Source organism: Lissotriton vulgaris, chromosome 4_1, assembly GCF_964263255.1.
Source record: "Lissotriton vulgaris chromosome 4_1, aLisVul1.2, whole genome shotgun sequence".
NCBI lineage: Eukaryota > Metazoa > Chordata > Amphibia > Caudata > Salamandridae > Lissotriton > Lissotriton vulgaris.
Window position 1 is genome coordinate 1,770,093,060 of NC_141691.1, and position 72,089 is coordinate 1,770,165,148.

General features: G+C 41.5%; 1 pseudogene; it reads left to right on the plus strand.

The window, feature by feature from the left end:
* Positions 1–23,858: 23,858 nt before the first annotated feature.
* Positions 23,859–48,748, plus strand: LOC147724545 (uncharacterized; annotated as a pseudogene).
* Positions 48,749–72,089: the final 23,341 nt, after the last annotated feature.

Sequence of the window (72,089 nt, forward strand, 5' to 3'; positions counted from 1 at the left end):
TGTCATGAGTGATGTAATATGTGACGTCATCAGCAGTGCATTGCGAGCGCGTGAGTTATAGTTAGCTGAACTAACTATAACGGGGAAAATTCAAAGGTTTTGTATGAGAGAAATGTTCAGCTAACTATAACATGTGTGAAACCTATGGTTTTTTCAATGAATTTGCAAGGTTTTTTAAATGCTAATTCCTAACTATAACGTGTGTGAAACCTATGGTTTTTTCAATGAATTTGCAAGGTTTTTTAAATGCTAATTCCTAACTATAACGTGTGTGAAACCTATGGTTTTTTCAGTGAATTTCAAAGGTTTTGTAAATGATAATTTATAATTGTATTAATTATTATCTCTTTCTTTTTATTCTAATTTCTTATATGTTTAATATAAATATTTATATATATTTTTTTAGATTATATTTCATATTCTTTTTATAAAATAATAACAAAACTAAACTGCAAAATATTTTTGTGATTAATTATTGCTTGACTTCGGTTGCAACCGTAACACAGCTGCAGCAATGCTGTTGGGGGCTCTATGCTCACAATGCTGTATCAATCCTTACACATGCTTCAAGCATGTGCAAGGTTTTGACGCAGCATAAGCTCAAAAGTGACTGAATGAAATCTTACACATTTCACTTAGTCACTTTTACGAGACGTTGCTGCACCCCCTCCTGCGCAGGAAAGCCTCCTTCTGGCGCAGGTCTTTACAATGTAATGCACCTTCCAGATGCGTCACATTGTTAATAGCACACACCATGGCACATCTTTTGCACCACCGCTGTGTCACAAAAGTGACGCAACGGCTGTCTAAAAGAGGCACAAGAGGAATGTAAATCCACCCCTAACACATACAAATTTACCCAGGCAGTTTCACCAGAACGCAAATTTAAGTATAGACTTGTAACATATTTATGTACACATGTTATATTCAAGTGCTTCCGAGGTACTACAGTATACTATAAGTAAACACCTTATTGATTTATGCTGTAGCACCTCCTTATACTTCTGCACTTTCACATTCTCTATACACTAGTAATCTATTGGACCCTGACCCTGATAAAGCGCTTAGAGACCCCTGGGTTATAACGCGCTATATAAGTCGAATAAATAAATAAATATTCATTCATTCATTTATGAACTACACATTCATTCTGACAAACATTTACACACTAACATAGAAATACAGTTCTTTCTTTGACCAGTGAAGGTAGTTCTAAAAAGAACTGTTTTTTTTTGTCTTTTTAGTTTTGTATTTTTTTTGTATTTTCTCAAAAAATTCCAAGCGGAACAAAAGAATGAAAAAAAAACCTAATATCGAGGATACCAATGGTCCTGCATCCTGTGTTTTATGTGTTTTATCAGGTCCATAGACAATTCCCCATAACACAAAAGTTTAGCGCAATAAATGCATACAATTTTAACTTTAGCAAAGTCAGGATCAATTTGTGGGTGTGGACTGCTTCCTGAAAATGCTGCTGCACCAGTTGATGTGCTTGGTGTAGCACCAGGTGGGTTCTCGTGCAACCTCCTCCTTGCAGCTCGAGCAAAGTTGTTGGGGTGCAAGCTCTTCACGTGTTGCACCATATTTGCTGTGCCAAAGGAGTATTTTTTACATGGATCACCCCTTGAAAGAGTTGTTTGGCAAATTTTACAGGTTGCCCTTCTGGAAAAGTAAAAAACTTTCAAATTAGAGCTTCTTTCCTCTTCTTTGGAGGTTCTTCAGGAATGAAACCTCCCTCTGAAGAACTGCTGGAAGATGAGTCCATTGCTCTTTTTATCTTATTATGGTGATCTTCCTTCTATTTGAGAAGATTCTCAGAAGAAATGCTTCTTCTTAGAAAGTCAAAGTTGAATGATTATAATGGATGGAACTTTCAACAGTTGCAATAGGAAAAGTTATGAACCAATTAAATCTCTCCTTTTAAAGTCACATGGCTTTGCGTATGCTTATGATGCGCTTACGCAGCTCTTTCGATACCAGTACGCATGATGTTCTACCGCGATTTGTGTAATTGTTTTTAAAAGTAATATATGATTGTTAAAACTGTAAAAAAATTCATAGATATCCCAAATAATATCTTCCCTTAGTATGTACATTAAATACATAAATATATGTTTTTAACCTTGTAGAAACATTGACGCCTTTCGCGTAAAGGGCGCCGTACATGACGTCACACGGAAGCTTTGATGCGACGCGTAACGTCAAACCATATTGGAACTGTATGCGCAGGTACACGCTGAGTTTGATTAGCAGTACAAAGTATTTTGCGATCACCGTCTCAGTGACAAATCAGAGCTCAGGGTGCGCTAAGGCGAATGATTAGAAGTGGTCACTCATTGGACATCCGATTCTGGGCCTGCCTCTGCGCACATGATAACACCGCCCCCATCTCTCTCTGTTGTTAATTGTTGGTGCACACACTCACACTTGCACATGCGCGGCGCACGCCCGCCCACACTCCCCACATGCCACTACCTAGCATTCTTGCTATCACTAAGCCTGGAAACCAATACATTAGCCAATGGGATGTCCCCCAAGGCCATCATTCTTATAGACCCCGAAAACGCTACCAATGATGGCCCTGGGCTTGGTGTGCTCAGCCCCCGCGGTTCCTATATAATGCGGGCACTGACGTGAGCACGCTCTCTTTTGCCTACCTGTGCTGCGGTGACAGACAGAGTGTCATCATCGATATTACTAAGAACTGATTGCTCGAGCGGAGGAGGACTCCTGACACTCATCGTGGTGTCACTGCTTCTGCCGCCCAGCCACAATACCATAGGCGCGGAGGCGGCGGCGCCCACACCCAAAACACCCCAGACCCAGCGAAACTGCAGTCTTTGAAGACCCAACAAAAGACGACAGAAGCAAAGGTAAGAGAAGCCGTCACAACTTCAGCCTTCGCTGTAAATTGTATATGCATGATGTTATTTTTTTCTCCATCATATGGCTCTCCTACCCCTCAATGGTTTTAAATTGTATGCACATAGTATAAAAGTTTCTTTCTGCGTCACAAGGTCCTATACACCTCTAATTTTATAAATTATGCGTGCATACATTTCTGTGTCGTATTTCTGTACTACGCCACGTGCTTAGGCCTATATTCTTATTAATTGTGCGTGCATGATATTATGTTTTTCTGCGTCGCGACCTCTCCCACGCCTCAATTCATATTCATCTTCCATTCATGATCGTAACACTTACTTCGGTGTCACGGAACAGTCCCAAGCCTCTTTTTTTTTATAAATTAAGCGTCCATGAATTTATGTGTGGTATTTTTGAAGTGTGTCACGTGCTCTGGAATCTGTTATTTTTATTGTATGCCCATGATGGTATTTTTTTTCTGCATGACGTGGCCCTCCCGCCCCTCAATGGTTTTAAATTGTATGTACATAGTATAAATGTTTTGTACTGTGTCACAAGGTCCTCCAGACCTGTATTTGTATAAATTCTGACTGCAAACATTTTGGTTTCGTATTTTTGAACTGTCACGTGCTTTAGCCTGTATTCTTATACATTGCGCGTTCATAATACTATTATTTCTATAAATCCATCACGTGGCTCTCCCAGCTCTGTTTTGCCTTATTTTTTGGGAATATGTGCTTTCTGGTTCATTGTATTTGCTCCCTTCTAATTCTCCCATTAGTTGTCATATTTATTACTGCGTCACGTGACACTCCCAAGCCTGTATTCTTTAAAATGATGCCTACATGGTTGTAATAGTTATTGCTGCATCATATGGCCCGCCCAGACCTCTATTTCAATTAATGTTTAGGAGTAGAATCGAGTAACATTTAGAACACTATGACAAATGTAAGATGTTTTAAAAAGTTTTTCAACTGAAGTTTCTTTATTTTGAATACATATTCCATTCATATTCACGTTTTTGAATACTTGTAAGTCTAAACGAATGTAATTGGGTTGTAATATAAACCTATTCATGAATGCATTTTAACTCTACAGGTACGTTTTAAGAAAATGGACATTCTTCTTAGTCCGACAAATACTGGCTGTCATTGATTACTTCTGGTAAGTGCAAGTTTTTCAACATTTATTGGTCAATTTTTAAAGTTATTGTTCAAAATATAACTGCTTGTAATAGTTTAAACTGTCTACATTTTTTTAATCAAATAATTTAAAGGCTAATCTTTTAAAATAATTTTGTAATGTATCTAAAGTAGACATCTGTACCGTAAAATGTAAACTCTCCATACTAAAAATCATATTTCTATAATATTTTATATAGATTTCCAAACCTTTAACAAAGACAATCGTTCATGATTCCAGAAGTAACAAAATTCAGACCTATAAAGAGTTTTTATTATATTGAAGGTAACTTTTCCCTACAAAAATGTTTCCCTATCTCTTTATTATTTATTATATTGCACAAATATAAAATTTGCAATATCATTTCTCTTGATGAAATTAAAAAAAGCAAAATATTTAACATAACCATTCGTATCTTTCTAAAAGGTTTTACTACAGCAATTGAACCGTCCCGACTATGACCAATGGCAGTTAGTCATCTTAATAGCTTACCCCCAGATGCATCAAGCATCCATTTTGCGATTCCTTATTAGCAAAAAATAAGGATTCGCTAATAAGGAATAACAAAATGCCATGCATGAAGAACTCGCTTAAAAAAATAGCGATTTCTTAAAATTCCTTAATTGCGACTCACAAATTGCGAATCGCAATTAAGGAATACCTCCTCATTCATTCCCATGGGCCTAGAGGCTCTTAGGAATGAATGGGAAGACATTCTCAATGTGCGATTTCAAGGGTGCAGGGCTGTCCAAAGGACACCCTGTTGCACCCCTGAAATCTGCATAGGGGTACATCTTGCACACACACATGCCCTTAGGGAAGTAGAACTTTGAAAAATACACTTTAGTGCATTTTTCAATGTTTTTGCAAATTACCATGAAGTTCAACGTCATGGTAATTTGCTACTCATATTAGCGAAATCGCTTTTTTTTTTAGTTTGATGCATTGCATTTAAGAAATCTCAATTTGGAATTCCTTAAATGCAATCGCAATTTAAGGAATCTCAATTTAGAGATTCCTTAATTGCGATTTTTGCATTTGGGATGATGCATCCCAAACACAAAAATACTGGTCATAAAGTGGCAGATTCTGAGAATCTTCCCCTTTGCGACCGTTAATCTTCCCCTTTGCGACCGTTTTTTTGCTTGATGCAACTTTTTCAAAATACTCGTAAATACCAAAGAGGGTCTTCAAGGATAACATTTATGAACGTCTACCAAACGAATCTACAGTGCCCGTTGGAAGGATATTGCTATTTGCATATCATTTTGTCTCACCACTTCTATCGTCCTAACACGGTTGCTCTGTAACCTATGATTGGTTTTCAACCCCAATCCTAATACAAACAATTACTATTCTTTTGAATAGTTGTGACAGCCCCATTGCTTTCATTTTTAAACACTTGCAACATGTACATTTGCAAACTAACTTTTCAATGGTTAGCATTGCTATAATGATGCGCTAATATACATCTTTTTTACATTTACAGTCTGTTGAAAAGTATTGTGGTGTCTGCAACCAAAAGCCTTCAGCAAATTATACAGAAAACTTTATGGTAAGAATCTTTTCTGAGTTGCGTCGCCTATGTTGGAAAGCTGACTATGCACCGTCAGGGATGTGGAATTCCTATAGCCCGACGCACAGGACATATTGTTTGGGGTCAAGGGCAATAAGTTTTCATATATATTGTGTCCTTGGCACAAGTAGGCCCAACTCCCAGCAGCACAAACCCTAAGGCTGCCAGTTAGCAGTACCACATAATGGGTCAAAGAAGGGCACTGTCTGCAGTTAACGTAATATGTTTGCCCATATGTTAATGCTGTTCAAACCTGTATTTATGGTTCATTAATTGAATAGCTTTATTACTCGGGCGCACACTCTAAGTAAATGTTGTAACCTCTGAGTGGACAACTGTCAGTGGCTCCAGTATACAAAAGCGGGCAGCACTGAAACACGCCTGACCCACGTATGCTTATCAGAAACTCTTGCACCTCTCAATGTTCAGCATCATATATTTACTTGGCCTGTGCCATCAAGATTTGACATTTATTTTGTCCTTGGAACAAGTAGTCCTAGGCATTGCAACACAAATCCTTCATCTGCCAATTTACAGTAAAACGTTATGGAGCAGAATGGGAAGTGTCTGCTGCCGAGGTAATATTTGTGCCCATATGCTAATGACCTTCAAACTTGTACAACATTGATGCAAACTATTAGAGTGACTATTCCAAATAAATGTTGTAAGCTCAGACTGCACTACGGAAAGTTTTTGTAGTAAAATAAGTGTACACACATTTCCGAAGTTTAGCACTATGAGGCTTTGTATACTGCTCCCAGAATGCTCTGCGATTTGATGCAAATAATTGCAGAAACTTAAAAACAAGTTTGATAATACGTTGCTTTCAAAATAAAATGTTCATAAAAAAGAGAAAGTAGGAAAAAAAACATTTTGCTAAACTACTATAAAATGTAAGTTACCATTTTTTTGCAGCATCATTTAATAACGTGTTAATCCATGCTAGTATTTCCCAAAAATATTCATTATGGAAAATCTCTGTAACTAGTTTGAATAGGATTATGGGAAACAAAATTAAACAAGCATTGGCAAACCCAGTAGGTCTGAAATTAATTGTCACCTTTTTAGTTTTGTCATTGTGTGACTTGTTTTGGCATCGTGTTTGTAAAATGTTATTGGTGTGGAAGCTGCTGGGCCCATACTATTATAACAAACTTTGGCAAACGCAAAAAATATTTTTGGTTTTAAAAAGCACAAACTACCACAGTAGTTACTGGCACTGAACAAAACTACTTTGTGCGCGATATGCTCCTTGTGAAACAGCATAATGCTGTCCCTCACAGTGAAGCCATCCGATACAAAGACAGAGAGAGAGAGAGAGAGACAGGAGAGAGTACAGTGGATGAGAGTGGAGGGGGGAGAGAGAGAGAGAGAGAGAGAGAGAGATGTAATAAACACGAAAGGTCACGGTTAATGCCAGACCAAATTAGGGGCCCAATTATTCAAGAAAGTCGCAAAAGTGCACCCATGGTATATATCCTAGCATTAAGTGCAGCTGTACAGGTTTTATGAATTCCCAAAAATGTATAGAAGTAGGACAAATAGTACTCCTAGAAAATATTTGTGAACTACATTTTAACATGAACAAATTTGCATGTGTACATTTGCTCATGCGAAAATCTGACTATTTTCAAATTTACTTTTCCTCCAACACCTTTTTCCCAACTCAGGAACTCTGCCATTGTCCCAACTCAGGAACTCTGCCATTGTCAAGAAGAAAATTCTAACATTCTTCAGTATGAGAAAAGATTAGAGAAAAATTGTTAAAAACTCTTAAAACATGCAAGTTAGTGGGTTTGCACACACTCAAAAGCCCATTCTAACACTGGAACTATTCCTTACTATTACCTTCAGCCCCAGTATATACATCTAAGGAAAGATATCAACATAAGGGGATAGCAAGTATTAAAACACTACAAATAGATAAAACCCTGGCATAATCACAGAGCCTATATAAGAGCTCCTTTATAACTATGTTTACTATGTAAATGCATATAAAGTTGTTTTTATTTCAAAAAGCTATTCACCTTTAAACAATGCCATATTAATTACAAGTTACTTTTCACTATCTTTTCAACAGGCCCAATGTTTCGAATGCAGCAGACGACTCCACCTTCAATGCACAAAAGCAAATGTAAATCATACTTACCTTTTACTGCTTATATGTGTAGAAAATGTATATTTTTAACTAACATATGATCGCATGCAAGATATCTAATTAGATATTTGCACACCCCTGCAGTCTATTCTTGTGTCCAAATTATCTTAAAAAGTAATGTTGAGACACACTTTTTTTCACTTGTTACGATTTGCAAAATCCTTTTAGAGTTGGACCAGACCTCCTCTAACATTCCTGGTTAATTTTCTTTTTGAAATTGAGCAATTATTTTGTTTACCTGTTGAAATATAAATTTAAATGTTCCTCTTTGAAGGTGAAGAAGCAACACCGCTCCTCTACACATTGTTCAATCATAGTCTAAAAAGTAGTGGTAATGCCACTATCATTAAGATAGATATCTGACAATAGAATCAATGATATAGTTACACCACTATTCCATAGTCATAATCCATAAGGTGTGATTAGACTCAACAAAATGAACAATTATGCACTTTTTATGCTGGACAGTATTGCTTCTAAACACCCTTTCACTATGTTCTTCCATACCATCAAAAAAGATTTCATGTATTTACATCCATAGTCTTTCAGGTCTGTATATATCTAATGTAAAACAATCGTACTTGTTTTTCTTTTGTCACTGACATATATGAACTCATCAGTCACTCCTATGTCAAGTTATTACAATCCTGAATGCTGAGTGCTACGTTTTCTGTGAGAGGATGCCCATGCATAACCATGCTAAGTTTTCTTTAGCTGCATGGACACATGTAGTGTAACCTGTCAAACACTTTAAAATGCTACCCTCCCACTAGTCCTAAAGGCGGATGTAGAATTCAACCGTTCTTCATAAAATAGAATTGGACGTCACTAAGTACAAAGTGATTCTGTATTATGAAAGCTCTAATGTGTCCCTTAAAGATTCCAGCAAAGTCCAGACAGATACTAACTGAAACACACCAATCATTAGTAACCTGTTAAATTACCAAACAACACTTTAAAGATGTGATCAATCCAAAAAATCCTCCTTTGGCACAGCAAATATAGTGCAACACATAGAAAACTTGCACCCCAACAACTTTGCTTCACTGCAACACAGAGATTGCAGAACAACCCACTTGCTGCTACATCAAGCACATCAACTGCTGCAACAGCATCTTCAGCAAACAGTCCATACTCACATATTGATCTTCAATTTGGTAAACTTAAATTTCTATGCATTTATTGCGATTAACTTTTGTGTTACGCGAAACAGTCTATCAACCTCATCAAAAACAACAAACAGGAGCGTCACTGTTCTTAACATTAGTTATTAGACATTTATCAAACTTTTTTGTTGTAAGAACTACCCCGTCCAAAGGCAGTGGATAATTTGCACACTTGCTGCCTTTCTTGGCTGGGATTATCAAATACTCTTGAGTTTTCATATTCTGATTCAAACTCAAGTCCCTTTATCAAGCCTTTTTCATGTAGATACTGCACTGCCAGAAGGCAGTGGGAAATTTACGCACTTGCTACCTTTCTTAGCTGGACTTATCAATTATTTTTCTTGAAATTCAAACTCAAAGTGCAGGCCCTTTATTGAGCCTTCTTCGTAATCAATTTCATATTGTGATTCAAAGTCTAGGCCCTTTATGGAGGCTTTTTGTTGTAGCTACTACCCCGGCCAAAGACAGTGGGAAGTTTGCACACTTACTGCCTTTCTTGGCTGGGGTTATCAATTATTCTTCAATTTCATATTCTGATTCAAACTAGAGGTCCTTTTTCTAGCCTTTTTGTTGTAGCTACTACCCCAGCCAAAGGCAGTGGGAAATTTGCACACTTGCTGTCTTTCTAGGTTGGAGTTATCAAATCCTCTTGAATTTCATATTCTAATTTAAACTCATGTCCCTTTATCAAGCCTTTTTCATGTAGATACTGCACGGCCAGAAGGCAGTGGGAAATTTGCGCACTTGCTACCATTCTTAGCTGGGCTTATCTATTATTCCTCTTAAAATTCAAATTCAAAGTGCAGGCCCTTTATTGAGCCTTCTTCGTAACTATTACTCGTCAATGGCAGTGGGTAATTTGCGCACTTCCTGCCGTTCATGTATAATAAAAAGCTTAACAAAAGTCTACCAATATTAAAAAAGAGCTATTATGGTCTATGGTTATCAAATCTTCTGTTTCCTATCCTAATTCAAAGTACAGACCCTTTATTGAGTTTTCTTGCTAACTACTACTCGTGAATGGCAGTGGATAATTTGCATACTTTCAACCTTTCTTATTTTTTTACATTATTCATCTTCCACTCAATCAACACATCATCTACACGTACACACACACCTTCTTTCTACCTTTGTTGGCTATGGTTAACAACTATTCTTCTATTTCATATCCATATTCAAAATGCAGGCCCTTTATCAAACCTTTTTGTTGTAGCTACTAACCCAGTCGATGGCAGTGCGAAATTTGCACACTTCCTGCCTTTCTTGGCTGGGATTATCAAATACTCTTGAATTTCATATTCTGAATCAAACTCAAGTCCCTTTATCAAGCCTTTTTCATGTAGATACTGCACTGCCAGAAGGCAGTGGGAAATTTGCACACTTGCTGCCTTTCTTAGCTGGGCTTATCAATTATTTTTCTTTAAATTCAAATTCAAAGTGCAGGCCCTTTATTAAGCCTTCTTCGTAACTATTACTCATCAATGGCAGTGGGTAATTTGCTCACTTCCTGCCGTTCATGTATAATAAAAAGCTTAACAAAAGTCTACCAATATTAAAAAAGAGACAGTATGGTCTATGGTTATCAAATCTTCTATTTCTTATCCTAATTCAAAGTACAGACCCTTTATTGAGTTTTCTTGCTAACTACTACTCGTGAATGGCAGTGGATAATTTGCATACTTTCAACCTTTCTTATTTTTTTACATTATTCATCTTCCACTCAATCAACACATCATCTACACGTACACACACACCTTCTTTCTACCTTTGTTGGCTATGGTTAACAACTATTCTTCTATTTCATATCCATATTCAAAATGCAGGCCCTTTATCAAACCTTTTTGTTGTAGCTACTAACCCAGTCGATGGCAGTGCGAAATTTGCACACTTCCTGCCTTTCTTGGCTGGGATTATCAAATACTCTTGAATTTCATATTCTGAATCAAACTCAAGTCCCTTTATCAAGCCTTTTTCATGTAGATACTGCACTGCCAGAAGGCAGTGGGAAATTTGCACACTTGCTGCCTTTCTTAGCTGGGCTTATCAATTATTTTTCTTGAAATTAAAATTCAAAGTGCAGGCCCTTTATTGAGCCTTCTTGGTAACTACTACACGTGAATGGCAGTGGAAAATTTACACACTTGCAGCCTTTCTTATTTTTTCACATTATTCATCTTTCACTCAATCAACACATCATCTACACATACACACACCTACTTGCTGCCTTTCTTGGCTATGGTTATCAACTGTTCTTCTATTTCATATTCCTATTCAAAGTGCAGGCCCTTTATCAAGCCTTTTTATAGTAAGAACCACACCAGCCGAAAGCAGTAAGAAATATGCGCATACTTGCTGCCTTTCTTGGCTGGGATTATCAATCATTCTTCAATTTCATATTCTGATTCAAAGTCTAGGCCCTTTATGGAGGCTTTTTGTTGTAGCTACTACCCCGGCCAAAGACAGTGGGAAGTTTGCACACTTACTGCCTTTCTTGGTTGGGGTTATCAATTATTCTTCAATTTCATATTCTGATTCAAAGTCAAGGTCCTTTTTCGAGCCTTTTTGTTGTACCTACTACCCCAGCCGAAGGCAGTGGGAAATTTGCACACTTGCTGCCTTTCTTGGCTGAAGTTATCAAATCCTCTTGAATTTCATATTCTAATTCAAACTCAAGTCCCTTTAGCAAGCCTTTTTCATGTAGATACTGCACTGCCAGAAGGCAGTGGGAAATTTGCGCACTTGCTGCCTATCTTAGCTGGGCTTATCAATTATTTTTCTTGAAATTCAAATTCAAAGTGCAAGCCCTTTATTGAGCCTTTTTCGTAACTATTACTCATCAATGGTAGTGGATAATTTGCGCACTTCCTGCCGTTCATGTATAATAAAAAGCTTAACAAAAGTCTACCGATATTAAAAAAGAACCAGTATGGTCTATGGTTATCAAATCTTCTATTTCTTATCCTAATTCAAAGTACAGATCCTATATTGAGCCTTCTTGGTAACTACTACTCGTGAATGGCAGTGAATAATTTACACACTTGCAGCCTTTCTTATTTTTTCACATTATTCATCTTTCACTCAATGAACACATCATCTACACATACACACACCTACTTACTGCCTTTCTTGGCTATGGTTATCAACTGTTCTTCTATTTCATATTCCTATTCAAAGTGCAGGCCCTTTATCAAGCCTTTTTATAGTAAGAACCACCCCAGCCGAAAGCAGTAAGAAATGTGCATACTTGCTGCCTTTCTTGGCTGGGATTATCAATCATTCTTCAATTTCATATTTTGATTCAAAGTCTAGGCCCTTTATGGAGGCTTTTTGTTGTAGCTACTACCCCGGCCAAAGACAGTGGGAAGTTTGCACACTTACTGCCTTTCTCGGCTGGGGTTTTCAATTATTCTTCAATTTCATATTCTGATTCAAAGTCAAGGTCCTTTTTCTAGCCTTTTTGTTGTAGCTACTACCCCAGCCGAAGGCAGTGGGAAATTTGCACACTTGCTGCCTTTCTTGGCTAAAGTTATCAAATCCTCTTGAATTTCATATTCTAATTCAAACTCAAGTCCCTTTATCAAGCCTTTTTCATGTAGATACTGCACTGCCAGAAGGCAGTGGGAAATTTGCGCACTTGCTGCCTTTCTTAGCTGGGCTTATCAATTATTTTTCTTTAAATTCAAATTCAAAGTGCAGGCCCTTTATTAAGCCTTCTTCGTAACTATTACTCATCAATGGCAGTGGGTAATTTGCTCACTTCCTGCCGTTCATGTATAATAAAAAGCTTAACAAAAGTCTACCAATATTAAAAAGAGACAGTATGGTCTATGGTTATCAAATCTTCTATTTCTTATCCTAATTCAAAGTACAGACCCTTTATTGGGCTTTCTTGGTAATTACTACACGTGAATGGCAGTGGATAATTTACAGACTTGCAGCCTTTCTTATTTTTTCACATTATTCATCTTTCACTCAATCAACACATCATCTACACATACACACACCTACTTGCTGCCTTTCCTGGCTATGGTTATCAACTGTTCTTCTGTTTCATATTCCTATTCAAAGTAGTGCAGGCCCTTTATCAAGCCTTTTTATAGTAAGAATTACCCCAGCCGAAACCAGTAAGAAATTTGCATACTTGCTGCCTTTCTTGGCTGGGGTTATCAATCATTCTTCAATTTCATATTCTGATTCAAAGTCTAGGCCCTTTATGGAGGCTTTTTGTTGTAGCTACTACCCCGGCCAAAGACAGTGGGAAGTTTGCACACTTACTGCCTTTCTCGGCTGGGGTTTTCAATTATTCTTCAATTTCATATTCTGATTCAAAGTCAAGGTCCTTTTTCTAGCCTTTTTGTTGTAGCTACTACCCCAGCCGAAGGCTGTGAGAAATTTGCACACTTGCTGCCTTTCTTGGCTGAAGTTATCAAATCCTCTTGAATTTCATATTCTAATTCAAACTCAAGTCCCTTTATCAAGCCTTTTTCATGTAGATGCTGCACGGGCAGAAGGCAGTGGGAAATTTGCGCACTTGCTGCCAATCTTAGCTGGGCTTATCAGTTATTTTTCTTGAAATTCAAATTCAAAGTGCAGGCCCTTTATTGAGCCTTCTTGGTAACTATTACTCGTCAATGGCAGTGGGTAATTTGCGCACTTCCTAACATTCATGTATAATAAAAAGCTTAACAAAAGTCTACCAATATTAAAAAAGAGCCACTATGGTCTATGGTTATCAAATCTTCTGTTTCTTATCCTAATTCAAAGTACAGACCCTTTTTTGAGTTTTCTTGCTAAGTACTACTCGTGAATGAAAGTGGATAATTTGCATACTTGCAACCTTTCTTATTTTTTTACATTATTCATCTTCCATTGAATCAACACATCATCTACAAGTTCACACCCACCTTCTTTCTACCTTTGTTGGCTATGGTTAACAACTATTCTTCTATTTCATATCCATATTCAAAATGCAGGCCCTTTATCAAACCTTTTTGTTGTAGCTACTAACCCAGTCGATGGCAGTGCGCAATTTGCACACTTCCTGCCTTTCTTGGCTGGGATTATCAAATACTCTTGAATTTCATATTCTGAATCAAACTCAAGTCCCTTTATCAAGCCTTTTTCATGTAGATACTGCACTGCCCGAAGGCAGTGGGAAATTTGCGCACTTGCTGCCTTTCTTAGCTGGGCTTATCAATTATTTTTCTTGAAATTCAAATTCAAAGTGCAGGCCCTTTATTGAGCCTTCTTGGTAACTACTACACGTGAATGGCAGTGGAAAATGTACACACTTGCAGCCTTTCTTATTTTTTCACATTATTCATCTTTCACTCAATCAACACATCATCTACACATACACACACCTACTTGCTGCCTTTCTTGGCTATGGTTATCAACTGTTCTTCTATTTCATATTCCTATTCAAAGTGCAGGCCCTTTATCAAGCCTTTTTATAGTAAGAACCACCCCAGCCGAAAGCAGTAAGAAATATGCGCATACTTGCTGCCTTTCTTGGCTGGGATTATCAATCATTCTTCATTTCATATTCTGATTCAAAGTCTAGGCCCTTTATGGAGGCTTTTTGTTGTAGCTACTACCCCGGCCAAAGACAGTGGGAAGTTTGCACACTTACTGCCTTTCTTGGTTGGGGTTATCAATTATTCTTCAATTTCATATTCTGATTCAAAGTCAAGGTCCTTTTTCGAGCCTTTTTGTTGTACCTACTACCCCAGCCGAAGGCAGTGGGAAATTTGCACACTTGCTGCCTTTCTTGGCTGAAGTTATCAAATCCTCTTGAATTTCATATTCTAATTCAAACTCAAGTCCCTTTATCAAGCCTTTTTCATGTAGATACTGCACTGCCAGAAGGCAGTGGGAAATTTGCGCACTTGCTGCCTATCTTAGCTGGGCTTATCAATTATTTTTCTTGAAATTCAAATTCAAAGTGCAGGCCCTTTATTGAGCCTTTTTCGTAACTATTACTCATCAATGGTAGTGGATAATTTGCGCACTTCCTGCCGTTCATGTATAATAAAAAGCTTAACAAAAGTCTACCGATATTAAAAAAGAACCAATATGGTCTATGGTTATCAAATCTTCTATTTCTTATCCTAATTCAAAGTACAGATCCTATATTGAGCCTTCTTGGTAACTACTACTCATGAATGGCAGTGAATAATTTACACACTTGCAGCCTTTCTTATTTTTTCACATTATTCATCTTTCACTCAATGAACACATCATCTACACATACACACACCTACTTACTGCCTTTCTTGGCTATGGTTATCAACTGTTCTTCTATTTCATATTCCTATTCAAAGTGCAGGCCCTTTATCAAGCCTTTTTATAGTAAGAACCACCCCAGCCGAAAGCAGTAAGAAATGTGCATACTTGCTGCTTTCTTGGCTGGGATTATCAATCATTCTTCAATTTCATATTCTGATTCAAAGTCTATGCCCTTTATGGAGCCTTTTTGTTGTAGCTACTACCCCGGCCAAAGACAGTGGGAAGTTTGCACACTTACTGCCTTTCTTGGCTGGTGTTATCAATTATTCTTCAATTTCATATTCTGATTCAAAGTCAAGTTCCTTTTTCGAGCCTTTTTGTTGTAGCTACTACCCCAGCCGAAGGCAGTGGGAAATTTGCACACTTGCTGCCTTTCTTGACTGGAGTTATCAAATCCTCTTGAATTTCATATTCTAATTCAAACTCATGTCCCTTTATCAAGCCTCTTTCATGTAGATACTGCACGGTCAGAAGGCAGTGGGAAATTTGCTCACTTGCTACCATGCTTAGCTGGGCTTATCTATTATTTCTCTTAAAATTCAAATTCAAAGTGCAGGCCCTTTATTTGGTAACTATTACTCGTCAATGGCAGTGGGTAATTTGTGCACTTCCTGCTGTTCATGTATAATAAAAAGCTTAACAAAAGTCTACAAATATTAAAAAAGAGCCACTATGGTCTATGGTTATCAAATCGTTTGTTTCTTATCCTAATTCAAAGCACAGACCCTTTATTGAGTTTTCTTGCTAACTACTACTCGTGAATGGCAGTGGATAATTTGCATACTTGCAACCTTTCTTATTTTTTTACATTATTCATCTTCCACTGAATCAACACATCATCTACAAGTTCACACACACCTTCTTTCTACCTTTGTTGGCTATGGTTAACAACTATTCTTCTATTTCATATCCATATTCAAAATGCAGGCCCTTTATCAAACCTTTTTGTTGTAGCTACTAACCCAGTCGATGGCAGTGCGCAATTTGCACACTTCCTGCCTTTCTTGGCTGGGATTATCAAATACTCTTGAATTTCATATTCTGAATCAAACTCAAGTCCCTTTATCAAGCCTTTTTCATGTAGATACTGCACTGCCCGAAGGCAGTGGGAAATTTGCGCACTTGCTGCCTTTCTTAGCTGGGCTTATCAATTATTTTTCTTGAAATTCAAATTCAAAGTGCAGGCCCTTTATTGAGCCTTCTTGGTAACTACTACACGTGAATGGCAGTGGAAAATGTACACACTTGCAGCCTTTCTTATTTTTTCACATTATTCATCTTTCACTCAATCAACACATCATCTACACATACACACACCTACTTGCTGCCTTTCTTGGCTATGGTTATCAACTGTTCTTCTATTTCATATTTCTATTCAAAGTGCAGGCCCTTTATCAAGCCTTTTTATAGTAAGAACCACCCCAGCCGAAAGCAGTAAGAAATATGCGCATACTTGCTGCCTTTCTTGGCTGGGATTATCAATCATTCTTCAATTTCATATTCTGATTCAAAGTCTAGGCCCTTTATGGAGGCTTTTTGTTGTAGCTACTACCCCGGCCAAAGACAGTGGGAAGTTTGCACACTTACTGCCTTTCTTGGTTGGGGTTATCAATTATTCTTCAATTTCATATTCTGATTCAAAGTCAAGGTCCTTTTTCGAGCCTTTTTGTTGTACCTACTACCCCAGCCGAAGGCAGTGGGAAATTTGCACACTTGCTGCCTTTCTTGGCTGAAGTTATCAAATCCTCTTGAATTTCATATTCTAATTCAAACTCAAGTCCCTTTATCAAGCCTTTTTCATGTAGATACTGCACTGCCAGAAGGCAGTGGGAAATTTGCGCACTTGCTGCCTATCTTAGCTGGGCTTATCAATTATTTTTCTTGAAATTCAAATTCAAAGTGCAAGCCCTTTATTGAGCCTTTTTCGTAACTATTACTCATCAATGGTAGTGGATAATTTGCGCACTTCCTGCCGTTCATGTATAATAAAAAGCTTAACAAAAGTCTACCGATATTAAAAAAGAACCAGTATGGTCTATGGTTATCAAATCTTCTATTTCTTATCCTAATTCAAAGTACAGATCCTATATTGAGCCTTCTTGGTAACTACTACTCGTGAATGGCAGTGAATAATTTACACACTTGCAGCCTTTCTTATTTTTTCACATTATTCATCTTTCACTCAATGAACACATCATCTACACATACACACACCTACTTACTGCCTTTCTTGGCTATGGTTATCAACTGTTCTTCTATTTCATATTCCTATTCAAAGTGCAGGCCCTTTATCAAGCCTTTTTATAGTAAGAACCACCCCAGCCGAAAGCAGTAAGAAATGTGCATACTTGCTGCCTTTCTTGGCTGGGATTATCAATCATTCTTCAATTTCATATTTTGATTCAAAGTCTAGGCCCTTTATGGAGGCTTTTTGTTGTAGCTACTACCCCGGCCAAAGACAGTGGGAAGTTTGCACACTTACTGCCTTTCTCGGCTGGGGTTTTCAATTATTCTTCAATTTCATATTCTGATTCAAAGTCAAGGTCCTTTTTCTAGCCTTTTTGTTGTAGCTACTACCCCAGCCGAAGGCAGTGGGAAATTTGCACACTTGCTGCCTTTCTTGGCTGAAGTTATCAAATCCTCTTGAATTTCATATTCTAATTCAAACTCAAGTCCCTTTATCAAGCCTTTTTCATGTAGATACTGCACTGCCAGAAGGCAGTGGGAAATTTGCGCACTTGCTGCCTTTCTTAGCTGGGCTTATCAATTATTTTTCTTTAAATTCAAATTCAAAGTGCAGGCCCTTTATTAAGCCTTCTTCGTAACTATTACTCATCAATGGCAGTGGGTAATTTGCTCACTTCCTGCCGTTCATGTATAATAAAAAGCTTAACAAAAGTCTACCAATATTAAAAAGAGACAGTATGGTCTATGGTTATCAAATCTTCTATTTCTTATCCTAATTCAAAGTACAGACCCTTTATTGGGCTTTCTTGGTAATTACTACACGTGAATGGCAGTGGATAATTTACAGACTTGCAGCCTTTCTTATTTTTTCACATTATTCATCTTTCACTCAATCAACACATCATCTACACATACACACACCTACTTGCTGCCTTTCCTGGCTATGGTTATCAACTGTTCTTCTGTTTCATATTCCTATTCAAAGTAGTGCAGGCCCTTTATCAAGCCTTTTTATAGTAAGAATTACCCCAGCCGAAACCAGTAAGAAATTTGCATACTTGCTGCCTTTCTTGGCTGGGGTTATCAATCATTCTTCAATTTCATATTCTGATTCAAAGTCTAGGCCCTTTATGGAGGCTTTTTGTTGTAGCTACTACCCCGGCCAAAGACAGTGGGAAGTTTGCACACTTACTGCCTTTCTCGGCTGGGGTTTTCAATTATTCTTCAATTTCATATTCTGATTCAAAGTCAAGGTCCTTTTTCTAGCCTTTTTGTTGTAGCTACTACCCCAGCCGAAGGCTGTGAGAAATTTGCACACTTGCTGCCTTTCTTGGCTGAAGTTATCAAATCCTCTTGAATTTCATATTCTAATTCAAACTCAAGTCCCTTTATCAAGCCTTTTTCATGTAGATGCTGCACGGGCAGAAGGCAGTGGGAAATTTGCGCACTTGCTGCCAATCTTAGCTGGGCTTATCAGTTATTTTTCTTGAAATTCAAATTCAAAGTGCAGGCCCTTTATTGAGCCTTCTTGGTAACTATTACTCGTCAATGGCAGTGGGTAATTTGCGCACTTCCTAACATTCATGTATAATAAAAAGCTTAACAAAAGTCTACCAATATTAAAAAAGAGCCACTATGGTCTATGGTTATCAAATCTTCTGTTTCTTATCCTAATTCAAAGTACAGACCCTTTTTTGAGTTTTCTTGCTAAGTACTACTCGTGAATGGAAGTGGATAATTTGCATACTTGCAACCTTTCTTATTTTTTTACATTATTCATCTTCCATTGAATCAACACATCATCTACAAGTTCACACCCACCTTCTTTCTACCTTTGTTGGCTATGGTTAACAACTATTCTTCTATTTCATATCCATATTCAAAATGCAGGCCCTTTATCAAACCTTTTTGTTGTAGCTACTAACCCAGTCGATGGCAGTGCGCAATTTGCACACATCCTGCCTTTCTTGGCTGGGATTATCAAATACTCTTGAATTTCATATTCTGAATCAAACTCAAGTCCCTTTATCAAGCCTTTTTCATGTAGATACTGCACTGCCCGAAGGCAGTGGGAAATTTGCGCACTTGCTGCCTTTCTTAGCTGGGCTTATCAATTATTTTTCTTGAAATTCAAATTCAAAGTGCAGGCCCTTTATTGAGCCTTCTTGGTAACTACTACACGTGAATGGCAGTGGAAAATGTACACACTTGCAGCCTTTCTTATTTTTTCACATTATTCATCTTTCACTCAATCAACACATCATCTACACATACACACACCTACTTGCTGCCTTTCTTGGCTATGGTTATCAACTGTTCTTCTATTTCATATTCCTATTCAAAGTGCAGGCCCTTTATCAAGCCTTTTTATAGTAAGAACCACCCCAGCCGAAAGCAGTAAGAAATATGCGCATACTTGCTGCCTTTCTTGGCTGGGATTATCAATCATTCTTCATTTCATATTCTGATTCAAAGTCTAGGCCCTTTATGGAGGCTTTTTGTTGTAGCTACTACCCCGGCCAAAGACAGTGGGAAGTTTGCACACTTACTGCCTTTCTTGGTTGGGGTTATCAATTATTCTTCAATTTCATATTCTGATTCAAAGTCAAGGTCCTTTTTCGAGCCTTTTTGTTGTACCTACTACCCCAGCCGAAGGCAGTGGGAAATTTGCACACTTGCTGCCTTTCTTGGCTGAAGTTATCAAATCCTCTTGAATTTCATATTCTAATTCAAACTCAAGTCCCTTTATCAAGCCTTTTTCATGTAGATACTGCACTGCCAGAAGGCAGTGGGAAATTTGCGCACTTGCTGCCTATCTTAGCTGGGCTTATCAATTATTTTTCTTGAAATTCAAATTCAAAGTGCAGGCCCTTTATTGAGCCTTTTTCGTAACTATTACTCATCAATGGTAGTGGATAATTTGCGCACTTCCTGCCGTTCATGTATAATAAAAAGCTTAACAAAAGTCTACCGATATTAAAAAAGAACCAATATGGTCTATGGTTATCAAATCTTCTATTTCTTATCCTAATTCAAAGTACAGATCCTATATTGAGCCTTCTTGGTAACTACTACTCATGAATGGCAGTGAATAATTTACACACTTGCAGCCTTTCTTATTTTTTCACATTATTCATCTTTCACTCAATGAACACATCATCTACACATACACACACCTACTTACTGCCTTTCTTGGCTATGGTTATCAACTGTTCTTCTATTTCATATTCCTATTCAAAGTGCAGGCCCTTTATCAAGCCTTTTTATAGTAAGAACCACCCCAGCCGAAAGCAGTAAGAAATGTGCATACTTGCTGCCTTTCTTGGCTGGGATTATCAATCATTCTTCAATTTCATATTCTGATTCAAAGTCTATGCCCTTTTTGGAGCCTTTTTGTTGTAGCTACTACCCCGGCCAAAGACAGTGGGAAGTTTGCACACTTACTGCCTTTCTTGGCTGGTGTTATCAATTATTCTTCAATTTCATATTCTGATTCAAAGTCAAGTTCCTTTTTCGAGCCTTTTTGTTGTAGCTACTACCCCAGCCGAAGGCAGTGGGAAATTTGCACACTTGCTGCCTTTCTTGACTGGAGTTATCAAATCCTCTTGAATTTCATATTCTAATTCAAACTCATGTCCCTTTATCAAGCCTCTTTCATGTAGATACTGCACGGTCAGAAGGCAGTGGGAAATTTGCTCACTTGCTACCATGCTTAGCTGGGCTTATCTATTATTCCTCTTAAAATTCAAATTCAAAGTGCAGGCCCTTTATTTGGTAACTATTACTCGTCAATGGCAGTGGGTAATTTGTGCACTTCCTGCTGTTCATGTATAATAAAAAGCTTAACAAAAGTCTACAAATATTAAAAAAGAGCCACTATGGTCTATGGTTATCAAATCGTTTGTTTCTTATCCTAATTCAAAGCACAGACCCTTTATTGAGTTTTCTTGCTAACTACTACTCGTGAATGGCAGTGGATAATTTGCATACTTGCAACCTTTCTTATTTTTTCACATTATTCATCTTCCACTCAATCAACACATCATCTACACGTACACACACCTACTTGCTGCCTTTCTCGGAAATGGTTATCAACTGTTCTTTTATTTCATATTCGTATTGAAAGTGCAGGCCCTTTATCAAGCCTTTTTATTATAACAACTACCCTGGTCGAAGGCAGTAGGAAATTTGCACACTTGCTACCTTTCTTGCCTGAGATAATCAATTATTGTTCAATTTTATATTCTGATTCAAACTCGAGGCCCTTTATTGAGCCTTTTTGTTGTAGCTACTACCCCGGCCGAAGGCAGTGGGAAATTTGCACACTTGCTGCCTTTCTTCACTACGTTTATCAATTATTATAAAAGTAGCTACAAACTCAGGAACAATATTTTAATTTCCAAACAAATTACAAAGTAATCATATCTGTAAAACACCTTTGCCATCTTCAATCATTTTTCCAATTCTTATATCTTTAAGAATAGTTCCACATTCACCATCATTTGCTTGTCACATATTTCTAATAAATTCCTTTTATTCATAATATAACCAAATATTAACATTTCCAATGCTACATTACATAGTTTACTTATACTACCTATGGAGCATGACAACAAATTGTAATACCACAAGCTATCTGGAAAAGCTTGTGGTGAAGACTCTTGAAGAAAATGAAACTTCTCATTATTCATGACATAAGCATCGTATCAAACTTAATGCTTGCCTTTGTGCATTTAAGAATGCTGTAAACTCTTAAAACAGAGTACGACATATTAGTCTCAATTTGTTTAAGGCACAGACAATCGTACTATGTCCTCAGATTCTGTTAACTGTACAAAATAACATTCATCAATGTTTGTGCCGAGTAGCCTCTTCAATATACATTGCAGACATCAGGGTTCACAACTTCAATTCAGCTTTGGATCTAAATTTCTCTTCATTATCTGTGCTGAAAACTGCCTTCAATATATTCTGCGGTCAGTAGAGTTCAAAACTTGACACCAGAAGCACCAGTATTACAGAAAACATTCAATCCAGCCTTGTTTTATATAAGGTAGAGACTAATGGATTCTATATTTTCTGATTTTGTAAAAGAATGTGACGAATAGTATTCATCTATAACTATGCTCACAAGAGCCTTCAATCTACACTGCAGACAGCAAAGTTCACAACTTCCATTCAGGTTTGGACCTACACTAAGGACACCATAGCATCCAACCTTGCTTTATTTAAGGCAGACACAATTGTACGGTGTCCTCACATTCTGTTAACTGTGACAAAATAGCATTCATCAATGTTTCTGTCGAATAGTACCTTCGATCTCCATTGCAAACAGCAGACTTCACAAGTTCAATTCAGCTTTGCATGTACATTTCTCTTCAGTTGTACTGAGAACTACCTTCAATTCGATTGTGTGTGTAGGTTAGCTGTAAAATCGTCCTGAGGTGGAAAGCCGGGACTTAGTGAGTGTACTTGTTGTAATTTTATGCTCGCCGGATTTTCAATCATGTTTGCACTTTTGGTTGGATTTACTCACAAAACTGTCCCTCACCTGCCTTAATACCGCCGTACCTTAGCGGTTTCATTGCTCCCCGAAATCGGACCAATTCTGGAAACTTTAGGGCTCACCAAGCTCTCGATCTTTGCATGACCTCACCTCCAGCAGCCGATTGGACGCTGCCTGGGGGGCCGCCATCTTACGTGAGGAGCTGGAACAGGGACACCAGTCTAGCGCTAGGCCCCTCCCGCCCTCAGCCACTATAAAATGCAGCTCTCATCCCGGAGGCGCAGCGGACGGCGCAGCGGGCGCGCCGGCGGCACGCCGAAGGCGCGCTAAAGGCAAGCCCGTCTTCGCCCATCCGCGGCCCGCCCGGGCCCAGGGGCCAGGAACCCTGGTCAATTCACCACCTATCCAGCAACTGTACTTAGAGAATTGCAGTACTCAAACCCTCCATTACTGCCAGGTGTGTCTGAGCGTATTGCACATCTGGAAATTTCAAAAAACTCATCGGGCCCATGTACCCGAGCTGACCACAGTACCATCCATCCCCCCCCTAAAGCGCCCCTACAGGCATTAAGCAATGATACACAACTTCGAGTGCTCTACCTTAACACTCACTCTATGGTGAAACACCAGCTTGACCTATTTCTCCTGCTTACCACGGATAAACCCGATGTACTGTTATTGACCGAGACATGGCTCACCCTGGACTCCCACCCGGACGTTCTGGCTGCCCTTCCTCCAGACTATTATATCCTTAACGTCAATCGCCCTCTGAACCGCCCCGGAGGAGAAGCAGCGGCCATCATTCATAAAAAGTTCAGATTTCTTACCTCCGCTTCGCTTACCCTATCTGGGACAGACAACATAGTCATCAGCTTGGAAACTGAAGGCGGTGCCCTTGCTCTTGTACTACTCTATCGCCCCCCTCAGTCGATGCCATCTTTCCCCTTGTCTCTGGGCGAACAGGTAGCTGACCTGCTTACCCATCACACTAGAATCACCAAATTCGGCGATTTCAATTATTGGTATGACAACGACCTAGCAGGGCCCCATGCCACTGAGCTTTTTGAAATCCTGACCAGTCTTAATCTGACACAACACATTACCTTACCCACCCATACCAAGGGTCACATTCTTGACCATATTTGGACTCAGAACCTTACCCTATCTCGCCCAATTATCTCCCCTTGTCTCTAGTCAGATCATCACCTGATAGAGGCTACCATTACGATCAAAGGGTGCATTAAGGCCCTTACCCTTCCTGGTGGACTGTGTCGTAAATGGAACTCCTATGACTCCCAGGGGTTCCTTGACTTTGTGACCAACACCCGCCCCATTATTAACCCAGAATCAGGTATTGACTCTATGGAGGACGGGATATCCACCTGGCTGCAATCAGCTAGTGACAGATTTGCCCCTCTCACCAGATTTGCACATACCAGATACGGCAATTCCCATCGCTGGTTCTCCGAGGAACTTAAAGCACAACAATTAAAGTTACGCCACCTAGAACGCAACTGGAGACGGGGTTACTCCAAGGAGGACCGTGCAGAGTTTGTGAGGGCCCGCAATGAATACAAAAATGCTATCACCAAATCTAAGGCCTCACATATCTCTGAAAGAATCGACTCAGCTCGCAACAAATCCAAAGAAATCTTTAAAATCATGAATGATTTCTCATCGGATCACAGAGTACTTCCCTCTCAGGCCCCAACCCAAGACACCTGCAATGCGCTCAACACCTACTTTATTCAGAAAATTGCAGACATCAAGAACGCTATCTCTCCTTCCATCTCCCTTAGTCCTTTAGATTCCCCCCTCTCAACCCCTGCTCCCTCACTCAGTTCCCAGCTATCACTTCCAGTTCTCTTTCTGAGCTCACTACCCATATTAAATCAGGTTCTCCCAAGGACTGCTGTCCTCCTCCATTCCTCAGGGCAGTCTTCTCAGCTTTACCTGATAGTATTCTCCCCCTTCTGAACACCTCCCTGAGTACTGGCACGGTCCCCTCCGTGTTCAAGCAGGCTATACTAGTTCCCCTCCTAAAAAAAGCCGGAGCTGACCCCGCCAATTCTGCTAACTATAGGCCCATCTCCCTTTTGCCTTACACCTCTAAACTTTTGGAGGCCCATGTGACAACTTGCCTGTCGGCATTCATAGAGAGTTCTGGCTTCTTGGAACCTAACCAAGCCGGCTTCAGACCAGCTCACTCTACTGAGGCAGTCATTCTAAAAGTCATTGACACTCTCCGGGAGAATGCCGACAGAGGGTCCCCACAGGCACTGGTCCTATTGGATCTCTCGGCCGTGTTCGACACGGTGGACCATGACATCCTTCTCCACGTGTCGGACAGGCGGGCATCCACGGCCCTGCCCGGGAATGGATTAAGTCCTTCCTCTCGGGCAGAGTGCAAACAGTCCATCTAGGCCCCTTTACTGCAACCCAGGTACCCACTACCTGTGGAGTCCCTAAGGGATCCTCCCTCTCACCACTACTTTTTAATGTATACCTCCGACTGTTAATCCATTCACTACGAAACTGGAAATGCACTGTCCTCAAATATGCAGATGACATGCAGATTATTTTCCCCTTAGACATCCCTGATGCCGCATCTAACTTCCAGGCAGTAATGCTTCACATCCAACAATGGATGATTTCCAACCAGCTCAAATTAAATCCGGAGAAAACGGAACTTATCTTGCCTGGCACTAGCTCGGCACACTGGGGCCCACAATTTTGGCCAAACGAGCTAGGCACTCCTCCCAGCCCGTCGAGCGCGGTAAAAAGCTTGGGCGTTACCATTGATAATGACCTCTCTCTTAAAACCCATGTCGGAGCCATCATCTCAGCCAGCATGTTCCAGCTACGAACAATTCGCAAAATCTCCCACCTGCTCTCCCATGAAGCATTGGTGCAAATCGTCATTTCCCTTGTTCTCTCCCGCCTCGACTTCTCCAACTCTCTTTACTGGGGCCTACCCAGGTTTCTGCTCCATCGCCTCCAGATGGTGCAGAACCAGGGAGCAAGACTCATCTGCAAAGCCCCTAAATGGCAATCTGCTAGACCCCTTCTGTCCAAGCTGCACTGGCTGCCCATTGAACAAAGGGCTGCCTTCAAAATCGGCTGCCTAATTTACAAGGCCCGGCAGACCAAGTGCCCGGCCTTTCTGTAATCCCTCATCAACCCGCACTGCCCGGCCCGTAACCTCGGTTCTGCCCATCTCCACCTGCTTACCATTCCGGCGGTTAAACTAAAAAAACTGGGTGGCCGCAGATTCAGCTTTCTGGCACCCAAACTGTGGAATTCTCTCCCCCTACAAATCAAAACCTCTGACACTCTGCTGAGCTTCAGAAGGAGCTTAAAAACCTGGCTCTTCTCGAACTCCCACTAGCTCTCAGCCTTACCCCCAATCACAATTTCAGCGCCAGGAAACCTCCGGTGTCAGTGCGCTTTATAAACGCAGCTTAACATTAACATTAACATTAACATTCAATCAATTCTGTGCTCAGTAGAGTTAACAACTAAATACCAACAGCACCAGTTCTACAGAAAATATTCAATACAATCTTGATTTATTTAAAACAGACAATTTCACAATGTCCTCAGATTTTCTTAAAGTTTGAACAGTAGGAAATTCAGCCTTCATTTTTTTAATTTAGAGATATTTCTACTGTATGTCTTCAGATTTTGTTTAAATAAGTGACAAAAAGCATTCCTCCATGTCTGTGTCAAGTACTGTCTTCGATCCACACTACGGACAGCTGGGTTCGCAACTTGAATTCAGGTTTCCTTCTACATTAAGACAGCATTGTATTCAGCCTTGCTTTCCTTAAGACAAAGACAATTATACTGTGAACTCAGATTCTGTTAACTGTGACAAAATAGCATTCATCCATCTTTGTGTCAACAACTGCCTTCAATCTACACTGCGGACAGCTGGGTTTACAACTTGAATTCAGCTTTCCTTCTACATTAAGGACAGCATTGTATTCAGCCTTGCTTTATTTTACAGATTTGTAGAGCGCATGGCAGTACTTGTGAGTTGTGAACCCAGCTGTCCGTAGTGTGGATCGAAGGCAGTACTTGACACAGACATGGAGGAATGCTTTTTGTCATTTATTTAAACAAAATCTGAACAGAGACAATTGCACTCTGTTCTCAGATTCTGTTAACTGTACAAAATAGCATACATCAATGTTTGTGTCAATTAGTACCTTCGATCTACATTATAGACAGCAGGGTTCACAACTTCAATTCAGTTTTCCATGTAAATTTATCTTCATTATGTATGCTGAGAAGTGCCTTCAATCAATTCTGCGCTCAGTAGATTTCACAACTAGATACCAACAGCGCCAGCACTTCAGAACACATTCAATTCAGCCGTGCTTCCTAAACTGTGCTCACTAGAGCCTTCAATCCACAGTGCGGACAGAAGAGTTCACAACTTGAACTCAGCTTTACAACTAAATTTGTCTTCAATATCTGTGCTAACAACTGCCTTCAAAATATTCTGCGGTCAGTAAAAATCAAAACTTGATAGCAAGAGCTCCACTACTACAGAAAACATTAAATTCAGCCTTGCTTTATTTAAGGTAGAGACTAATGGATTTTATGTCTTCAGATTTTGTAAAAGAATGTCACAAATAGCATTCATCTATAACTGTGCTCACTACAGCCTTCAATCTACACTGCGGACAGCCTGGTTCACAACTTCAATTCAGCTTTCCTTCTACATTAAGGACAGCATTGAATCCAGCCTTGCTTTACTTAAGGCAGAGACAATTGCACTCTGTCCTCAGATTCTGTTAACTGTACAAAATAGCATTCATCAATGTTTGTGTCAATTAGTACATTCGATCTACACTGCGGACAGCCGGGTACACAACTTCAATTCAGCTTTCCTTCTACATTAAGGACAACATTGTATTCAGCCTTACTTTCCTTAAGGCAGAGACAATTGTACTGTGTCCTCACATTCTGTTAACTGTGACAAAATAGCATTTATCGATCTTTCTGTCAATAACTGCCTTCAATCTACACTGCGGACAGCTGGGTTCACAACTTGAATTCAGCTTTCCTTCTACATTGAGGACAACATTGTATTCAGCCTTGCTTTCCTTAAGGCAGAGACAACTGTACTGTGTCCTCAGATTATGTTAACTGTGACAAAATAGCATTCATTGATCTTTGTGTCAACAACTGCCTTCAATCTACACTGCGGACAACTGCGTTCCCAATTTGAACTCAGCTTTCTTTCTACATTAAGGACAACATTGTATTCAGCCTCGCTTTCCTTAAGGAAGATACAATTATAGTGTGTCCTCAGATTCTGTTATCGGTAACTAAATACCATTCTTCAATCTTTGCCTCAACAACTGCCTTCAATCTACACTGTGGACAGCTGGGTTCACAACTTGAATTCAGCTTTCCTTCTACATTGAGGACAACATTGTATTCAGCCTTACTTTCCTTAAGGCAGAGACAATTGTACTGTGTCCTCACATTCTGTTAACTCTGACAAAATAGCATTTATTGATCTTTCTGTCAACAATTGCCTTCAATCTACACTGCGGACAGCTGGGTTCACAACTTGAATTCAGCTTTCCTTCAACATTGAGGACAACATTGTATTCAGCCTTGCTTTCCTTGAGACAGAGACAATTGCACTGTGTCCTCAGATTCGGTTAACTGTGACAAAATAGCATTCATCGATCTTTGTGTCAACAACTGCCTTCAATCTACACTGCGGACAGCTGCGTTCACAACTTGAATTCAGCTTTCCTTTTACATTAAGGACAGCATAGTATTCAGCCTTGCTTTCCTTAAGGTAGAGACAATTATACTGTGTCCTCAGATTCTGTTATCTGTGACTAAATAGCATTCTTCGATCTTTGCCTCAACAACTGCCTTCAATCTACACTGCGGACAGCTGGGTTGACAACTTGAATGCAGATTTCCTTCTACATTAAGGACAGCATTGTATTCAGCCTTGTTTTCCTTAAGGCAGAGACAATTGTACTGTGTCCTCAGATTCGGTTAACTGTTACAAAATAGCATTCATCGATATTTGTGTCAACAACTGCCTTCAATCTACACTGCGGACAGCTGCGTTCACAACTTGAATTCAGCTTTCCTTTTACATTAAGGACAGCATAGTATTTAGCCTTGCTTTCCTTAAGGTAGAGACAATTATACTGTGTCCTCAGGTTATGCAAACAGTGACAAAATAGCTTTCACCAATCTTTGTGTCAACAACTGCCTTCAATCTACACTGCAGACAGCTGGGTTCACAACTTGAATTCAGATTTCCTTCTACATTAAGGACAGCATAGTATTCAGCCTTGTTTTCCTTAAGGCAGAGACAATTGTACTCTGTCCTCAGATTCTGTTAACTGTACAAAATAGCATACATCGTGTCGATTAGTACCTTCGATCTACATTGCAGACAGCAGGGTTCACAACTTCAATTCAGTTTTCCATATAAATTTCTCCTCATTATGTGTGCTGAGAAGTGCCTTCAATCAATTCTACACTCAGTAGAGTTCACAACTAGATACCAAGAGCGCCAGCACTACAGAAAACATTCAATACAATCTTGATTTACTTAAAACACAGACAATTGAACAATATCCTCAGATTTTCTTAAACTTTGAACACTAGGAAATTCAGCCTTCATTTATTTAATGCAGACAAAATTCTACTATATGTGTTTCACATTTTGTTTAAATAAGTGACAAAAACCATTCATCTATGTCTGTTAACAACTGCCTTCAATCTACATTGCACATGGAACATACAAGCTCACTGCCAAAGATACTACTTACTCAGCGCACCATAAATCATCACAAACAAGAGTGAACACTGTTATGTCACAGTGACACATACTGTCCCTTTTAAATGGAATTGATGCAGAATTCAATCAACAAAAGACATTACTTCAATTACTGTACCTCACCCCGACCACACATCATCACAAGGTACGTTCAAGCTCAGCGCCAAAGGTATTACTAACTCAGTGCACCACAAATCATCACCATGTGACCGTATTGAATGAGATGACTTACTTAGAAAAAAATACATCATACTTTTTGAAAATATACTTCAACTTACTTCTGTGAATGGACAACCAATATTTACTAGAAAACTTGATTTTAAAGATTTTGCTACCAATCCGTGCTGCTTGGACCACACCTCATCACACACTCCACAGAACTTTGTTGCTTTAGATGCACACTTGCTTCCTTTCTTGGCTGGGATTATCAATTATTTCTCAATTTCATATTCTGATTGAATGTCAAGACCCTTTATCGAACCTTTTTCTCATTTCTACTACTCCAGAAGAAGGTTAATACTCCAAAACTAATCTGTAAAATTTGGCAAACAACTCTTTCAAGGGATGATCCATTTAAAAAAATACTCCTTTGGCACACCGACTATGGTGCGACATGTAAAAACTAGCACGCCAATAACTTCGCTTGAGCTGCAACACAGAGATTGCAGGACAATCCACTTGCTGCTGCACCAAGCACATCAACTGCTGCAACAGCATCTTCGGCAAGCAGTCCATACTCACATATTGATCTTGATTTTGGTAAACTTAAATTTCTATGCATTTCTTGCGATGAACTTTTCTGTTACGTCAAATAGTCTATCAACTAACCCTGGGCGTAGTACTTCGCTACGCCCACGGAGTGGACGTAGTGTTGCCTACTTCACCATGTGCGAAGTAGGCATAGCAGGAAACACTGCGCCCACTCCATGGGCGTAGCGAAGTTGCCCGCCACCCGCCTCCCTCCCGCCCTTCCGAAATACTTGAATAATGTTTTTAAAAAGAATAAACAACACTTACCTTGTCGGCTGCATCTCAGGGGCTCCCTCTGGTAACCGCGCCGCCATCTTGGATACTAATGCGCATGCGCGGCCGCCTGCGCATGCGCATTTCTCACGAGAAATGCGGATGCACGGGCAGCCGCGCATGCGCATTAGTATTCAAAATGGTGGCACGGTTACCAGAGGGAGCCCTGGAGACGCAGCCGACAAGGTAAGGGGTGTTTATTCTTTTTAAAAACATTATTTAAGTATTTAGGGAGGGCGGTAGGGAGGCGGGTTGTATTTAGCGAGGGCAGGAGGGAGGCGGGTGGCGCGTAGTGGGGCTACGTGAAGTGCGTGGGTGGACGTAGTTTCTGTCCCACTTCGTGTAGCTTCGCGTAGCCCCACTACGCCTACTACGCCCAGGCTTACAATCAACCTCATCAAAAATTTTTTAAAAAGGAGCATCACTCTCCTCAACATCAGTCACTACACATTTATCAAGCTTTTTAGTTGTGAGGACTACCCCATCCAAAGGCAGTAGGAAATGTGCACACTTGCTGCCTTTCTTGGCAAGGGATATCAATTATTCTTTAATTTCATAATCTGATTCAAAGTCAAGGCCCTTTATTAAGCCTTTTTGTTGTAGGAGTTTCCACACTTGCTGCATTTCTTCGCTAGCGTTATCAATTATTCTTCTTGAAATTGAAATTCAAAGTGCAGGCCCTTCATTACCCCTTCTTGGTAACTACTACCCATGAATGGCAGTGGGTAATTTGCACACTTGCGTCCTTTCTTGCGTCCTTTCTACCGCACAGTGTATGTACTTTGTGCACTAGCTTGCATCCTTATATATGGTACCCATTTCTCACTCTCCCACTGTGGAATCCGACGCCCTGTCTGTGTAATGGACTGGAAAACCAAACACCCACTTCCCTTACAAGGAAATTGGTAGCGTGCACGTCTTGAGCCTTTCTTATTTTTCACTTTATTCATCTTCCACTCAATCGACACATCATCCACACATACACAAACCTACTTGCTGCCTTTCTTCGCTGTGGTTATCAACTATTCTTCAATTTCATATTCTGATTCAAACTCAAGGCCCTTTATCAAGCCTTGTTGATGTAGCTACTACCCCAGCCCAACGCAGTTAAAAATGTGCACACTTGCTGCCTTACTTTGCTAGGGTTATCAATTATTCTTGAATTTCATTAACTTGTTTTATATCAGTTATAGGTTTAGTACAATAACAAAATTTGTCTTGCAAGTCCAAAAGAACACTGAATGGCAGTCTACACTACAGACAACACAGGTCACAATTTGAACTATTATGTCCCTGAAACATACATATTCTGACAATGCATTCCATACATGTTCCATCTTTAATTTCAATTGTGATTACAGAAGATACAGTCCACCATTAGATGTACACTGCGGACAGCCGGATTCACAACTTCAATTCAGCTTTCCTTCTACATTAAGGAGACCATTGGATCTACCCTTGCTTTATTTAAGTCAGAGACAAATGTACTCTGTCCTCAGATTCTGTTAACTGTTCAAAATAGCATTCATCAATATTTGTATCGATTAGTACCTTCGATCTACATTACAGACAGCAGGGTTCACAACTTCAATTCAGCTTTCAATGTAAATTTCTCTTCACTATGTGTCCTGAGAAGTGCTTTCAATCAATTCTCCGCTTAGTACAGTTCACAACTAGATACCAAGAGCGCTAGCACTACAGAAAACATTCAATACAATCTTGATTTACTTAAAACAAAGACAATTGGTGTAGAAAATGTACAGGATTAACATTTAGTTATTCTTGTCAATGGCGTTCCTACTAAGAGTAAGAAAATCTGGCAAGAATTAGTGGATATTAGGAAAGTGAAAAGGGCAACGTTGTATCTGCTAAAGAAAAATTATTATTACAAAAATGTGTATGTGGGAAAAGAGGAAATACAAGGTGTGGGATGTGCACAACCTGTGTTAAATGTTATGGTTAACCGTGCCTCCTGAGTATCACTCTCCTCCTAGAGTGTATAGAATAATCGACTTGTTGCAGGACTATTACTCCATAATCCTCTCACCCTGGGCATCAGGAAATTGCTAATACTACAGCAAAAAGAAGTTCAAAACTCGACTGTTGGTTGTTTATGAAACTAGTTCTATTGATTTTTATTCATCTTCATTCATTCTTTTTGAAAAAATATCCATGTTGTATTCACATATGTATTCTTCCAAATTGAGGTTTTCATTATTCCCATTTTATCATTTCCAATGCATTTCGGCGCCATCTGCACCTTCGTCAGGGAAATCTGCAAAGTTATAAAACAAAATACTTGCTTCAACCTGTCCTATTAATATCAACAAACAATAATACTGACTCGACTTAGACTCTTAAGTGCTGCGTCGGGGCGTTGGCCGACGGCAGCACTACCTCCCCAGTGCTGCGCACGTCCATTGGACGTCCATTCAGCACTAGTTCCAATGGACAGCGCAGCACTGGGGAGGGATATTTGCGCCGCATCTAAGGTGTTAATATTAGCGCTACAAAGATACATTTAAATTACTGGTTTCTACCGCAAAATTCTTCTGTGCACGTTAACAATAAAGCTTTCAACTCTGAATCGTTATCACGCTATTGTTTGTATCTAAAACATCCCGCTAGTGCGTTTGGTATATTACACTTTCAATTATGTTATCAAAAATGTACTATACTGATCGGCCGCCGTCATTACGCTTGCTAAAGTAAACATTTTCAACAAGCAAACGCTTTAGCGCTTTACCGCCCTGTTCTTACCTACTAATCTTGATCGGCTTTCTCAACTCGCTTACGCGAATGTGCTCTGCTCAACGTTCTATCACAGATGTTGGTATTTCTATTGAAATCTAGCGCGTGCGCTGTGCTATGTGTAACGTGGGTTGTTTTTTTTACTTTACGCAGGTGTATAGTCGCAGTGCTGGGCCTGGTCAATATGGGCTGATCTTGATGGCTACTCGCCAGCGCCATGTTTAAACGCATAATGAATCTCTACCTAGATTACATGCTTGTGTTAGTTCTTAGTTACATGATACCCAATACAAGTCAATTATATTATAATACAGCGTATTAAATGTTTATAGATAACACACAAATTCTGTTCGATCATTGAGCCCATCTGGCTTCAAACTGTTAAGGTGAAAAATCCAGTAGTTTTCTCTCTTAAGTAAGTTCTTCTTGTTTAAAGGATCTGCTGACTTTGGGACTATTTCCAAGATGCAAGATCGTAATTGGCTTATGTGATGATGTTTTTCTTTAAAGTGGACTGCCACTGTTGATTTCAAGGATTCTGTTCTTATGTTACTTTTGTGTTCTGTTAACCGTGTTTTTAATTTCCTCTCTGTGTGCCCGACTTAAACCGAGCCACGGGGGCACTTTAACATGTAGATTAAGTTCATAGTGTCACAAGTGCCATTTACTCTCAATGGTATTCTGAAACCTTTCATTGGGTGGAAACTTGCATTCCCTTTCATGATGTTATGACAGCTACTGCAGTTCATACACTGGATGGTACCCCGAAATGTGCTTAATGGTGCTCGTTCGCTAGGATGTTTCAACATTTCTCCCAAGTTTCTCCCCCTGGTGAATGCAAATAGTGGTTGTTCTTGGTATATTCCTTTAAAATCTTCCTCTAGTTTTAATATTTGCCAATGTAGTTTGATTATAGTCTTGAATTGTGTGCTGACGTTTGAATATTTGCTCGCGCATGTTATTCTCTGTGAGGTTTGCTCCTTCTTCTGCTTGAACAATTCCTCTCTGGGCATTTTTTGTGCTCTTGTTAGTGCTGTTTCTATGATGGGTTGTGGGTATCCTCTGTCTGAGAACCTTTGGGACATGATAGTCAGTTGTTTTTGGCATTCTTCTGTATCCGAGACCCTGAGAAATTGTGAATATGGCATGTGTGTCTTCAGTGATTGAGGGTGGTGGCTATCGTATTTGAGTAGGTTGTTCCTGTCAGTTTTTTTTTTATACAGGTTAGTTTGAAATTGATGGTTGCACCTGGTGATTTCAACATCCAGAAATTGGATCATTTTGGTGTTGGTCTGCCATGTAAAACTTATGCGTTTATTTCTCGTGTTCAATAGTTCCAATTCTTTGTTTAACATTTCCTCTTCCCCTTTCCATATAAGAAAAATATCATCGATGAACCTTACTTACATCAATAATTGGATTGCCCATTCTTCAAGTTGGTAAATGTGCTGGTCTTCGAAAGCTGTCATGAACAAGTTAGCGTACGCCGCTTACTTTAGCATCAGTATAGTACATTTTTGATAACATAAATGAAAGTGTAATATACCAAACGCACTAGCGGGATGTTTTAGATACAAACAGTAGCGTGATAACGATTCAGAGTTGAAAGTTTTATTGTTAACGTACACAGAAGAATTTTGCAGTAGAAACCAGTAATTTAAATGTATCTTTGTAGCGCTAATATTAAGTCGAGTCAGTATTATTGTTTGTTGATATTAATAGAACAGGTTGAAGCAAGTTTTTTGTTTTATAACTTTGCAGATTTCCCTGACGAAGGTGCAGATGGCACCAAAATGCATTGGAAATGATAAAATGAGAATAATGAAAACCTCAATTTGAAAGAATACATATGTGAATACAACATGGATATTTTTTGAAAAAGAATGAATGAAGATGAATAAAAATCAATAGAACTAGTTTCATAAACAACCAACAGTCGAGTTTTGAACTTCTTTTTGCTGTAGTATCAGCAATTTCCTGATGCCCAGGGTGAGAGGATTATGGAGTAATAGTCCTGCAACAAGTCGAAAAAGAAGAAATAACAGTAGAAGAAGATAGTGACTTGCCATCTGGACAAATTGAAAAACTGGATGTTTCCAGAACTGAAGAAATCGACGAGCATTACAGTGTTCATCAACTTCATTCTAAAGAAGTGATATGGAATACTATAGAGTTATTCCAAATGAAAGAAGCAAATGGAAGTCCCATTAGTGTATGGGGAAAAAGCTTGGAAGATCGTTGTTTCCCTCAGTTCCTTCCCACTGGAAAAGGAGGATGATTTGATGACCGACCTGTGCAGATTCCTGCATTTGAATACCGGACATCAATATTGTATGCAGAAAATATAAGATTTCAACAATGTATTCCATATTTGAGAGTGATTTGTCTGGACGTTCTTATGCAGAAAACCATATATTGAAAACAGGTGTACATCTGCAAAATGTTTCGGCAAAGAAATGAATGCATAAAGTACAGCAGAAAGATAATATTTTGGAATCTCACCTCATTAATCTCATGGCATGTCAGCGTGGTAGTAATGAATTCTGGTACCGTCGTCATGGAGAACTAAAATGTATGCTAAGGAACTTAGAAACTCCTACAATCTTCCTTACTCTAAGCTCTGCTGACTATGCTTGGGATGATTTACTTCAATTTCTTGATTACACAAATTCAAATATACTAAATTTTCAAAACAAGACACCTGGAGAATGGTGCTCTCAATAAAAAGAATCCTCCTCTTGGAGAGGTTCTGGAATTCTTTTGCAGAAAGGAGTATCATGTGAGAGGTGCTTCTCACATACATATGCTAATATGGATCAAAGATGCTCCCAAATTTGGAAGTGAGTCACATGATACCAACCTGTCTTTCATTGAAGAATATGCTACATGTGATGTACCCAAAAGTACACAAGATAAGAACTTAAGACAACAAGTCTTACGATTCCAAAGCCATCGTTGTGGGAAATACTGTCGTCAAAAGTACACATCTGAGGACAAATTCTACACCAAATGTCGTTTCAGATTTTCATGTCCTGTAATATCAAAAGGAAGAGTGAACAGTTTTATGTCATGTTTGCAACATACTATCACAAGAAAGTCTCCAAAAAATACCTACAACTTTAGAAGAAAGAAGAGTCAGAATACATAAATGACTATAAGCCAGTCATTTTGTCCATGTGGAATGCTAATATGGATATTCAATATGTTGCAGACAATTCCATTGCTGTTGCTCGATATGTGATATCATACATAACAAAGTCAGAAAAGACGGAATTGAAGGAAATGGGGGAAGAGATTTCCCACGAAAAGAGTCTAAGTAAGAAATTATACAGTTACAGTTTGGAGATTTTATCTCATCGAGAAATTGGAGCGTATGAATGCTCGGATCGCTTATCATCTGCAATTCTACACTCCAAATCTAGAAGAATCATTTGGATGAGTCTACGTCTTGCTGCAACACGAAACCGAGTACTTAAATCTGTACAAGATACTGAATATTTAGCTGAAAAAGTGCCAGAAAGTATATCTATTGTAGTGTATTCCTTCATAACACATCCTACACTAACTGTTGAAAGATCCATCCCATGTTATTCATTCTACTTTGACTTTCTAATAAGAACCGTCTCTTCTGAGAAGCCTGCCAAATTGAAGAAAGATCACCATAGTAACCGCAATGGACTCATCTTCCACCTATTCTTCAGAAGGAGATTTCATTCCTGAAGAGCCTCCAAAGCTCTAATTTGGAACTTATTTACTTTCGCTGAAGGGCAAAAAAAGCTTAATGCTCCATTAGTAACCTGTAAAATGGTACTTATGAACTTTTGTGTTATGTGAAATAGACTATCAACCTCATAAAAAACAAGAAACAGGACCATCCCTATCCTCAACATTAATCAATGCACATTTATTGAGCTTTTTTGTTGTAACAACTACCCCAGCCGAAGGCACTGAGAAATGTGCACACTTGCTGCCTTTCTTCGCTGGGGTTATAAATTATTGTTCAATTTCATATTCTGATTTAAAGTCAAGACCCTTTATCGAGCCTTATCGTTGTAACTACTTCGCCCGCTAAACGCAGTCGGTAATTTGCACACTTGGAGCCTTTCTTATTTTTTATATTATTCATCTTCCACTCAATGAACACATCATCCACACATACACACATCTACTTGCTGCCTTTTTTGACAGGAGGTATCAATTATTGTTCAATTTCATATTCCTATTCAAAGTGCAGCCCTTTATCGACCCTTTTTGTTATAGCTACTACCCTGGCCGAAGGCAGTGGGAAATTTGCACACTTGCTGCCTTTCTTGGCTGGGGTTATCAATTATTGTTCAATTTCATATTCTGATTCAAAGTCAAGGCCCTTTATTGAGCCTTTTTGTTGTAGCTACTACCCCGGCCAAATACAGTGGGAAAATTGCACACTTGCTCCCTTTCTTGCCTACGGTTATCAATTATTCTTCTTGTAATACAAATTCAAAGTGCAGGCAATTTATTGAGCCTTCTTGATAACTACTTTTGTGAATAGCAGTGGGCAGTTTCCATACTTGCATCCTTTCTTCCAACACACAGTCTGTGTAATGAGCTGGGAATCCAATGATCTACTTCCCTAATAACACAGTGGCTACTGTGTGCGTCTGCACCCTTTCTTACTTTTTACTTTATTCATCTTCCATTCAATGAACACATCATCCACACATACACACACTTACTTGCTGCCTTTATTGGCTGAAGTTATCAATTACTCTTTAATTGCATATTCTGATTCAAAGTCAAGACCCTTTAACAAGCCTTTTTCATGTACATACTACCCCGGCAGAAGACAGTTGAAAATTTTGCACTTGCTGCCTTTCTTCGCAGGGGTTATCAATTATTCTTTAATTTCATATTCTGATTCAAAGTTAAGGCCCTTTACCAAGCCTTTTTGTTGTAGCTACTACCTCGCCTAAAGGCAGTAGGTAATTTCCACACTTGCAGCCTTTCTTATTTTTTACATTTTTCATCTTCCTACCAATCAACACATCATCTAAACATACACACACCTACTTGCTGCCTTTCTTGGCTGTGGTAATTAACTATTGTTCTATTTCATATCCATATTCAAAGTGCAAGCCCTTTATTGAGCCTTTTTGTTGTAACAACTACCCTGGCCAACGGCACGCAGAACTTTGCAGACTTGCTGCCTTTCTTAGCTGAGGTTATCAATTGTTCTTTCATTTCATTTCTGATTCAAAGTCAAGGCCCTTTATCGAGCCTTTTTGTTGTAGCTACGACCCTGGCCGAAGGCAGTACAAAATTTGCACAATGGCTGCCTTTCTTGGCAGCGGTTATCAATTATTATTCTTGTAATACAAATTCAAAGTGCAGACCCTTTATTGAGCCTTCTTGGTAACTACTATCTATGAATGGCAGTGCATAATTTGCACACTTACGTCCTTTATTGCGCCCTTTCTACCGCACAGTGTATGTAATTTATACAGTTGCTTCCCTCCTTAGATGGACTGCCAGTTTCTCAGGCTCCCACTACAGAATCCGACTCACAGTCTATAATGGCCTGAAAAACAAAACACCCACTTCTTTTACAAAGCAGTGCATAGTTTCAAAGTCTGCTGCCTTTCTTAATTTTCACCTTTTTCATCTTCCACTCAATCAACACATCATCCACAAATATACACAATTACTTGCTGCCTTTTTTGACTGGAGTTATCAATTATTCCTAAATTTCATATTTTGATTCAAAGTCAATGCCCTTTATAGAACCTTTTTATTATAGCTACTACCTTAGCTAAACACAACACAACACAGCAGGACTGTAAAAAACATCTAAATCTACAGGGGGGACTCTGAAGGACGCCTGCTCTACTGTTGCTGCTCCACGGACTCGACTACAGCTAGCGGAACCCGCTCCGCGGGTCCCGCGTCGCAGGAGGGGGCTAACCTACGCTCTTCCTTGCTGGGCGGTGAGTGTGCGACAGGGCTGCGAGCTGCAACCCGGACTCAGTCTCTCAGGAGTCCCGGGTTGTCCAGGCCGTTACAGCTGGCCCGCTCTCCCTGACCGCCCCGCCCAGCCCCACCCGCCTGATAATCAGCTGTGATTGCCATTTGCCCTGGGACTCTGAAGGACGCCTGCTCTACTGTTGCTGCTCCACGGACTTGACTACAGCTAGCGGAACCCGCTCCGCGGGTCCCGCGTCGCAGGAGGGTGCTAACCTACGCTGTTCCTTGCTGGGCGGTGAGTGTGCGACAGGGCTGCGAGCTGCAACCCGGACTCAGTCTCCCAGGAGTCCCGGGTTGTCCAGGCCGTTACAGCTGGCCCGCTCTCCCTGACCGCCCCGCCCAGCCCCACCCGCCTGATAATCAGCTGTGATTGCCATTTGCCCTGGGACTCTGAAGGACGCCTGCTCTACTGTTGCTGCTCCACGGACTTGACTACAGCTAGCGGAACCCGCTCCGCGGGTCCCGCGTCGCAGGAGGGGGCTAACCTACGCTGTTCCTTGCTGGGCGGTGAGTGTGCGACAGGGCTGCGAGCTGCAACCCGGACTCCGTCTCCCAGGAGTCCCGGGTTGTCCAGGCCGTTACAGCTGGCCCGCTCTCCCTGACCGCCCCGCCCAGCCCTACCCGCTTTACTTGTTAACAGCTGGGACGCTCTCTCCGCAGGCTCCTCCTCTTCCTCTTTTGTCAGTATATTTCCAGCTTGAGTGCCCAGCTGCACGGGAGCGCGCGGGAGGGCGCCGGGAGAAGCCCGGGACAAGGGCGGGACCGTCTGTGGCCGTCAGGGGCCAAAGGAGGCCGGGCTGGGCCATATCCCTTACCTTTTTCTTCCAACCTCGGCTGATCTCTGATTTTGACTAAGGCGATGCCCTCACCGGCACCACGTGAAACTCCATCAAGGGAGGGGGGCAGCAACACAGGGACGCTGGACAACTATTTTAAATCTGCCAAAGGAGATGGGGGCAAAGAAAACTCCCTGGAGAGACGTAGGGCGGAGCGACGGCGCTCCATTGAATCTATGAAGAGTAGACCCTTGACAGAAATTATCCCGTATCCCATTTCTCAGGAGGAAGGTACCCCCCCCAATAGCTTAAATCCACCGACTCTTGAGGACTTCCCCCTTTTACTTCGGGAAATTCCTAGCACCCCTGGTATGGTGCCTGAAAAGATCATAGACACAACTCCACCCATGACATCCGATACCCCAGTTAACTTGGTTACCCAAACTCCCCCTTTGAACATAAATAAGAAGAGCAAGCCAAAACAAAGTGTTGTGGTGGAGTTGCACAGGCCTCCACCTAGCAAACGCAGTAGGAAGTCAACGGGGGGGCGAGGGAAAACCAAACTATCCCATCTAGATTTTGGCAAAAAACATAAAAACGCACTCCAATCTGGGAAGGATAATGAGACTGCGCCTATCGCTGTCCCCTCTAAGGATCTAAGTCTCAACATAGCTGTTACTAACAGCGATCCAGTGGCCAACACATCTAATACAAACCCCCCTCTCACTTCTATAGGGAGTATAGAATTCCTATTTCGTTCCCTTCTGCAGCCCATTAGCGATAGCCTGAAAAAAGTTGAGATTAGGCTCACCATACTAGAGACATCTCTTACTACCTTGAAAACCCTAGTTAGTAAGCAATCTAAAAATGTGGGACCTCATCTCCCCGTAGGAAACCCTCCTAAAACAGGAGCCTCACAGGGTGCCAATAAAGTCCCCCCTCAGGGCGCGCCTACTGTTCCCCCCCTGCAGCCACTAATGGCTATTCCAGTCCAGGCACCGCGTAATAACCCAACCAATAGGCCTTCACAATCAATAGACTCTGCCCCCCAAAGCTCCCAGACAGGGACTAATGATGGCCCACACGAAGCTGGCAGCACCCTTCTTTTCTCTCCGGGTCGGCCAGCCCCAAGACCACGGAGACCAGATTTGCCGCCAGAAGCTAACAGTCTAACGGTGGTGTTAGCAGGTGCCCCCCATCTAAGAACAGGAGAAAATGAAGATTACCAATCCCTAAAGAAAAAGGTCATTAAATGGCTAAATTGGAACCGACCCCTACCATCACATTTTAATAATGAGATTATTATGGTTAGAAGGGTCCCTTGGTTAGGGAAGACCAGAAAAACAATAATAGGGGACTGCATTTTGGTAACTTTTAAAGATCCGGGCACCGTTCTGCATATCTGTGAAGGAGTAAATCGTTCACTGGATTCCACTATTCAGACCCTTCCAGTATCCTTCTTCTTCCCTCCTATTCGCATGCACTATGCTCCACCGCATGATGAATGGACAAGGGTGGAACGTAGACGCAGACACAAGGATTATGCACAACGCCCAAATCTTCAATTGCCTAACACACCCTATTTCCATTTCAACCGTTTTAATTGCTTGAACGGTTTGGATGGGGTTGACTGACTCTCCGCTCACAACCCAGTGACTTGGGATAACGGCTCCTGCAGATTTTTTGAGCCATCTTCCCCGACTGTTGGTAAAACTCCTGGACTACTGAATGATCCAGTGACTCTGGATAATGGCACCAGCAGACTTCCTGATCCATCTGCCCGCAGTGTTGACAATGCTCCTGGAATACTGAATGAGCCAGTGCTTGTGGATAACGGCTCTTGTAGACTTCCTGAGCCATCTGCCCCTACTATTGGTAATGCGCCAGAACTTCTGATTGGAACAGTGTCTGAAACCATCTCCTCCAACCCTTCTGGCACGGCAACTGACACCCCTGAACACTTGAGGCTAATTTGCTGGAATGTTGCTGGACTGGCCAACAAACTGGGTGATCCTGACTGGGCAAATTATATCGAGACTGGAGACGTATGTATGTTCCAGGAAACCTGGGCCAGAGAGGATTATGGTCACCAAGGCTACATGTCATTTTTCACTCCTGCTAGGTGGGAAGGCAAAGGCCGTCCGTCAGGGGGGCTTACGACCTGGGTTGCATCTCATCTGGGCTGCGTGGCAACACGGTTGTCGGCTAACTCCGAAGACATCCTTGTGGTTTCATTATCCTGGCCTAACCAAGCTAAACTTGTGTTTATTAACATCTATTCCAGGCCAGTGGGAATTGCAAAGGAATCACCGACCATAGATGAACTCTCGAACTATATATCTGAACTACCGAGTGATTCATTCTATGTGGTGGGAGGGGATTTTAATTCTCATTTTGAGCCACTCCCTGGTCTTTTGGAGGGGTTCTCATCGGAAGAAAAGGCCAGATGGGCAGTGCCCGCAGTGGTAGCTCCCCCCCCGAAGGCTTGGACCCCACTAGCACTACAAATCACAGCCCTCACCCTAAAGTTCGGAATCAGAGCCTGCAACGGGCGAATGAAATCTGACATACCCAGCAAAACCACCTATAACAGGCTGGGAAGAGAGTCTCGCCTGGATTATGTCCTGGCCCAAATAGTGAAGTGGCCGACAATCCAGGACTTTAGGGTAACGGAAAGGACCGATAGTGACCACAATGCACTCGAGCTTGACCTTGTCCACCCTGGTCCCCAAGCTCCCGCGACCAATGCGGAAGGGAACAAACCTGCGCTTCTCCTGGAAAATAGCAGGAGAAGAATCAGGTGGGAGCACTTGGTTACAAGCAAGAACAAACTCCCCATGTTCTATGATGGGATAACTCCCATCTTGGAAACTGTGGGGAGCTTGGATACCGAGGCAAACAACAAAGATTCCCAGGCCAAATTGTACAAGGCTCATGAGGACCTTATAAAATCTGCGGCCCCTCATCTCTCTTGTAGCTCTCGAAAGCCAAGGGAGGGGCGGCAAGGCAAAACATCATGGTATAATCCAGCATGCAGAAGGGCAAAAGCAGAACTCCTCAGACTAATTAAGGAGGGTCTAGGGGGGGATAGCCTAAAACAAAGCAGGCGGGCTTACAAGAAACTTGTTGCCCACGCCAAGGCCGAATGGGAGGAAAATCAGTGGGAAGAACTTACCAAGGCCCTAGCGATCCAAAACCATCGTCTGTTTTGGAGGATAGTGAGCGGGGGGTCGGGGAATCTTCAATCGGCATTGGAGCCCAACATTGCTCCAGGGGTGTGGCAGGCACACTTCCAGTCTCTATACAGCTCTGAGCCAGGAGAATCTCCTGCTGTCACCGAGGTGGGTTGGCCGGGTTATGAAGGGGAGCCAATAACGCTGGGTGAGGTCACTGCTGCCATTTCAGGTCTTGCTTCTGGAAAGGCGCCGGGACTGGATGGCTTACCTGGGGATATGTTTAAACAGGAGCCCATTGTTTGGGCACCCTACCTTACCGCCCTTTTCAACGGAGTTCTTAGCGGCATGGAAATCCCTAGTACTTGGCTGGGGGCAGAGGTGGTCCCTATTTTCAAAAAGGGCTCGCCTTTCCTCCCAGCCAACTACAGACCCATCAGTTTAATAGACGTAGCACAGAAACTGTTTGGCAGGGTTTTGCTGAATCGGCTCCAGGATTGGATGGAAGAGGTGGGCGCCCTTAGTCCCTATCACGCGGGATTTAGGAAGGGTGTATCCACAGTGGACCAGGTTTTCAGATTGAACCTTATCTATTGGAGGGCAGCAATATTCGAGGGCGGTAGTCTGTACACAATCTTTGTGGACTTACGGGCCACCTTCGATCTGGTGCCCAGGGGGAAACTTTGGAGCGTCCTGGCAGAGATGGGCGTTCCCCCGGACATCCTATTAATCTTACAGAGGCTGCATCACAATAATTACGCCCGAGTGAGGTGTGGGAGGTCGGGGGAACTGACCGATAGATTCCCCGTTGACCGGGGGGTAAGACAGGGTTGTGTGGTGGCACCGACCCTGTTCTGCCTCTTCGTCAACGGGGTAATCGCCCACCTGAATGCCACTGACTATACTGACGCCCCCAAATTGAATGGCAGCAGGGTGCCCGCAATCATGTTTGCGGACGACACCCTGCTGCTATCCAAAACCCCTATGGGGATACAGAGGATCCTTGATTCATTTGTAGCCTTCTGTACTGACAGGGGGCTAGAAATTAATGCGGCAAAAACCAAATTCATGTTTTGAATCCAAGCCAAAAATTGCAGCCGAATCCGCAATTGGGAGCTGTACGGCTCGAGAGAGTAGCCACCTTTGAATACCTTGGGGTGACTCTTAACGAAACCATGTCTTGGGGATCCCACCAGAGTAGGGCGAACCTCAAACTTATACAAACTACTGGGGGGATCGCCCGGATGATGACCGGCTCCTCATACCGCCTGTTGGGGGCACTAATCCAGATATACAAGGCCCAGGCTAGGGGAGCGATCATGTATGGGGCGGAATTGTGGGGACATACACCTTGCCGGAGTCTGTCACTAACGGAAAACAAGTTTATAAGACAGATAGCCGCGCTTCCGCCCAGCACCCCACTCCTCCCCTTGAGGCTTGATTTGGGTCTACGACCACTAGCTGATGAAATAAGCCTGAGACCCATAGCCTTCTGGTGCAGGCTGTGGAGCAGTAATGATCTTGCAGAATACAGGGCGGAACTGGTCGAATTATTGAACCACCCAAAAGCGCTCCGTATCCCCTGGGTCAAAAACATCCAAGTCACTTGTATGGAACTAGGGCTCCCTGACTTATGGACTGAGCCGGCGGATGCCGCACTAAACATCTCCAAAAGGTCCTTGGCTAATGTATATCATGAACAAAAATTAGCTAGGGCCCGAGCTGCCCAGGCAGAAGGGTCTCTATCCTCTGTGTTCTTTCAAAGCAAGGACCTTTATAGGTTTGAGAGGGTACTGGATCCTATTTCCCCCGTGCTTGCTAGAAAGCTGTTTCTCCAATGGAGATACGGCACATTGCCCTTTCGGTCCTTTACAAGCACCTGGTCATCGTCTCCCACCACAAAGCAGTGTCCGGCCTGTGATGCCATGGAGGAAACCAACTTACACGTGGTTTTCTTCTGCCCAGCCTACAAGGTAGCGAGAAAATACTGGCTCCTCCCGTTGATAAGGAACATGGGCTGCAGGGAATATGCACCAATGTATAGGATTTTAAAATCTGATGTCTCTGGCCCAACTGTCTTCGTATTAACAACATTTCTTACCAATGTTTGGCATACGCGTAACCGTATTTTAAAGGAGTTGGGTCCCTCCTAAAATCTTAGATGCATAGTTTTTATAGCACTTTTAGTATATGCATTCCAATGTTTTATCTTTTTATGCACTGATTTATTTGTGATTGTATATGTGTATTGTTTATCTTTTATGGCCAAATGGCCGAAATAAAGATTGGAAAATGAAAAATGAAAATCTACAGCACTATATGCCAATAAGAAATACTTACTGTGCAAGTGACATTTTCCACCTGTAACATATAAGATCTGTTAATAGAAAAGAAACATCTTCTCAGTCAAGTGAAAAACGCAGATGACGCTGTGTTACTAGCTCAAACACCTTTAGGTCTCCAGAGGCTCTTGGAAACATTTGGGACCTTTATGAATTCCCTGGATTTGTTGATAAATATCTCAAAATCCCATGCCTTGACCATGGGACAACGTAAGAATACAACTAAAACTTTTTACTGTAACGGGGCAGAGCTCACTAGAGTAAATGTTTTCACATATTTGGGCATCCTGTTTGATGACAGATGCTCTTGGGCCCCCCACCTTAAAGCCAAAAAATATGCTGTGCTGAGATCATCATCAGCATTACTAAGCTTTGCACGGCGATTGGGAGCCAAGACTTTTTAGACTATTCTCGCCATCTGTAGGTCGAAATCCCTGGCTTTTGTCACTTATGGCGCAGCTATTAGGGGATACAAACACGCGGTAGGGGTCCAGATGGCAGAAAACACTTTTTTTCGCTCCCTTCTGTCCATCCCCCAATCCACTCCAACATTTGCCATCCACCAGGAAGTAGGGATGGGATATGTGACAGACCTGGTGAGTTTGGCTCCTTTCGTTTGCTGGATAAAAAATTGGCTTAACCCAAAACTCACATTGAACAACCTGATCTTAAGGGATTACTTTGCCCTAGACAAACTTTAGCAAAATTGAGTGGCTGTCATATGTCAAGACTATGTTTTTTTAAACTCGGGCGCCCAGAAATTGATCAAGTTTCAGAAGGAAATAAGAAAACTGACCTAAAATGGATTAAATCACAGTATTTGAGTTTACTGGAACTGGAGGTTGAGGAAATAAAAAACACTGGTTAGGGCTCACTACTTATTATTCTTATCACCATCACTAGAACCCTATCTAAAAATCGTGACAAAGCACCTACATCGTTGACTTTTGACCAGGTTTTGTTTCAACCTGATTCATTTCTCTTTTTTGTTGTTGTTTTTTTTATCCTCATTTGCGTGCATAGCTCCAATCTATCAAAACCAAAAACTGCCACAGAGCAATAAAGAAGGTAAGGCTGTGTTCTGTGCTATCTCAGCGTGTAGCTGGCGGGAGATTTTTATTCGGGAGAGGGGAAGACCAATTCCCAACAGCACAATTCACACAAGCCACACAAGATCTTGCTTTGGGCTGTATTTTAGTAGACAGGCCCGGGTTACCGAAGCCCCCATAACACCATGACGCTCGGTCAAGGAATGAAGGGTAGGCAATGCGCGCATTAATCATAGGACCTGGGGAAAAAAAAAACCCAGGCTTATCATTGCTACCCTAACATAGTCCAGAAGGCTCTCCTACAGGGATTTCCTGCCCTGGCGAGATCGAGTTTAGAAATCTGGAGAAGTGATGCTCGCCATTCGTACACTGTAGGTGGTTGGGCATCTTTCCAATGTCTGCATATCTCCCTACGTGCCGCCAGGATGGCGTGCAATAGCAAGTTAGTTGCGGCATTGCGTACTTTGCTTCTTAGGCCGAAGATGACAAGAGCGAGGTCTATGGAGATGTGTTCATCCAAGGACTCAGATAACTTATTACCAATTGCTTCCCAAAAAGCGGACAGATTTGGACATTCGTAAAACATGTGAATGTCTGATGCTGCAATGAGCCCGCATCTTGGGCATAAAACCGGGCCCGTTAAGGAGAACTTTGTCAGCCTCTGTGGAGAATAGTATGCCCTATGTATTGTAAAAAGATGGTTCCTGCGAAGCCACGCAGGTTTCACTAGGTCCCAAAGTACTACGCAGGAGGTGGTCCAAAGCTCTTCCACATCGATGCCTGGCATTGATTCAGCCCATAATGAGGTCGGCAAGTGAAAGTTAATGTCCATTTCATCCATAATTTTATTATACCAGCATGATATTTCTTTCTTTGTGACCGGGCTATCTAATAGGCAAGTCACCAAATCACTATTACCGCCTATAGGTAGACTACTAATCTGTGCTGGCTGCTCTTTATATGACTGTGACCAGCTGGAGATTTGAATGTATTTAAATCTCGACAGACTTGGGCCAACTTTGTTAATTAGGTAGTCCCATGGAAGCAAAGACCCATCCATAAACAAATCTTCCCATATATTGATACCAGCAACTCTTAGTGGATTAGTAAGTGCATCCATTGTCCATGAGGGGGGAGCTGGTAAGTTCCATATAGGAGCCTTCCCTGAGTAGTAGCCCACTTTGGTCGCTTGCCTCACTTTGTACCAAGTAGATGCAATCCCTTGTAGTACTTTCAATTTTATTTTTTTAAAGAATTTGGGGTCTCCAAATTTAAACAAGAAGCCAGTTTGATCTACTCTTTCACAGTCCAATAATGCAGTGAACAGGCAGCCCATCCCTGTCACTGTAGGAGTTTTGAGCAGCATGCGTGTATGCGAAAGCTGGAACGCCCATACATAGACTTGAAGATCTGGTCCAGCCAGCCCTCCCTTCTCCCTACGACGTCTGATTTTTTTCCAAGAGATTCTAGAGCTCTTGCTATTCCAGATAAAATTAGTAATCGCGCTCTGTAGTTTTGTAATTAATTTTGAGTCAAAAAACAAAGGAATTGAATTGAACAGAAAAGAGATCTTAGGCAAAATACTCATCTTAACCAGGTTGACCTTACCTATGAAGGTGAGAGGAAGATGTGACCAGTCTCTCATAAGCTTCCGGCACTCTGCTGCTAATTTGGTAAAATTTAATGAAGCGATTAAGTTGATGTCTTTGACTATGTTTATCCCCAGGTAACGTATTTGAGTTTTAGATGTTACGTTGTTACCTGTTGTATTAATATTCCAGGACATTGACTCTGTCTTTGAGGCATTAATCTCATACCCTGAGACTTTGCCAAATTTGACAGCCAAATCGATTATCTCTGGATATGCTTCGTCATAGTTTGTAGTGAAAATCATAATATCGTCCGCATAAAGTGCCACCTTTTTATCCCAGCCACCGAAAGTAAAAGATTTAATGGGTGTGTTGTCTCTTAAGGTTTGGGCAAAGGGTTCGATGTATACGTCGAAAAGGAGGGGAGTAGGGGACAGCCCTGTCTGGTTCCCCTCGTAACCCTGAATGGCTCTGTTAGGCCCCCGTTTATCAGAAGTGAGGCTGACGGGCTACGATATAGCAGATTTATCGCTCTACGGAATCTATCTCCAACGTTGAACTTCCTCAAGGCCTCCGACAGGTATAGCCAATTCACCCTGTCGAAGGCCTTGGTGGCATCCAACGTGAGGACAGACAAGGGCGTAGCCTCTTTTATAGCCATATCTATGGAGCCTAATAGTTCATAGGTGAGCTCACACAGCTGTCTCCCTTTTATAAATCCTTTTTGATTAGGATTTATAATGTCAGGCGCTACCCGGCCCAGCCGATTGGCCAAGATTGAGGCAAAGATTTTGTAATCAGCATTTAAGATGGAAATGGAGGCTTTATCCCAGGATTCGGGTGGCAATGCGCCATCTCTTAAGATTTGATTAAATAGGGATACTAGGACTGGAGACACCTCTGAGATCAATTTTTTATATATTTCGCTTGGTAGACCATCAGTGCCTGCAGCCTTTCTGCCCTTTGCTCCCCTTATAGCCTCCTCTACCTCTGCTAAACTTATTTCCTCTTCCAAGGAGCAGCTCTGTACTGATGTTAAAGATGGTAGGGAGATACCTTCCAACCAACTCATGATGTCGTTCTGAGTAACATTAAGATCATCTTGGTATATAGATTGAAAGAAGGTTCTAAAAATTTCTCTAATATCTTCGTCCCTGGAAAAGGTACCCCTCGCTGAAGTAAAGGAGGAAATGTTGTTTCGAGCCCGATCTGATTTTTTTTTCCAGGCAAGTAATTTCCCTGCCCCTTCCCCATATTGGAAATGAGAGATCTTACTTGCCTCCCATTTCTGCAAGATACGGTTCTCTAAGATTGCCGATAAAGTGTTCTTTAATCTAACCAACTCTTCATGTTTTAAGGAAAGGTCCTGGTTATCTATTAACCCAACTCTGTCAATGTCAGTCTGAACTGTCATAATATTATCCTCGATAGAGGTTACTTCCTCTATATACTGTCTTCTTCTATAGGCTACCTTATTCTTTACGAGGCCTCTTAATGTACATTTAAATGCGTCCCATACAATTCCTGTTGAGGCTGTACCGGTATTAGTGCTGAAGAAGTAGCGAGCTTCTGACTGTAAAAATTATATATCCTCTATTGATGAGAGTAAAGACCTGTCAAAGGACCACATTCTAATAGAAGGTGCCGTGTCCAGTTTTAATTCAAGCTTCATAGCTGAATGATCAGAGAGATGTATTGGGATATATTGTACTAAGGTGATGTCATCAACCAAAGATCTACTAGTAAGGATGAAATCAATTCTAGATTTATGTCTGTACTTAAAGTTCCTGAATGAGAAGTCTTGCCTCTGGCCCTCTCTGAGCCTCCAGATATCTATATATCCATACTGGTTCATTAACCCTATAAGACAGCTTCTGGATTCAGAAATACTATTCTGTCTACTATTAGGGGATTTGTCCAGAAGTGGATTCAGAGTAATGTTGAAATCCCCAGCTATGATCACAGGGGCAGGGAATCTCAACAAGTGGTTGAATAAGGATTCCAATGCAGAGGGATCATCAATATTTGGGCCATAATAGCCCACTAGTGTTAACTTCGATCCTCCTAACTCTATTGCTACAATGGCCCATCTTCCTCCAGAGTCTACTTTCTGCTGTATTATTTTGCACCTAACGGATTTCTTAAATAGAATAGAGACCCCCCGCGTATTAAATCCTTGTGATGTTGAAATTGAGGATTCTATCCATCTATTCCTTCCTACCAGCTCCAGCATCTCGCTTTCGATTAAATGTGTCTCCTGGAGGATAATAATCCCCGCAATGGCATCTCGAAGATATTGCATGATTTTGTTAGCACGAGGCCTGGTGCGAAGACCATTAACATTCCAGGATAATACTTTGAGTCTACTCATTATGCTGAGAATATGGGTTACTTAGTGAGACCGACAGTTTGTATGGATACATGATAAGTTGCTTACTATGAGTAAAAAACCTTATATTAAAAGATTTATTAAGATAGAAAGATTGGAGCTCGTTCATTAATGTGTGTTTTACCTTGTGCCCCGCCACCCCCCCCTGCCCTCCCAACCCCCCCTCCTCCCCTGGGAAAACCCTGAACTCACCAACCGGAAGTTTCCGGAAGTAAGTGCCCCTAGCTCTTCCCCATCTCCACCTCGTGTGCCTTTTGTATTTTATAGAATAACTCGCCTTTCAAGTGTGCAACTTATTTTGTGGATGGCTTTTTTTTTTTTTTTTTTTTTTTTTTTCACCCGTTCCTCTCTTTATCCCATTCCTCATATATTTTTTTTTTTCCCTTTCATGGCACATTTTTTTTTTTCTTTCCCTTGTCCTTTATTTCATCCTCCCTGATAAGTTAATAGAAACTTAGGTAAGTAAGCGGTTGAACAGATGAGCGTACTTTTACTGTTGTATTTCAACCCAACTCAGAACTATTCCCTCTGTTTCCTGCTCCCAAAAGACAATAAAAGTTCATCAGCAGCCTGCACTGATCTAATGTTGTACATTTTATTATCTAGCATTATCTTCAGAGATGCAGGGAAGCCCATCTGTACTGTACCTAATTTGCGAAAAGCATCCATTCTTTGGCCCAGCTCCCATTGTTTATCTAAGGTAAACAGGGATAGATCTGAGCGAATCTGAAAATTAAAGCCTTTAAATGATAATGACTTTTGCTTAAGCGCTAAGTTTAGGATGTGCTCTTTCAGGGAGTAGGTATGAAAGTTTACAAGAATTTTCCTAGGTTTGGTCCGCTGTGGGTTGCGTCTAAAGGGGTCTCTGTGTATCCGTTGAATATCCGCAGCCAGCTCTTCATTAGGGTGCGAGAGATTTAGAGTTTCCTTTAGTAGGGTGATAATATAGCTCTTGATATCCATACCTTCGCTGCCTTCAGGAACATTCAAGATGCGTATATTGCTGCGCCTTGCATTGTTCTCTAAGAGCTCCATTCTCTCCGATAGGGCCTGGTCTTCTTTTTTTAATCTCGAGATGTCGTCCTCCGTGCCCTCAGACCTCATTGATATTTGCCTCACCGTTTCCTCCAACGCTTGAGTTCTCACCGATAAGGTACATATTCTCTCATCAAGGGACTCACAGAAGCTCCTTATTTCCCTCTGGTTGGAAGCTGACTCAGCAAAACCCTGCTTTATCTCCGCAGATAGTGCTGCAAACATCAGTTGTATCGAGGCTACTGAGATGGTCTCTGAACTCGTCCCTGCGGCGCCATTTATTTCTTGAGAAGACATATGAGTACCTCCCCCTAAATTAGAATCAGGATTATTAAATGAAGGGGGTTCAGAAAAGATACCTGCTTCGAAGTTGTCTTCCATGTTAACTGTTTCATCCGAAATAGTTATCCTGATGGGTTCACTGCAACAGACTACTGGTACGGAGGGTAGCGCTGTTTCCTCAACAGTCAAAACAGCATCTTTCATAACTAAGTCTGCTGGATTTTTGGGCAGTAATCCCTCTCCCTCTATTGAGGGCTTTTCTGTATGTTGTGATATGTGAGCAGAGCCAATATCAGCCAATTGTATCTGGTTGTTTAAAGAGTCAGCTGGAGCGATCTCTGTAGCTGGAATCAGAGCCTGCCCATTAGTAGTCATGATCTCGGAACCTGGGTAAAGCTTCGTGGTGGAGCTACCACTCTGGTCGTGCTCTTTCCCAATTTTCAGGACTTGGGGAACTACCTTAAAGTATGAGCGCAGAGATGGGGTAATTTTAGGTATGGTAGCAGGAAGGGGTTTTGCCCTGCCGCGTTTTCTGCCCCTTTTTGCTTTAACCTCAATAGAAAGGTAAGATGAAGACTCCTGATCAGAGTGCAATTTTGCTCGGATTTGAGGGCTCTTATCCGAGTCAGAAACCTCCCTGCCCGCCTCCTCCTCAGTAACTTGCAGTGCTCCTTTACCTCTCTTTTTACGGGGTATGCTAGTTCCCACTGAGCTCATAGCCGCGCTCTTACCTTTAGGTTTCCTAGCCGTCTCTGCTGCATTCATGTGTGCCAGGGGTAAACCTTTGATTGAGGGTTCTCTGCCGCTCCTGGTGTTTATTACCTTTTTGACGCGGTGTTCATTACCGCCCCCGGCTATCTCCTCGATATCACATGAGGCTTCTGTGACCGGCAAAGTGGAACAAACGCTCGAAACTGCAGGCGATAGTTCACTGGCCCCAAACGCCGGCTTACGGTCTTGGCCCGAACCGCTTGAACCGCTTAAACGGGAGTCCCTGCGGAGAATCCGAATCTGCCTGGTTCTGCGGAGCTCCTGGGCGGCTCGCTCCCAATGCAGCAGCTCAGGTGTGGGCTTGCTTCGGCAGGGGCCAGGGCGTTCACCTCCGTGATTGCAGTTGGGTGTGTTTAAGCTGCTCGACTCCACGGAACCACTGTAGCCTCCCTCTTGAGCTCCGCAGCTCACCGCTTCTTCGAAACACATTAAGGTGCAGTCAGAAAACTCAGTTTTCAGATTTAGCTCGGGTTCAGAAGTTCAGAAGTTGTGCGTATTTAGGTGCACATAAAAGACACGCTCAAAACGTTCGCATATTCTAGCGAGTCGAGCGGCGATTAGGCACTCGAGGACAGAGCGGCAGTCGGCTCACTGTAGCAGTCAGCCGACTGCCGCCATGTTTTCCCCTGCCCGGAGTTCAACCTGATTCATTTCTCGTTGGCAAATGTTTCAGGATGGTGTAAACCGGAAGACTCAGCCCTGTGTAACTGTGATAGTTTCTCAAATCAAAACACTATGCACTTTATAATGTTCTGTGATGATTTTTATACTGAAATTAGGAAGAAGACTTTAATTCCACTTTTAAGAGACAAGGGCTGTCTTCAGGTTAGACCAGCACTAATGTACATTCAATTGTTAGAGAATACCTGGAACATTTTTAACATTGCTAGTTTTCTTGTTGCTGCTGTTCGCCTTAGGAACCAAAGATTCCCACTGATGACTGAACTGTGTATTCCTCCTGAATTTTTAAATACCATGAATTTCTTTTAATTGATATATCTTTCTAATTTTAAATCATTAATATATATCTGTGTACTAATGATCTACAGTTTTATATCGCCTATATGTATTGAATTGTCTCGTGCTTTGTATTTGTACTTTTATGATTTTTATTAATCGAATAAAGTGGTTTGAAGACTGAAGAATATAACATATCATAGCTGAATAGAGCTTCTAAAATAATTTCATCACGTATTTCATATTCCTGATTATCAATTTTAAAAGTGATATGATCATACCCGATGTCATCTAATGCTTCCACAAAATCGGCATCTAAAGTTTAGTCTATGAAATCACAGCTGATATTTACAACATTTATATCTTCCTCTTCATTCTCCCTACTTTTAAAAAGGATGTTTAGCTCTTCTATGACACTGTTACTAATGTCGAAACCGTCTTTCAAATGTTGTTGATTTGCTATACTGAATTTCTTATGTTGTAGATCCTTGTACAAAAACACAAACACTTCATTTGATCTTCACTGTAATATCAGCATATGTAGTGATTCATATGAAATATCATAAATATGTATTTTACAATTAAAGCAACAATATTCTGTACATGAGTGTATATTATTTTCAAAATATTCTAAAATGAAATACAATAAATACAGTGTCACTCTGCTTTGTCTCAAGTGCTGTATTTATTTATTTATACTACTTACTGTTTTGCAAACTTAAAACAATGACGACAGCACTGCCTTAGTTTGACTCACCCCATTACGTTCTCAATTAGGGTTGAGGGAGGAAAAGGAAAGGAGTAAACTACATGTCTACAGATGTACTCCTATATTCAGAACACTGGATGAACCACTGAATAAACAAAGTCAGATTCAAAAAAATATACACAAAAGAAGGCTGCACAAAAGATACGCAAAGGAAAGCTACACAAATAGGACACCGAATCTTGAACACAAACTGGTAAGTCACCAAAAGAACAAACCCCCACATGCATCAAAGTATTTTGGAATCGCAAACGGTGCGATTCCTTAAAATCGGCCGTTTGCGATTCCAAAATAGCTTTTTGGAATGCATCATTCAATTTTAGAATTTGCATCATTTTTGTGATTTCTAAAATTGCATTTGCTTTTAAGAAATCGCAAATATGCGATTTCTTAAAAGCAATGCATGAATATTTTTCAAATTGCGAATTCGCAATTAGGGGGTTAAATTTACCGAGTGGTTGAAATTTGGAAAAAGGTGTAAAAATGCTTTAAAATGCTTTTTTTAAGCAGTCATGTTACGGACACACATGTCCTTAGGACATGTGTGTGTGTAACATGATGCGAAAAATACATTTCAGGGGTGCAGGGGGGGGGTCCTTTGGACCCCCCCCTGCACCCATGAAATGCATTAACAAATTGCGATTTTCAAAATGAAAATCGCAATTTGTTAAAGCCTTCCCATTGATCCCTATGGGCCTTTTGGCCCATAGGAAACAATGGGAAGTGCGAATTCGCACTTTGGAATTCGCATTATATTTGAGAATCAGTAAAAATTGCGATTTTTACCGATTCTCAAATATTTTGGAAAAATGTACATGCATCCCATTTTGCATTTCCTAATTTGCGATTCCCTAAAAATCGCAAATTAGGAAGTGCAAAATGAAACAATGATGCATGTGGGGGAAAAAGGCTAAGAACACTGCCACGGACGCTACGTTGTGGAACTCATTGTGAAGAAAGGTAGAAACATACTGTAAATAAAGCGGAATTCAAATAAAGGAAAAGTAAAAAAGATACATGGATGACAAAGTCACTAGAGTAATAATCTGTTCCCCAACACAAAAAATTTATTTTGCAGAAGTTATATGTACGAATGTTTAAGGAGCTGCAAAGGGACTCAATCCCCTGGGACTCAAAAAATAACATTGGGGACCGTGGGGAGAACGCCAATGCCCCCACGGTCCCAGCCGGCTCCCCGCATCCTTCGAGAGCCGGCATGACGACAGCACTTTCTCAGAGAGAGCAGCTTACATGCTGCTCTCTGTAACGAAAAGCAATCTGCTGTCCTACTTGAAAGAGACATCAGATTAACTTGCTCTCTCTTTCAAATAGGAAACCGGTTTGCTGTGCTAAAGTGAGAGCCGCGGCGCTCCTGCCCTACCATAACAAACAGCAGTGTCCCGGGGATAGGCACCCAGAGACACTGCAAAAGCCGACCCTGGGAAATGACGGTCTCCAGGGCCATCAAGGGTTCCAGTAAGAGGGCCGCGCGACCCCCTCCCAACATTAAAAAGTCCCGAGAAGTGGAAGTCCCGGGAGCTGGGAAATCCGTGCCATCACGGATCCCCCTATTTTAGATATTACTGCCCCAGAAAGGTGGCAGTCCCCGAAGAATGTAGGAGAGCCGTGAGCCCCTCGCATACTTCAAAATAAACGAAGGCTGCCAACACTTCCAGCATGCTGCTCGTAATTGTACGGATTGCAATTTTTCTTTAAAAAAAAGAGCTTAAACATCCATGTACGACCCCCTGAGCAAACCTATAGGGTCAGAATGTTTCTACCCTGCCCCATATCCCTATTTCTGAACTTTGTTTTTACTGTTTTCTTGTGACTCGGTTCTACCGACGAACAAGATGGCTGCCAACACTTCCTGGTTTAGACTGCTGACAGGCAGTTGACAGCCAATCAGCATGCAGCTCGCGCTCGTACTTGAACGGATCTCCGTACGAGTGTAGAAATCTGTCTCTAGATATTGCTATGAATTTACTTGTAATTTTCCCAGAAACTACTGAACGGATTTACACCATTTAACGAAAAGCACAATCTGCGAACCAAACTCTAGCTCTCTGCCAAATTTGGTGTAATTCCGTTCAGCCGTTCGGGCTGTAGCCCTGGCTAAAGGTTCCCATGGAAAATTGCATGGGGAAAACACATTTTGGGACCCCCCTTTTTTCTCGGCCCCCACTTGAGGAATCACCCCCAATCTTTCAGTGATGAAGCGGAACCGAGCAGGCCATTTTCTTGGAGAACTTCACGAAGATTCGTCCACCGGGGCCAAAGTTATTCCAAATAAAATGTTGTGGATTTCCTATGGAAAGTAGGTCCTAACTAAAACTACCTGCTGGCGACTGCCAGTAGGTAATATATACATATATATATGTATATAAATATATATATATATATATATATATATATATACCCCCAATCTTTCAGTGATGAAGCGGAACCGAGCAGGCCATTTTCTTGGAGAACTTCACGAAGATTCGTCCACCGGGGCCAAAGTTATTCCAAATAAAATGTTGTGGATTTCCTATGGAAAGTAGGTCCTAACTAAAACTACCTGCTGGCGACTGCCAGTAGGTAATATATACATATATATATGTATATAAATATAAATATATATATATATATATATATATATATATATATATATATATATATTACCTACTGGCGGTCGCCAGTAGGTAGTTATAGTTAGGATAATTTTCAATGTTAAATCTCAACATTCTATTTTGAATAACTTTGGCGCCGGTTGACGAATCTGCCTGAAATTTTCAGGAAAATGGTCTCATGGCGGTCCGGTCCTTCCCTGAAAGTTTGGGGGGGATTCGTCAAGCGGGGGCCGAGATAAAAGGGGGGTCCCAAAACGCGTTTTCCCCATGTTAATTTCCATAGGGCGGTCGATTTCACTTTTAGCTCGAACGGCTGAATGGATTTCCACCAAACTTGGCAAAATTGTAGGGACTGGTAGCCCGATGTGCCTTTGCTATGTCTCAAGATATGTGCTCCAGTGGATTTTGAGTAATTTAGGTCCAAAAAAATATATATATCTATAGCAGCGCACAGGTGCGCGCACCGGAGTGCGCTCCAGGCGCGACACGCGAGGTGCGCATGGAAAGCTGATTGGCTCTCGGGTGTCTGTAAACATTCCAAACAGTCCAGAGCGGTCGCCATCTTGTGTCTCGGTAAAATCGAGACATAAGAGGTGGCTAAAACAAAGTGGGAACTGACCATAAGGCGTCAGGGATAGACCCCTTTGACCCCCTAGGTTTGATGTGGGGGCTATAAAAGGGCCCCGCGGGGCATTTAAAATATTTTTTTTTTTTTCGTTTTGCGCGGGGGAAGCGCTCGGTGCGCGCACCAGGTAGCGCACCGGGGAGCGTAAAATGAGGGAAAAAGATGACAGAGTTTTAAAAAAATGAAGTTTTCATTTAGAAATTGGAGGTAGTTCTTAAAAGAACTTTTTTTTTTCTTCTTTTTGTTGTTTTATATTTTTTTTGTGTTTTTGGAACTTTTTAAACTTTTTTTGGCTTTTCAAAACAGTTTTATATTTTTTTTGTATTTTTTAGGGGGAGAAACAAAAAAAGGGAATTGAAACTGGCTCAACTGGAGCAAAAAAACAAAAAACCCAAAAAATTATTTCTTTTTGGGGCACTTGTGATTATCACCTGCAAGGACGATGAGCTTAACACTTTGTTCCCCATAGGAGATAAGCTTGCCACAAGCCTTACAAGTAATTTTAAAATCAGCAAATCTTGGCTGAATGGAAGGCATCACCTCAGATGTTTCTGGTTGCGAGGAAGAGGGTTGTTTTCTTTGGGAGGGGGTCCTTGATGACTGGGGGAGGTTACTGGCCAGTTCCCGGAACTCTGCGCGAGAGTAGTTGTTTGGATGCTTTCTTGTCATGTGCCGAATCATGGTATAGTTACCAAAAGAATATTTCTTATTTGGGTTGCCCCGTGAAAGTTCATCATTGCAGATGAGGCAAGTGACTTTGGGCGCATTCACCTTTTTTTGCCCCTCTGGGATTGAAAAAAACTGCCAAATGAAGTGTGGTTTGGGTTTATAAGGTGTGTTTTCTTCAGGCAGCCATCTTCTTCTCCCCTCCTCCTCTTCCTCTTCCTCCTCCTCCTGTTCTTGACCACCAATATAATTTGGAGCTGGTCCTCTTGGTGGTGGTGGTGGTGGTGGTGGCTGAGATGCACCTGCTGCTGCTGCTACTGAAGCCATTTTAAAGTACAAAAAGGTACAGAGAGTTCCAAACAGATCTTCCTCAGTCAAAGGACAAAGTCAGAATAAGGAAAAAAGGTGGGGGCTTTCATCATTTGGAAAACAAAACTGTCCTGAACCAATGAGAAGTGTTATTTTCAGGTCACAAGACCAGGGGCTTCATCATTATGAAACTAAAACTGTTATGAACCAATGAAAAGTGTTATTTTCTGCTCACATGACCCGACGCGCTTACGCTACGCGCACGGGGGCGCGCAGCGTAAGCGCGTCGGAAGTTTACGTTTTGCGATCGTATTCGTTCGAGTACTTCCGGGTGCGCTTACGCCGTGCGTATCACGCGGTCGCGGCTACGCGATACGTCACGATCATGTTTTCGTTTGCGATATTGGCGCTCACGAGACGCTCCCCGGAGCGCGCCCGGGGGCGCTTTTCAGAAATACGCTTTTCGGGGCGCACTCCGGGGCGCGCTCTGGGAGCGCTCCCCCCAAAAATTAAAAAAAAAAAAATGGGTTAATTGTAGAGACAGGTAGCCCTATTCTGAAGTGGTTTGTAAAAAAATTAACTTTATAAAAATATGTATTGTGCTACATTGGGCTTAATATATGTTAGAGCCAAAATGTAGCCCAAATGTAGCCCAAAGTAGCCCAATGAAGCCCAAAGATGGCCACCAGAGATCAAAAATTGTAAATGTAGCCCAAAATTCAACTAGATGTAGCACAACTGTAGCCCAATGACAGAATGTACCAGAGTGTTAAAAAGAACAACTAGAGTGCTAACAGTCTTATTTATAAAGTGAAACTTATAGTAAGGAATTAGCATTTAAAAAACCTATGAAATTCACTGAAAAAAACCATAGGTTTCACACCAGTTATAGTTAGGAATTAGCATTTAAAAAACCTATTAAATTCACTGAAAAAAACATAGGTTTCACACCAGTTATAGTTAGCTGGAAATTTTACTGATATAAAACCATTGAAATTCCCACGTTATAGTTAGTCGGACTCACTATAACTTGCGCGTGCAATGCACTGCTGATGACATCACATATTACATCACTCATGACATGGTCAGTGACATCACTCATGACACCATCCTTGTGACATAGTGACAGACCTCCTTTCACTATAATGTAACCCTTGAGACTCATATTCAAAAATAGAAACTGAAATTTTTAAAAAAATGGAGATACCTATATCAGTTACAACAAGCAATTCAGTAATTCCACTATCTATATACACATCCACTCATTCACCAACAGTTCTATATAGTCACTCATACATATACTCACTCATCATATGAAGTGATACACCTATACATCCTGTTACACACCGACATTCATCCAAAAGTTACTCACACACATATTCACACGTGCAAATAAACTATTGGACATCCATTTATTTGAATATAGAGTTATACACACACTTCCACCTTACTTCTATTTAAAATTACACATATTTATTCTCTTAAACAATCACTTATAGAAACACATACTTATTTAAACAGGAACTCTTACAATCTCTTACTCTCACATATACTCACTTATATACATCAATATTCATATATACTAGATTAAAACATATGTAGTTACTGATAAAGACACTAGTGAGACAGTCATTCACTCACTAACAAACACATATAGACACTCATCCACCCATACAGTCCTGTACATATGTTGTCTTCAAAACACATACAAACAAAGAGTCAGTCACTCATGCATCTATGTGCTAAGTAATACCCCCACCAAACCATATAGACACTCATACTGATACTAATAAAAATATCTAATAACCCATATACATACACATGAGTGGATGTGTATTAGATGGTGGTATTACTGAATTGGTTGTTGTAACTGGTATGGGTATATCCACTTTTTTGAAAATATTAGTTTCTATTTTTGAATATGTGTTTCATGGGTTACATTACACTGAAAGGAGGTCTGTCACTGTGTCACAAGGATGGTGTCATCAGTGATGTCATGAGTGATGTCACTGACCATGTCATGAGTGATGTAATATGTGATGTCATCAGCAGTGCATTGCACGCGCAAGTTATAGTGAGTCCGACTAACTATAACGTGGGAATTTCAATGGTTTTATATCAGTAAAATTTCCAGCTAACTATAACTGGTGTGAAACCTATGTTTTTTTCAGTGAATTTAATAGGTTTTTTAAATGCTAATTCCTAACTATAACTGGTGTGAAACCTATGGTTTTTTTCAGTGAATATATATATATATATATATATATATATATGTATATATATATATATATATATATATATATATATATATATATATATATATATATATATATATATATATTACCTACTGGTGGCCGCCAGTAGGTATATATAGTTAGGACCTAGTTACCATAGGAAATTCTGAACATTCTATTGGGAATAACTTTGGCGCCGATTGAGGGATCTGCTTGTAATTTTCCTTACATTTGCCTCACTGCGCTCAGCTCCTTCCCTGAAAGTTTCAGGGGGATTCGTCAAGCGGGGGCCAAGAAAAAAGGGGGTCCCAAAACGTGTTTTCCCCATGTTAATTTCTATAGGGAATTTCTGACAAGGCTACAGCTTGAACGGCTGAACGGAATAACACCAGATTTGGCAAAATGGTAGGGACTGGTATGCAGCAATGCCTTTTGTATGTTTGGTGTAAATCTCTCCAGTAGTTCTTGAGAAAATTGAATTTGAAACTTTTCAAATGCCATTTTCTATGGGACCTTTAGACACGGCTACAGCCCAAACGGCTGAACGGAATTACACCAAACTTGGCAAAATGGTAGGGACAGGTATGCAGGAGTGCCTTTTCTATATTTGGTGAAAATTCCTCCAGTAGTTGTTGAGAAAATTGATTTGAGCAAATTATATATCTGTATGCGCTCAACATTCTATTTGGAATAACTTTGGCGCTGATTGAGGAATCTGTGTGTAATTTTCCAGAATTTTGGCCAGCTCCGCTCCGCTCCTTCCCTGAAAGTTCTGGGGGGATTCGTCAAGCGGGGGCCGAAAAGGGGGTCCCAAAACGTGTTTTCCCCATGTTAATTTCCATAGGGACCTTTAGACACGGCTACAGCCCGAACGGCTGAATGGAATTACACCAAACTTGGCAAAATAGTAGGACCTGGTATGCAGATGTGCCTTTGCTATGTTTGGTGAAAATCCCTCCAGTAGTTCTTGAGAAAATGGAATTTGAAATTTTTCAAATGGCATTTTTTATGGGACCTTTAGACACGGCTACAGCCCGAACGGCTAAACGGAATTACACCAAACTTGGCAAAATGGTAGGGACAGGTATGCAGTAGTGCCTTTTCTATATTTTGTGAAAATCCCTCCAGTAGTTGTTGGGAAAATTGAATTTGAGCAAATTATATATCTATATGCGCTCACCGTACGCGCACCGTATGCGTACGGTACACGTACCGTACGCGTACGGGCGCGTACCCTTACGTGCACGAGCGAGTTTCAGATTGGCTGGCAGTCGACTGTCAACATTCCAAACTGTCCAAACCAGGAAGTGTTGGCCACCATCTTGTTTTTCAGGAGAACTGAGGCACAAGAGAGCCCAAAACAAGAGTGGAAAACACGAAAAAGGGGCAGGGTAGAGACCCCCCAACCCTCTAGCCCTTCTCAGGGGGGTCTGAAAAGGACCCCCAAGGGCAAAAAAAAAGAAAGAAATTCAAGAAAATCGCGGGGTACGCTTACCCCGCGAATTAAAATTTTCTTTTACAAAATTTGCACTTGGAGCTCCTTCTGGGACCCCCTGAGAAGGGCTAGGGGGTCAGGGGGTCTCAACCCTGCCCCCTTTTCACATTTTACACTCTTTTTAAAAAAAAAACCTTTATTGAAAAAGACATGAAAATACAAAAGCAAGTATACGGCATCTGTGGGTCAGCCGGCATCTGTCACAATACAGTATTGGATAAAAGGTACACAGCCCTTCAGCCGACAACCCTTAGGGCCCGGCGGCAAGTAGAAACCCATGTCTAGCTATATGTACATATAAAGGAAAAGAAAAGGTTTTGATTTTATCTTTTTTTTTTCTTAAAACAACTCCCCCAACCAACAAACATAAGAAAAATACTGCAAGGGCTCAAACTAAAAGAACCAATCTTGGTGAATCCTTTTGGAGAGGGGCACCGTGTCAGCACAGATGCATGTCAACAAACTGGATGTCCGGAATGGAATGTAAGAGGGAACAGGCAGTAGGCAACCATACGCAAATGGAACCTGGAGAAGAGGAAATGTCATGTTAAGGGGACTGGAGACGTTCCGGTGGCGGCTCATAGGGAGGGGTGCAGATCTCAACACGGTATTGATTCCACTGACCCCATATTCTACCCCACTTTTTGGGCCTGCCCCTGGCGACATATACTGTTTTTTCACGGAACATGCACCAATCCATATTCCTAGACTAGGCAGACAGACTCGGAGGCTTTGCCGACCCCCACAATTACGCAATATCACGCTTCGCAATCATATTGCCCAGGGTGGCCCACTGCGTTTGGGCAACATTATAGTCGTTGGGCTCCCATACATTAAGCAGACATCTCCGAGCCTCAGGCAGAAGCACAACACCCGTCACCTCAGACATAACACCATGCACACGGGTCCAGAATGAGGCAACCGCAGGACATTCCCATATGATATGGAGGAATGTACCCACCATACCACAGCCATGCTTACACAAAGCATCCGAAACAAACCCCATACGCAACAATCGAGGACCCGTCATATACACTCGGTGTAAGATTTTTAATTGCACCAGTCTTAGACGGGCCGGGATCGCCACCTCCTTTGGAGAGGATATCGCCGCGTGCCAGTCCTCGTCGTCAAGCTCCACTCCATCGCCGGTCCATCGCCGGTCCAAGCTGCACAAGAAGGCCCACCCGATGGTTAATTAATTTCTTATATATTAACGAAATCGTACTGTCCGGGATATGACCGTCTAGCACTCTATCCTCAAGGGGCGAGGAGTCCGTGACGGACGTCCCGGGCAACATCACAGAAGAAAGAGCGTGCCAAACTTGCAGGTAACGAAAGTGCTCGCGAGGGCCGAGTTGTAATTCCCGTCGCAGCTCCTCAAAAGATTTGATCTCGTCCTTCCTCAATAGATCACCAACCACACTGATTCCAATAAGGTCCCACTTATCGAACCCCTTAGTCTTCCATAATTTACCCAACTTTTCCGACGCATAGAGTGGAGTCGCCCGAGTGAGGGTGTCCGACCAACCAGTGGCAGCGGTGGCGTTGTGCCAAACCCTCACCGCAACCTTTGTAGGCCCGGTAAGGGCCACATCAGACCGTTTCGAGTAAAGCGCCCTATTGTAGTCTCCACCTGGAAGCAACCATTTATCCATGGCAAAGGCCGGATTAGATGCCGGACCGTACATAGCATGATTAACCGGGCTCATTTGTGAAGCCCAGTAATACCGACGGATATCCGGTAGCGCAATTCCGCCATCGTACCATGGAAGCGTAAGCTTAGCCAGGGCAATCCGGGGACGGCCAGCCCAGACCAGTTTCCTTTGCAAGCTCTCCACCTCACGGAAATAGCTGGAGGGCACTAGGTCTAACGTGTTCTGGAGAGCATACAGACACCTGGGAAGGGACATCATTTTGAATAAGGCTGCCCTACCCACCAGGGACAGAGGCAGCCTATTCCACGCCTTCACATCTGCTCATAGCCGAGCGAGCGGGGGAAGCAGATTAAGCCGGTATCTTGTCGTCGAGTCTCGTGAGACGTGGATGCCTAAGTATATGAACCCCGTGGACGCGATCTGTATCGGACAAGTACGTGGTACTAGTGGCACATCAAATAAACAAAGGAAGAGTGTCCGTCAGGGAAGGGTACAGAGTGATTGTAGCACGTGAAGTCTGAGGCCAGTTGTAAGTGGTCAGATGAAAAGACCAATTTCAAGAAAAAATGCAAGATTTTTTAAGGAAACCCTCACTCACCCTAGTGGTGACATGCTTCATCATCGGGTCCACCGGGAGAGATCGAATACCTCCCCGGTGTGCTGCGACGCCAGGAGACTGCGGAGCAGGTTATTGTGAGGGTAAAGAGTGAAAAAGTATAGTGAATTTAAAAATGTCCAAGGTTGTACCAAAAAATCATTTATTAGCTGGTCAACCTGACATAATAAAAACTTGCTATGTGTAGGGAAAACTAACCAAATAAAATATACTGGTGTTTCCCTTTTAGAGAAAGGTCAACATGTTTCTGCCCGTGGTATGTGTGACTTTACAGGGCTTTCTTCAGGACCAGTTTGCGAGTGTCACCTTGACAGGTGTGGGCGCGCTAAGGCCCACCCTGCCAAAGGCGGTGAAAGTTAAAAATAGCACTATGTGTAAAAAGGTGCAAAAAAAGGAACAAACTAGTAAGTTTGGGGAATTACCTCTGTTACGAGGAACCTAGAAGTCTGTGGAAATAAAAAGTGAGACAAACAAACAGATACACAGACAAAGAACATAAAATCAATAGGTGTGATCATTTTCAATGGCAATTGATGCAACTTGGTGGCGTGTCACGTGCTGGCATACCTATCAAGGGCCGTGGCTGAGATGCATGGGATGCGAAGAAATAGTTGTGCCACAATCCGGGGTGGGGGGGCCTCAACTAGCGCTGAAGAGTGTAGTCCAGCGCGGTCTGTTGCATGTGATGAATAAGGCAACAGGTTGACAAATGGAGACTTACAGTGTTAAGTCCATCCGTGCGGGAGGCCAGGAGTGGCTACCCGTTGTTACAAGGCTACCTATAGTAGGGCGGCGGGGAGATGGTCCCCGAGGTGTAGAGCGAAAGGGCAGAGCTTCGGTATGGATACCAGTAACTCTGCTGGCCGTGACCTGTTAATTGTTCGAGCACACAAATCTATGAACGTGAAAAGGAAATATTCCTCACTTGTAGAAAAATGAGCCACGCCCCATAGAACTCAGGAGGGGGGTGGGAGCGAAAATGGCACACCCTATTTGGGAAGGAAAAAACAAACACACACAGAGGATTTAGAGATCTGGCAGGATCTCGAGCACAAGACTTATCTTAATGGAAGATGTCCGGTGAAAAGGTCCTTACGCCCGCAACGCTCTGCACCCTCTCGGTACCTAGCTGTTCCCTCGCTGGATCTCGTGGATCCTGAGCGAAGGGCGAACCCGGTGTTATGAGAAAGGTAGCAGAGCTCGGGCCAATCAGAGGCCGGTAATCAAAACGAGGCTTGGAGTACAAGTCCCGTAATCCCGCGAGAGGTGGGTTTAAAGCGGGATTTCATCGCGGGTTTGGAAACGAGGCTTGAAACACAAGCCCTTGGTATTATAACATGGAAACGGGGCTTAGAAAGCAAATTGCAGGTATTCAGGCTACAATAACAATCATAGCATAAGTGCTTTAGCCAGAGATAATACAGATTGATTGTGACTGGTAAAAAAGTTATGGGAAAGGAATTTATTGGGATACCAATTTCTGTACTAAGATGTTGACGCAAAATGTGCCAGAGTTTCCAGTTTTTATGTCTCAGCACTGGTGGAGGCAGAGTTTGTCAATTGTGGTATCCAGAGAAATATTCCACAATACTAAACAGTGGGTGATGCTCAGTGTACCAAGACCCCTATGATCTTGTAATTCAAGAAACAAGGTTATCCGGGTGCTAGGGTTAGCTCTGACTCGAAGTACTGAAGAGAGTTAGATTACAGTATTAGAGTAGAGAGGATGACAACCATGACTCGTGATAAATTAATGTTTTAAGACACTAGTCCAAGGAATTTGATCGTTCAGCCCATGGATGTGAGTACTGAGTCTGTATACCCAGCGCTGTTCTTTCTCAAATAGGATGCTAACTCTATTTCTCGGGCTGTTGACCTGCTCGATCACTGTCCAGGTCATGTCATTTGGGGTATGATGTGCCTGCAAAAAGTGTTCACTGAGTTTGGTGGTGACTTTTTTACAACGAATGTTGCTACGGTGTTCGCCAATGCGTGTTTTTACTTTTCGTGTTGTCATTCCCACATAGCGTTTCGCACAAGGGCAAGTGATCAGATAGATAACATTGGTAGAGTTACAATTAGTATGGGATTTCTGGATCCACACTTTACCGGGTTCCAAATTGAGTTGTTTGGTGTGAGTGGTAAGATGACAAACACTACAATCAGTGCAAGGAAAATGACCAGTAATTGGAGGCAGGTGCCAAGGTTCTGTGACAGACCTAGTAAGTGTGGCTGGTGTTGAGCTTGGTAAGGGTCTTGTATGTACCAAGGCATCTTTTAGGCTCCTGCCCTTTTTGAAGGAGAAGAGGGGTTTCTCCCAATTGCTCATGCTACTTGTGATTGTTCTCCAATTTTTATTAATTGATTTCTTGACGTTGTCTGAGAGGGTGCTGTAGGTGGTTACACATGTGAGTGGCACCTCTGTGTTCGTCCTCACATTCTCCTCAAGGAGGGCATCTCGGGGTTGATTGCGTGCCCGGGTCTGGCCTTTGTTGAGGAGTCTTTGCGGGTATCCTCTTTGTTTCAATTTTTCACTACATCAAGGAAGACAATCGATTCTTTGCTATGATTGTGGGTGAATCTCAGGTAAGGGTCAAGGGTATTAACCCAGCTTAGGAACTGTAAGAGACTGTCTTCAGTCCCTGTCCACAGGAGGAGAATGTCATCAATGTACCTCCTCCATAATCCTATGGAGGAGGCAAAGGGGTTTGTTGTCGGTAAGATGTGTTTGGTTTCAAAATCATACACGTACAGCCCCACTATGCTAGGAGCAAAAGTGCTCCCCATTGAAGTCCCCGTGCTTTGGAGGTACAGTTGTCCTTTATATTCGAAATAATTTTCTCTGAGTGCCATCCTTGCACATTTTAAAATGAATTCCTTTGGGGTGGTGTACTCCCAGTTCTGCACTATCGGTTTAAGATAGTGGTCAGGGACTGAAGACAGTCTCTTACAGTTCCTAAGCTGGGTTAGGAACTGTAGTGATCAAGATAGAGGGAACGTCTCTCACCACTGTGACTCATCACAAACCCACAGCAAAAAATAATCTTTTGGAGTTCAGCAGTTTCCACCCAAGACCTCTGCGAGAAAATTTGCCCTATGGACAATTCCTTCGCTTGAGAAGGAATTGTAGTAACATCATTGACTACAAAGTCAAGGCCAAAGAACTGACTGAAAAATTGAAACAAAGAGGATACCCGCAAAGACTCCTCAACAAAGGCCAGACCCGGGCACGCAATCAACCCCGCGATGCCCTCCTTGACGAGAATGTGAGAAACGGCTTGGAGGAGGAAAGCCCTGCTTCAAAATATATGTGTATATGTATATATATATATATATATATATATATATATATATATATATATATATATATATATATATATATATATATATATATATATATATATATATATATATATATATATTCACTTAAAAAACCATAGGTTTCAGGCCTTATATAGTTAGGAATTAGCATTTTAAAAACCTTGCAAATTCACTTAAAAAACCATAGGTTTCAGGCCTTAAATAGTTAGAATCAGCATTAAAAAAAACATTGAAATTGCTCCTATATAGTTAGTTGCACTAACTATATTTTGCGCACCCGCAATCCACTGCTGATGATGTCACATATTACATCATTCATGACATGGTCAGTGACATCACTGATAACATCACTGATGACATCTCAAATGACATCACTGATGACATCTCATTTGACATCACTGATCACATCACTGATGATATCATTCATGTGATAATACGATGCACCTCCTCACACTCTAATATAACCTTTGATACACCCAGTGTTAAATACAGACTACCATTCTTGAAACCATTGACACACCAATACCAGTTACTACATGCGCACTCACTGATTCCTAGGTCTACACACACATTCACTCATTCACCCATAGAATCACTCATACATACAGTCACTCATCAATACAACACTATCATATGCACTCATACACCTGTACAGACACTCACACACTGCCACTCATCCATGGAGTTACTCACACACCTAGTCAGTCATGCAAAGAATCAATCACACTTCCATTTCCTCAACTATACAGTTATACACACAACACCTTACTTAGTCAAACATGTACTAACACATACTTACTCTCTTATACAATCACTGATACAAGTACACAATTATCCATATAGCCACTTGCACATTCACTGGCTCTCATGTATAGTCATTTATATATGCCAACTCTCACATGCACTGTGTTTTACATATGTACTTACTTGGACATGTAGCACTGAGATATCCATTCACTCACCAACACACCCATGCACACAGTCAACCGCCCATATAGCTGTTTCCACATGCACTCTTGAACTCATACACCTAGTGAATCAACTGCTCACACATCTATGCACACACCTCCCAGCCACCCACACACACACTCAGTCTCCCATTCAAAAACTTGGGCAACCAATCAATAACCCATATAGCCACTCATATAGCTACTGATCAACACATGCAGCAGCTTACACAACAACAGACATACTGATGCACACATTCAGACAGTTTAGTCACTAACCCATGCATTTAGTAGGACACATGTAATCACTCACTCAAACAGTCAGTCACGCACCTACTAAATCCTTCATCCAGACAATTATACATCCACTCATTCTTCAATATGTAAAACATATTTAAACTTTACAGAAACACACAGTCACTGGATGATGTCATCAGTGATGTCATCAGTGATGTCATTTGAGAAGTCATCAGTGATGTCATCAGTGATGTCACTGACCATGTCATGAATGATGTAATATGTGACATCATCAGCAGTGGATTGCGGGTGCGCGAAATATAGTTAGTACAACTAACTATATAGGAGCAATTTCAATGGTTTTTTAAATGCTAATTCCTAACTATATAAGGCCTGAAACCTATGGTTTTTTAAGTGAATTTGCAAGGTTTTTTAAATGCTAATTCCTAACTATAAAAGGCCTGAAACCTATGGTTTTTTAAGTGAATATATATATATATATATATATATATATATATATATACACATATATTTTGAAGCAGGGCTTTCCTCCTCCAAGCCGTTTCTCATACAGAACCTATGGTTTTTTAAGTGAATTTGCAAGGTTTTTTAAATGCTAATTCCTAACTATAAAAGGCCTGAAACCTATGGTTTTTTAAGTGAATATATATATAACATATATACAACCCACATTCAGGAGTAGATTTTGTTTACCTCGCGTAGCCATGACTACTGTCTGAGCATGACGCACTACTGGGAGGAGTCCCGCAACAGGACCCTGAACGGCGATCCCTGAAACGTACCCCTTTTATCTGTAATCCCGATATTCAGGACTTAACATTCTGTCACTAACCAGAGGATTTATATTCAGTGAATCGTGACGAGTGTGCGCGTTAACCGAACACTGGACACGAGCAGATCTTGTTTACCTCGCGTAGCCATGACTACGGTCTGAGCATGACGCACAACTGGGAGGAGTCCCGACACTAGACCCCTAAAGACGATCCCTATAATGTACTTCTACTTATTTGGGATTCGCTACTTAGGATTTACCAATTGTCATGACCCGCTATGCTGATAATTAATTGCCTTATAATAATTTGTTCGTATACTTAATAGCGGACTGCAAATTAGTGCAACTCTAATTACACAGAAATACTGTGGTGATTATTAACAACAGTGATCTAGTATGGGGAGTGGATACAATTCATATCTGCATTGCACCAATACGTCAACATATGAGATGTACACCATGTTAATATGGCCTCCTAGTTGGGTACGTTTGCAGGACTGATTATGACCATGAGTCCTTCTTTGATGTTTGTATGGTGTAACTAACATAAATAATGTATTTGACTCTGTGCAACTTGTGTGATCAAGCACTCTCTGGAGTGCGAAACGCGTCACAAGGTTTATGAAGGAATAAACCTATCGTCTTGGTAATCCTGTGGTTTGCTGTGTGATCCTTTATCCGAGTGCTCGTGAGGAACGCCGTTATTTTTGGATATTGTATCCGGCTGCTCCGCCGGTTCGAGCCACACCCACGTAGGCGAAGGGTTGCAGTAGGAGCTTTGTTGAACGTGGATATTAAGGAAGCAACCTACGCGGTTTCGAAAGGTGCCCCAGCATCAAGAGTACATTGGATGTGACCGGATTAAGGGCTGATTGAGACGCATACCCACGTGGTGAATCATCTACAAAGGTAAGCGTTCTCGCCAGCCGAATGTACACGGATGATTAGCTGGGACCCATAGACTGTTGATCTTAACTATTGTCCCCACATTGGTGTGACGAAAACGCATGGGACGGGACATTATAGATTAACGTATTTCGAAACAAGGGTGAACCCTGAATTAACAGGGGGACCATAGGACACAACAGCAAATACCACAACAGATATCCAAGGGCAAAAAATAATCATCTTTTGCCAAGTAACACACTATGGATGAGGAGAATGAGAGGAGAGAAGCAGCATTGTCCCTATTTGCAAGAGCACCGGGAAAAGCAACTACACTTCCCACACCCATCCGGGCAGATAAAAGTATCATGGACAGGCTAAGGCGTTATGAAAAACTTCACAAATTAGAAGTTTCTAAATGGTGGGAGGCAACATCATTACAGGATTACCTGGATAAGAACATGATACCCAGAGGATTGAGAATCTATCTGATCCCATCATATGACTCCTTAGACCCACAGATGCTTGAAGATTGGTCTGATAACGCCACAAACAGCTCCAGAGTGATGATGCAAATCCTAATTAAATATGCATGGTCTGACAGAACTAAAATCAAGAAAGAAATTGAAGAAATAGCGGAAGAATTGAACAAACATGAGGAACAGGAAATCATCACCAAGTTTCTTGAAGAAATGAAAAAACGTTTAAAAACTTTGGAAGATGATATCAAAAAGAGGAAACAATACAAACTACATAGAGACTGTGGTGACTATGAATCTGGGAGGATACTCACACACAGTAAGAAATATGACCATCTCTATGAAAACCAATCGCAAAATGATCAGACCACTCCTACCCCGGAGGAAACTGCAACAGAGGATGAAGAAAATGCAGATTCACTGACGGACATGTCAGAATTAACTGTGAGCTCAGAAAGCATCAAGTCAACAGAGGAAACGAGACCAAAAAAGAGCAATTTTTTATTACAATACCGGTTCATGAAACAGAACCGGGAAGCAACGAGATCATCCACA